The sequence below is a fragment of the Amborella trichopoda genome, chromosome 2, assembly GCF_054954075.1.
Source record: "Amborella trichopoda isolate Santa Cruz 75 chromosome 2, AtrichopodaSantaCruz75HAP2 v2.0, whole genome shotgun sequence".
NCBI lineage: Eukaryota > Viridiplantae > Streptophyta > Magnoliopsida > Amborellales > Amborellaceae > Amborella > Amborella trichopoda.
The window spans coordinates 49,058,210-49,130,298 of NC_142337.1; the positions used below are offsets into that span (position 1 = coordinate 49,058,210).

General features: G+C 34.2%; 1 protein-coding gene across 2 annotated transcripts; it reads left to right on the plus strand.

The window, feature by feature from the left end:
- Positions 1-38,981: 38,981 nt before the first annotated feature.
- Positions 38,982-49,818, plus strand: LOC18431659 (uncharacterized). Of its 2 annotated transcripts, XM_020665481.2 has the most exons (7): positions 38,982-39,179; positions 39,392-39,459; positions 42,750-44,637; positions 44,815-45,210; positions 45,305-45,401; positions 45,694-45,785; positions 47,032-49,818. In XM_020665481.2, the coding sequence occupies exons 3-4, from the start codon at positions 42,800-42,802 to the stop codon at positions 45,173-45,175; spliced, it is 2,199 nt and encodes a 732-aa protein (XP_020521140.2). In that variant the 5' UTR covers positions 38,982-39,179; positions 39,392-39,459; positions 42,750-42,799; the 3' UTR covers positions 45,176-45,210; positions 45,305-45,401; positions 45,694-45,785; positions 47,032-49,818. The 2 variants fall into 2 exon arrangements, with proteins under 2 accessions (XP_020521140.2, XP_020521141.2); XM_020665482.2 differs by lacking the exon at positions 47,032-49,818 and having other exon boundaries at positions 45,694-46,478.
- Positions 49,819-72,089: the final 22,271 nt, after the last annotated feature.

Consider the following 72,089-nt stretch of genomic DNA (forward strand, 5'->3'; position numbering starts at 1 on the left):
AATTTTTATTTAAGATCTTGAGCTTTACTACCAAACTCAGGATACTCGGGCTCACCAGGTGACAAGGCTAAGTTGCTCGGGTGAGTTTGAGTTTGAGTTGGCTCGCCCAAGTAGTCGAACACCGATTTTGAGTTCTTGAAGATTGGATCTAGCTGCTCAAGAAATAGACTTGCTACAATCATTGAGCTCAACAAGAACCACTTTACGGACCCTACCACGAAATTTCATCATGCTAATACCACGACAATTAATTAAAAAGGAAAAAGTTTATATAGAGCTCAGGCTCTAAACAATCAAATTAGAGCCCACCTCGAAATTTTCACTAGAAGAGGTTGTTTTGATGCTTAAATATCCTCAAATTGATCATCTCGAAATCATGGACATGATAAATAGATTTCAAGTTTTGAAAATAGTGCATCTTGTAACATATTTTTGGACAGTTAATTTTCAAGATTTTTGAAGTTTTCATAGATCTGCTCGATCTATACTATTTTTGAAGCTTTAAATTTTATAATTAAATATGAAGGTATATTTTAAGACTATCACAAAGATTTCCAATATTGAAACCACATTTCTCGACACTATTTGAAGGTGAGCTTTACTTTGATTGTTTTGTGCCTCGGCTCCATACAAACCCCACCCGATTTAAAACTTAGGGCCAAGTCCAAAACAAATGTATGTGAGTAATAATGACCGTTTTTAAAATCGATTCGTTAAAATCCATTTTTAAAATTAATTTTCAACTTCATTTGAATGTGTTTTATTTTAATCATTCTTTATATGCTTTTCATTCTTTAGTAGATTTTGTTTTTGTATCTTTTTTATGTTTTTCAACATTTTTTTAACCGCCCAAGACTTGCCCGGTTAGAGCGGTCTCCAATTCGATTTTGTGAATACTGGAATTACTAGATGATTATTATCATTAAAAAAAAAACAAGAAATTTGAGTTTTTTAAGACTTAGATCTCACCCTATAATAACAGGACATATTCTATTCAATCTTGAGACATTATTTTTTTCAAGTACTTAGAAGGTGTAGTTAAGAATTCTTTTTTATTTATTGAGGTTAATGTACGTGTTAAAGAGGTTATATACCAAAAATTTGGGATCCTTAAACTAATTCTAGGTGGGGTTTGAGGGATACAACACAACTTCCAGTTTGGCCTAATAACCAAGTACCAAATAGAATGTGGGCACCTGCTGTGATAATATTTCCCTTTTGGATGTTGATTCTCTTTCAAATTTGATGTTAATGATGAGGCCCTTTCACCTCAAGCACCTGGTCGTGAAGCTAAAAGATCTATTGTTTCTGAATTCTTTTTGTTTTTTATTAAAAAATTGCAGAATTATTTTAACGTTTATTATATGGAAAGGTGAAGACAAATCAAATCATGGGAACCTTATTTTAAAGATTATGCCCTTCATATCGCTCAGTTCACTGATCGATATATCCTCAAATAAAACGTGCTTCACACCATGGATTTCTTTCAGCCTCACTTGTCGTTTTTAAATTTAAGAAATATTGATCAGTATAAGATATCCGTGTCACTATAACAAAACAAATTTATTTCTAAAGGGTGTGTTTTGTATAAGGTGTCAACCATGAATATGGGTAATTCGAGAACTTATCAATAAATGTTTTGAAATACTATTTTGAAATAAAACTATAAAATGTAAATCTTGAAGTGATAAATGAGAATCCTTGATGATTTTGCAAAATTCCCCTGAGCTTGGGGGATGTTAATGCGTGGGGTTAGAAAAGCGGACTCATGGGAATAGTGGAATGGACCAAGATGTACCCTTTTTCTAGTCTAATCTGGAGTGGGTGAAAAACAATTAATTTTGTTTCACTATCATGTTAAAAATCTTAAACCACTATACTTCTACCCTTGCAAGTCTCTTTTACGCATTAAGTAAGTCAACTACGATGTGTTGGTCGTTAGAGAATTTTTCAATGTATACATTCATGTTTTTTGTCGATCAGCGATTAAGGGTTATGGTACCCATCATCCTGACTACCTACCTATGCTTTGAGTCTTTTACCACCTATGTCTGGATAATAAAGATTTATAGTAGTGAGAGGGACTTACAGTATTCTCACCTGCGCACGTGTGACAGATATGCGGTATTCCAAATGGTGTATGTATACAAAATAAAAAGATGAAAGTCTTGGCGCCCATGGTTCTGGTCTGAATTGGGTTAATTCTATCCCTAATTAGTAATCTTTTTTTTTTTTCAATGTTCTATTTTCATCAATGTACTTTGTTTCCTCCATTATCACTAAAAATTAAATATTATTGTAAAAAAAAATGTGATACTTTACTGTTCCATAACCTATGAAATTTATGATAGGAATGCAGCCAAAGTTTTATGTTGCCTTGACACGTCATATCCCATGACACCAAAAAATAAAATTCAAGTATTTCATAATGTTGTAGATCATCTACCGTACATTTGAAAGAAAGACTAATGTGATCTTGCCCGAGAATATATATTTTTATTTTCTTCTTTTCACCCTTTTTTTTTTTTTTTTTGGACAAAGATCACAACAAATAGTCTTACTACAATAACTCTTGCTTCACATAAAATAAAACTAACAAATCCATGATCTTAAAAACCTTGATGCCACTTCTTATGCTTGATAATATAAAGATTAAATTGTAACAAATACAATGGAGAGTGCCGGGGATTACCTCCACCAGGCTTATTATACCCCACAACGAATTACCACCATCCGATAGCGTGTGACCGACGATCTAGCTTCAATCTCAACCGGAGAAGTAATTTTAGGCCAAACTTTTCCATGGAACTATAAATTTCCCCTTTTGATCCAAAATATTTGAACCTAGGTCTAAACTCCTAAAGACCTAATTGAGCATATCCTCTACTACCCAACCCTTAGGTTTGATCAATATGAGAGAGAATGAGATATATCCTAGGGTTGGGGTGTACCCCCTCTTTGGGCTAGGAGAGAAAAGAGGCTAGATAGAGAAATCTAGAGAGAGAGGAGAGAGAATGGGGCATGCGCTTTAGAGGGAGAGAGAGTTTAGAGAGAGAGAGAGAAGAGAGATTGGTGCAGAGAATAGATGAGGGGATGTCATCTATTTATAGAAAAAATTAGGTCTAGGGTTTCTTAGGGCTTCCTATAGTTTGCCTCTTAAGTGAGATTGAACAAGGACCATCGATCAAGAGTGACTTGTGGGGTGAGAGATCTGAGACATTCATTCCATAGATGAGCCATCAATATTATGGAATGTGCATTAACCATTATCCCTTTTTCCTAAACTATTTTTTCATCAATAGAAATTAAATAAATTAAATCCAATCAAAATATTTTGCATATCATAAAATAACACAAGCCTTCTAATACTTTCTACAAAATCTTTCAAAATATATCAAGTCCATATCTAGTCAATATTTACTCAATATATTCGAAACCATATGATCACATATCATATCCCATAAAATTAGGAAAAAGAATAAAGGGGTGGGACGTGCCACCCTAGAGAGGCTTCATGGGCTCCACTTCCAACAACATGGGCCCCCATGTGCACAATAGACCCCTATGAAATTTTTATATATATATAAAAATAAAAATAATTTTAGAATATTATTTGAATATTTAAAACCATTTAAAATCAATATCTTTATTTTCATAAGCTTAAATTTTATAAATAAAATATCCAGAAATTTATAAAAATTCAAATAAAAATTTTAAACTAATATTTATCATAAAACAAACATAATTAAACTAATATGATGGAAAAATATCCATATGGCCTAAGAATCAACAATTATGGGGTACTTTACCTTCAACTGTAAACTAGAGAGCACACGTGCTTTATATAACCGACCTAGTGTTTCCCATGACCCACAATCCAAACAGAGGTTCATTAGTAGGTCACCAAAGTTCAGCAGATGAGTCTAAGAATTGTAATCCCAGTATGTGGATTTCAGGTCTTCCTCTAGAGACGGGCTAATGTCATCTAGACCTGATACGACCACTGCTTATAAGGGTATCTCTCGCACATGCATACGCTTCACCCTAAAAGGTGGATTGTTTTCCCGAAACGGTCTATCAATATGCATGTCATGTGATGGTACATGGATAAGGCTTTGATCCCCGTCTCTACGACCACCATCACACACAAGGGTCACAGCCCCTCTCTATACTCATCCAGGCATACTCCGACCTAATCAAGGGATGACCCATTACAACCCTCATCGGTTTGCATTCTATGCTCATGTAACTTGGGTTTTTCTCAACCGACTAACCTAGACCGTCATACACAGTTCGATATTAGCAAACATCGTTTGGTTAGTATGGTCTACGAGGGACCACACTCCCACTGAGTTCATGTTCTACTATATCATTTCATTTTATAAACACTCATAAAGACTTTAAAGGCCACATAAACCCAACATCTCCCACTTAGCCTTTGAAGGCCTTACATTTTCTCTTCCTCACTTTCTCTCATCCCCATCTCTCTCTTTCAATTACAATCTCTCTCTCAATTATTTTTCACTTATTATCTCTCAATATATTAATCATGGCTTTCATCATAAATATTGTCATAAAATGACTTATAGAGGCAACGCCTTCTTTTTTTTTTTTCTGTGCTGCTCAGATCTCTTCTCAAGAGTGGTCATAGCCCATCTTTCATATCGTGTCACGAATCTTGAATTTGTTGTCGCAGAAGACCATCACATACCCTCATCGTATGGGGTCGTATGTTCATTGGCTCGAAGGAGTTCTTCAAAAAAATTGCTCCCTTATGCAACCATACAACCAGCACCATACATCCCGATTCCATGGGTGAAGAACATTATAATCTGTTGTTTCATCTGACCTGTCAAATAATAGCAGGTGCTTCCACTGGAATATTTAGTTTCTATAGATCTCGATATTTCTCAATCTCACCTCATTCCTCAGATGATAAAAACAAGGTTTTATATGCTTGGAGTTCTTATATAATCTTGACTCATTTAACATGCATATCATCGCCGTGTTGTCATATAAAATCCTTACTACCTCACAACGTAGTCGATTAAGAAATTTCTTAATCCATACGGCTTTCTTGGCTCCCAAACAACATCCCACATACTTGCCTCCATAGTGGACAATTCCACAACATCCTGTTTCTTTGATTTTTAATAATTTGTGCCCCTTCTAAGCATGAACACATATCCAGATGTAGACTTTGTATTATCTGGATCCGTGAGATAGCTTGCATTTGTATATCTGAATATCTAAGCAACTAAAAAAAACATGGGACTGTAGCAGCTCCCACTCAATTGTTATACATGTAACATATACATTTTCAACATTCTTGTGCCTATATCATGAAGTAGCATATCAAGCCTCATACAATATGTAATTTAATGCCCATTGGTTTCACAATATGTAAAACCTTCATGAACCATAAAGGTTCAACCATACTAGTCATCTTGGTAGTAAATCCATACGAACCTTAATTAATACAACATGTGTCAAGGAAGCCTAGCAAGATGGCATTGCTACAATATTCCCTATAGTTCAAGGTTTTAGATAATCGATGATTCTAAATAACTAGAAACATGGGTCAAGGCACATGGGTATTTAAAAACCAATGCCTAACAATTTTTCTCTCATTTTTATAAATACTTTCAAAGCACAATGCTTTTCTCTTTATAAAGATTAACACATTCATAGACTTAGGTTTTCTCAAAAACATCCAATTTAATATTAAAATATTAGTTTTCAAAAGTCATTTTACCGTATTGACCTACCAAGTCATGTTTACAGCTACAAAAACAAGTCATAAAGTCCATATTACAATTTTATCTAAAAGAAAGCATGATTAAAGAATGGTTATCAAAATCTTGATAAAAATTTCGTTTTGGCAAATATGGATATGTTATGAATAGATCATCATCACATGCAACACATCATATTATTAGACATTTGTTGGGACGATGGTCACTAAGATTGAGTTCCATCAAAACACTCATTTCCTGCTTACATATTTGAATGAGCCGCACCCATCTCTCGTGTTTCATCCTTAGGACTCAAAGCCCTTGATCAAATTATATCTTCATATGTATCACTAACTTAAGTAGTTCATACTTTAGCACAAGGAGGCACTAAAATACAGGGTATTCATAAATATACTGTTTCAAATTTGTTAGCACTTATCACTTAATGTCCATACACTCCATACATATTCATAAAAAATTAGCCAAACTATAACCAAAGCATATTCAACATAATAAAAAAAGTTATTGAATCATATTTCTCTATATAACCTTATCATATAATGTGGGATAGATTTCATACCTCAAAAGCATGTAGTGTGGTACCTGGGCTTTCTTGATTTATTGTTTTTACTTGTTTGACAAGCTTTTGTGAACTTGGAAGAGCACGCAATTAGTTTCACATGTCACGAAATGTCAATCTCTTTGGCACTTGGATTCTCTCTATCTCACACTGTGAAAAATTTTTCTTCTTCATCCCATCATTTCAAATATCACAAACTTGATTCTTCCACTGATCTTTAGCATTTCTTTGCTACCACCAAGTCTATATATGTATTATTTCATCTTGAAGAAACCAAGATATTTTTGTAGATATTGTGTTTCTTCTTCTTTCTGTTATTCCCAGATCGAACATTCTTCAAATAGAGTGTCTTATCTCGCCAAATTTGTATTACCTCTTTGAAGTTTCATTATAATAAACCATATGCATGGCACACTATAAAACCCGTTTTAAATGAGCCCTAAAATGCTCTCCATTACTAGGATTCCAAAAATGTGCCTTAACATTGCCACATATTTGAATTTACTGCAGAATAAAACATGAGCATCTCATGATAAAAAATATGATTTCTCTCAACTCATTAAGAGTTTCTCTCCAAATATTTTTAAGTACTGAAATAGACTCAAAAATATAAAATAATGCTCACTTCCATCCGTAAATCACAGCATCTAGAGAGTCTACATTTTAGTGACTTTTACATTACAATGCAACTTTTTCAGCAGAAAATAAGGTTGTGCATCTCTCAATAAAAAAATTGTTTCTCTCAAACCTGAAAGAATTTATTCCTGAAATCACTTTATTGAAAACCTGACTCAAAACCAAATCATAACATTATGGTGTGAATCCCAAATAATACCTTTCTTTAGAGAAATAAATAAGGTGACATACACACTAGTAAAATTGTATTTTCTCTCTATCTTCATGGAGTTTCATTTGAAACAAATTTTGTTTAAAAGTAGACACATAATGATAGCACATATATTTCCACAAACCTCATATCACTCTGTTAAGTAGGCGTGATAAATATAGGTATTCATGTCTTAATGAAGAACATACCAAATTGTAGAAAATTTAGGATGACCTCTCTTCAGTCAAAAATTTTTATTCCTCTCTTCCCTCAAATATTTCTCTCTCAAATAAATTTTATTAGAAACTAGACTCATAATGAAAGTCTAAAAACTTAGTATGAGCCATAAAACATTCTGTTAAAAATAAAAATAAAATCTTGACTTCCAAGTCATAAAAATAATTTTTATTGCAGAAAACAACACTTTCACACCCTTCAATAAATCGATTATATCTTTCAAACCACAAGGAATTTCCCAATGAAATGTTTTTTGTTTGAAAGTAGACTCAATTTTATGAGTCATAGTAAAATTTCAGCAAGAAATAAAATCACATCATTGGTGGGAAAAAACACGGAACTCAATGGACAATTCTTGGATTTTGTAAGGTCAGAACTAACTCCTTCATTGATGAGTCCATAACTTTCAATTCCTTTAGGATCTCCCACTGAAATTTTGTAGGTAAATCGTACTCTCAAAGACACACAATATTATTGAAGTATGCAATAGAAAAATATATCATTATCTTATTCATATCACTACTTCAAAATAGCCCACAATACCCATTATGCAACGTACCTTTTCGGTATTGGAATATTCCAATAATTAACCGTTGGTGTATTATTTGACCACAAATGTCATTATCTTTCTTATATCGCATTTCCAAGCTTGATCTAGACTCAATAAAGATACAAGACAACTAATAGCATCAAGTATCAATAGCTCTGATACTAATAAAAGAAAGACTAATGTGATATTGCCAAGGAATATATATTTTTATTTTCTTCTTTTCACCAATTTTTTTTCCTTTTGACAAAGATCACAACAAATAGTCTTACTACAATAACTCTTACTTCACGTAAAATAAAACAAACAAATCAAATATCTTAAAAACATTAATGTCGCTTGTTATGCTTGATAATATAAAGATTAAATTGTAAGAAATAAAATGGAGAATGCTAGATATTACCTCAAACGGGCTTATTAAACCCCATATCGAGTCACCACCATCCGATAGCGCGAGATTGATGATCTAGCTTCAATCTCAACCGAAAAAGTAATTTTCGGCCAAATGTTTTCATGGAACTATAAATTTCTCCTTTTGATCACAAATCTTTGAATCTAAATCCAAACCCCCAAAGACCTAGTTGAGCATATCCTCTACTACCCAACCCTTAAGTTTAAACAAGATGAGAGATAATGGGAGATATCCTAGGGTTGGGACGTGCCTCCTCTATGGGCTAGGAGAGAGAAAAGGCTAGGGAGAGAAACCTAGAGAGAGAGGAGAGAGAGTGGGGCGTGCTCGTTAGAGGGAGAGGGAGTTTAGAGAGAGAGAGAGAGAGAAAAGAGAGATTGGTGCAAAGAATAGAGGAGGGGAGATCTTCTATTTAGGAAAAATAAGTCTAGGGTTTCTTAGGGTTTCCCATAGTTTGTCTCTTAAGTGATATTGAACATGGACTGTCGATCAAAGATGACTTGTGGGATGAGAGATCTGAGCCATCTATTCCATAGATGGGCCATCAACATTATGGAAGGTAAATGAATCATATCCCCCATTCCTAAACCATTTTCCCATCAATAGAAATTAAATAAATTAAATCCAATCAAAATATTGTACGTACCATAAAATAGTACAAGCCTTCTGATACTTTTCACAAAATCTTTCAAAATATATCAAGTCAATAGTTAATCAATATATTCGAACTATATGACCACATGTTATATCCCATAAAATTAGGAAAGGGAATAAAGGGGTGGGACGTGCCACCCTAGAGGAGGCTTCATAGGCACCACCTCCAACAACATGGTGGGCCCATGTGCACAATGGTCCCCCATGAAATTTTTATATATATAAAAAATAGAAATAATTTTATAATATTATTTGAATATTTAAAACAATTTAAAATCACTATCTTTATTTTCGTATGTTTAAATTTTATAAATAAAATATCCAAAAATTTATGAAAATTAAAATAATAATTCTAAAATAAATTTTATCATAAAACAAACATAATTAAACTATTATGATGGAAAATGATCCATTTGACTTAGGAATCAACAATCATGGAGCACTCCACCTTCAACTGTGAACTATACACGACACTTGCTTTATCACACTGACCTAGTGTTTCTCATGACCCACAGTCCAAGCAGGGGCTCATTAGTGGGACACCAAAGTCCAGTAGATGAGTCAAGGGGTCACAATCCCAGTATGTGGATTTCAGGTCCTCCCCTAGAGGCGGGCCAAGGTCACTTAGGCTTGATGCGACTACAACTCATGTGGCGCATAGGGGTATTTCTCGCACATACATACGCTTCGCCCTAAAAGGTTGATTGCTTTCCCAAAATAGTCTATCAATATGTATACTGTGTGATGGTACATGGATGTGCCTTTGGCTCCCGTCTCTGTAGGCCACCATCACACACAAGGGTCATACAGTCCTTCGGCTTACTCATCCGGACATACTACATCCTCATCACGGGATGACCTATTAGAACTCTCATCGATTTGCATTCTATACCCAGGTAACATGGGTTTTTTCCAACCGACTGACTTAAAACATCAAACACATTTCAGTATCAGCAAACATCGTTTGCTTAATATGGTCCACGAGGGACCACATTCCCACTGAGTTCATGTTCCACTAAGTCATTTTATTTTACAAACACTCATAAGGCAAACCCAAGAGCATTCAGGGAGCATATGCTCACCCCCACTTGTGGACTCTAAACTAGCACATATTAAGTGGCACATTTAGTCTTTCTCTTAATCTAAGGAGCAATTACATAATTCCAGGTCAAAAAGAGAAAAAAAAGAAAATAATAATAATAAAGCAATTCCAGCTTGGTTGGCTTGACTTGACCAATAATAGAGAAAGGGGCTTCCCCCTCTAAAAGTCACCGCCTCATTTTATTCTATTTTGTTTCTTTACTCTCTCATCTTTTCGGTTTGGAATTTGCACCCAAAACAAAGTTGGGCTTGGGCCATTCCAATTGCTCCTTTTTTTTCCTTTTTTCTTGCTAATTTTAGTTACCATATTTAAATATAATTGGTATTTTAAAAACTCTTTTCTTGAGGGTCATAGTCGAGAAGTCACAACTTGGTGTCTCCATTTTCGTCGATTTCCACTTGCAATCCTCCATCATTGACTCACGTCGTCTGGCCATATTTTTTTATATTGTAGAGGTAAGGTGCATCTAAAAAACGAAAAGATTATTTTGTCACTAAAACATTCTCCAATTGATAATCTTGACCTCGATATATATGAATAAGAAAAAATAAATAAATTTCACATTCTAAAAATAATGCATATTGTAACACATTATACAGACCATCCACTTTGATAATTTTTTAGTGCTAATGGATATGCTAGATTTGCATTATTTTCAGAGCTTTCTATTTCATTGTAGGGGTGAAAATTAGACTTTTAGGCCATAATAAGAATTTTGACACCAAAAAAACATCGTTTATTGAGATTTTGAGGTGCACCTTACCGTGATTGTTTAAGAGTGACACCTTATACAAACCTCACCCCTTTTTATATTTTGTTATGTGTAATATTCATCCTTATTAATTTATTTAGGAACATTATATACGTTGTACAACTATTAGCATGTTGTATTCAATTATATTTTGATGGGCAACCAGGTTGTTCCTTGATTCCTTGCTTAAACTTAATGCTGTTTTCACATGGTAATCACGTCTCTTTTGTTGTATTTCTGAGTGAGCTTCATCTCTAAACTTTAAAAGGGAAAACCATTAGTATCATATTTTACAATGTTATCATGCTTCAAAATTTGGCTAACTAAAGCTAGGATGATCCTAAATCTCTAAAAATTATTGGCTCTCTAATTAACCCAAATTCGTGGCTTGGATTATGTTATCTAAATTTCCAATATATACATATATGGGCACATATACTATGCTCCCTCAGGAGCATAGTTTACTTCTACTCCCTCAGTCAATGACCCACTTGGGAGGATTTTGTTTAATCTGAATTTTGGAAACCATCTAAGAATATAATTGTTCTGGAAAGGAAAAAATTTGAAATTTGAGTTTTCTAACACTTAAATCTTACCTTTTAAAAATTGGATAGTTTATGTTCAATCTTGAGACATTATTTTGTTCAAGTGCTTCGATGGTTCAATTAGGACATTTTTTTAATTGAGGTTAACTTGTTTATTAAAGAGATTATATCCCTAAAATTTAGGATCGTGATATTAAGGAAAAAGTTGATATAGACCCGAGGATCTAAACAATCAAATTAGAGCCCACCTCAAAAATTTCACTAAAAGAGGTTTGTTTTGATGCCCAAATATCCTTAAATTGATCATCTCGACATCAAGATGCATGAACAGGAGAAAAAAAATGGATTTCAAGTTTTAAATAGTGCTTCTTGTAACGCTTTTTTAGATCGTTAGTTTTCAAGATTTTCAAGTTTTCTTAGATTTGCTTAATCTACACTAGTTTTGAAGCTTTAAATTTTATAATAAAAGATTAAAATATAGTGAAACTACATTTATCGACACTCTTTGAAGGTACATTTTACTTTGATTGTTTAGAGCCTCGGCTCTATACAAACGACACTCTAAAATTAATCGTAGGTGGATTTTATCTAAGGGAGTAAATGGACAATGTACTATCGAGGGAGTAGAATAATTTTTGATATATATATATATATATATATATATATATATATATATGAAGATACTACAAAATGCTTATACGTGAAAATGAACAGTGATTTCGTCTACCCTCATCACCATCTAAACTTCATCGCATGGTCACAGTTGTCCAATAGTGTTTCAATTTTCGTTTTTTTTTTACTAATTGGAATGATCTGAAATTTGGAGCGTGTGTACATCTTAGTGAGACACACATAATAAAAATATGAAAAAAATAATTTGTAAAATGTAAATTGACCAAAATATCTTTGTAAAGTTTCGGGGGTTTCTGATCAATTTATATTTTGCGAATTATTTTTTTCATATTTTTATTAGGTACGTCTCACTAAGTTGTACACACACTCAAAATTTCAAGTAATTTGTATTTGTAGAAAAAAAATGAAAGTTAAAACACTACCACACAACTGTGACCGTGTGATGCAGTTTGGATAGTGATGAGGGTAGGCGAAATCACTGTTTATTGTCGCCTATAGGCGTTGAGAATATTCTCTCTCTCTCTCTCTCTTTATATATATATATATATATATATATATATATATATATATATATATATATATATATATATATATATATATATATATATATATATATATATATATATATATATATATATATATATATAGGAGTCACTATTGTACGCCCATACGCCCCTACGCGAATGACCCATATTGAATCTGGGTCATTTTGTGGCTGATCTGACGCTCACGGATGTCCTATATGTTTGAATTTTAATTTTTTTCTACAAATCCAAATCACTTGAAATTTTAGGTGTGTATTCTTCTCATCAAGGCGCACCTAATAAAAATATAAAAAAAATAATTCGTGGAAAATAAAATTGATCAAAATACCCCACGAAACTTTTCGGAGGGTATTTTGGTCAATTTATTTATGTAATTATTTTTGATATTTTTTTTAGATTCGCCTATTTTTGAATAACGCACACCTAAAATTTCAAGTGATTTGGATTTGTAGAAAAAAAAATTAAAATTTAAACATTACCAGATATCTGTAATAGTCAAATCGGCCCAGATTCAATCTGGGCCGTGAGCGTTTACTGTAGCAATACGCACCTGGACGTACAACATCTTTTCCCAATATATATAGGAAAAATTTTATATAGAGCTGATGCTCTAAACAATATCCCACCTCGAAACTTTCACTAGAAGAGGTTGTTTTGATTCCCAAATACCCTCAAATTGATCATCTCAACATCAAGATGCATGGACAAGAGAAAAAAATTGATTTCAAGTTTTGAAAATAGTGTATCTTGTAACACATTTTTGGATTGTTTTTTCAAGATTTTCAAGTTTTCATATATCTACTCGATCTACACTATTTTTGAAGCTTTAAATATTATAATTGAAGATGAAAAATATTTTAAGGCTATCACTATTGAAACCACATATCTCGACACTATTTGAAAATGTGCTTTATTTTGATTGTTTAGAACCTCGGCTCTATACAAACCGTTATCTATAGAGAGAGAGCACTTAAAAATACTCATAAGTGAAGTTCTCATAACACGTCACTTCTTTCACTTCTGGTTCATTACATCAAATAATCAAAATTGTTGATTGTGTTCAAAATTTAATAAATTTTTTGCAAACTTGGTTAACATGAAATTTTGTGTTTTACCTCCACGCGCATGGCTTTTGGATACCAGCACGCATGGGCCTTTGGATGCGGGACGTATGTGACCCCACTGGGCAAAGTTGTTATACGCTTACTGAAACCAAATGATTATGATCCTAACTCATACAGACATGGTCCTCAAAGAGAATCAGTAAGTTATCCTTTTATTTATGCATTTTCTATAAGAGTTATCAAGAAAATAATCTCATGAAGGACCACCGTCAATTGGTTTTCCATTAGAGGAAGCGATAAAAGCACCCATTGAGTACCGGAAAATTGTTATGTGGGGCGGGGGTTGCATTTTTACATTTGTGTTTCCGGAGGTATAAAATATCCATCTTGAATATGGATGCAAATAGGTCGTATTTAAAAACAGCTGAAATTAACTGTCCAAATATTTTCTTAAAAGCCTACTCATTTCTACATCGAGTCATAAAAACTTTATCCTTGAGTACCAAATTGGATATTTTATATTCCAAAGCAAACAAACGTCATTATAAACATCCAATCTTATGAGAGAGACTTGAGATCCCATTATGAAGCACACCGATTCCGTGTGTAAAAAGAGCTATCTTCGTGACATGCATCCAGAAAATTTGAAATTCACGTCATGCTATCAAAGCTTTCCTTATAAATGTGAACATTCCATGGACTACCTCAAAATGATTACCAATTACTGCACCATTGCAAGTTTAGTTTATTTACTTGTGTATGATTTGCTCATTGCCAGATCTGATTATTTTTTTTTGGGTAGTGAGATACAAGATGCACTATTTTCAAGATTTGAAAATCAAACTTTTTTTATGTTTATGTTTAACTTTTGTGGGGAAGAGATGTACCCACCAAACTCCCATCTATTGATAGCAGTGTCATTAGGCTGTAAATCTAGGCTATAAATCGCAGAGATTAGAGTTTCACCAGAGCTATTGAAAACTCTGTGTTTTTCTCTGTGTGCCTCTCCACCCTGAGATGGGAGGAGGTCATTCTCTAACGTTCCGCTTCCCTCATGAAATCTTTGAGAAGGTGGGCCTCTTTTCTTGAGAGATGGGTAGTTATCTTCTACCAGTTAGATAAACGCATCTTCTCTCTCTAAAAAGCATTTTAATGATTAAGCATTAAAAATACTTTAAATAAATATTAATTACATTTAAAGAGAAAAATATAGTACATGTGAGGCCCATCGCCCCCCACTCCTACAAACATTTTATACATATCAAGGTAAAAGATGATCAATTAGAGGGTTTTGTACTCCCCGAACAATATGTTTTGGTGGGTTTTTGAGGTGCGTCTTTACTTCTATACTATAAATTAGACATCTTATATAAATTTTTTTCTTTTTTCTTAATAACAAACATTTTTCTTGACACACTCAACTTCAATTTCTAGAAAATGTTAAGATCTGTAACGAGTTCTACGAGTTGACCTCTTATATAAACTTTTTTTTTTTCCCCTAATAACAAACATTTTTTCTTGAAACCCTCAACTAAAATTTCAAGAAAATGTTAAGATCTGTAACAAGTTCTGAAGCTATCGTCTGGTTAAAAATAAAATACTAAATTTTTGTGGGTGGTGGGGTAATTGTACCGTAGGATTCCAACTTAGAGATGTTGTGTTCCATAGTCAACAAGTTATCGAATCAAGCATAAGCCCAATCCCAATGTATAAATATCTGTGTTTTCGTCCACACGATCATCAAGGGAGCATAGTTTTTAGATCAATGTTCTGGATGATGGCTCAAAAGACTTCAAAATATTTATGTTAGGGTACGGTTTCTATAATGTTGCAACCATCAACAACCCAATTAAGGGGCACCTCCAAATTTTATCATAACATGTAATTTTGGTGTAAAAAATTTTCAAAATTATCTCAAAATCTATTTTCATATCTAATTGTAAAATTTTAAATTCCAAAAAAGGTCCAAATCAAGTAATCTATAAATATATGAAATTTTGAAAATTGACGTTGCAAGATACACTATTTCTGGGACTCAAAATCTTTTTTTTTTTTTTCATATTCATACATCTCGATGTCGAGACGATCAATTAAAAGGTTTTTCAACATTAAAACAACATTCTCAGATGGATTTTTGAGATGCACCTATAATTTTACATTTTAAAGTTACAACCTTATATTAACTTTTTCCTTTATGTTATGGTGCAACAACATGGAAAGGCATGTTGTCGGCCTCGTAGAATATCTTGACTTTAAAATGATTTAGATGGATCACAACCGATAACAAAAATAAAAATTGAATATACATTTGAATTTCTTGACTTTAGAATGATTTAGATGGATCACAAACGATAACAAAAATAAAAATTGAATACACATTTGAAAGAACATGAGAACGCTTGAAAATTAACTTAGCTCTTAGTCTACCGGGCATGACTCTTGAATAAGGAGTCGTTGTAGAGGCCACGGAACCAAGCATGATTCAAATGTTACAAGAATATCTTTAATTGATTATTCTTGGAATTTAAGTGTTGGCAAAACGGGATAACTTAAATCTATAGGTGAGAACCCCACAACAATAATTTCAACGCCCAAATGAAGAGAAATGATCCTATAGGACCCTCTTCTACCCATGTGTGTAGAACCCCAAAAGATCACCATTAAATATGACACGGATTTATAGAAAAGTCAAGTCCCACACCCATGTGATAACTTTTTTAGATATTTGTGCTAATTTTAATAGTGATCATTTAGGGTCCTACACACATGGGTGGGAGAGGGTCCTAAGATCATTACTCCCAAATAAAATACCTAAAAGCTGTATAATATATTTCAAAGAATTATACAAACAAGAAAAACAAGTAAAATGAGAAATAATCAAACCACAACACAAGTAAAAGTTACATGTTTACCCAAAATGGGCTATACACACAAGTAAAAGTTACATATTTACAAGTTTGGGGTTTTATAGTGACTATTGGATAGGCTCTCATGGGAATAATTGGGCCCGCTGTCTCATAGAAACACCTCCTTCCTAAAAAGGGTGACTTTGAAAAAAAATTATTAAAATAAAAATCAAATAATCAAACTAAACCATACAAAATGATAAAAAATATTGGGAAATTTACAAAATTCTCATGAGAGATAGAAGAATAAAAGTTTGCCCATATCTTATGATTTTATTTCAAAATTCCCATAAAAATGGATGGTATTGATTTCGAATAGTTGCAAATGGACAAAATGTTAAATACTTTATCTAGACATTTTGATAATTTTCTTGAAAATATGAGATGGAATATACAAAAAAAATTTTATAACTAGAAATAATACGGAAAATTCCAATAGGTGTGAAAAAACTTCCCCATCCCTCATGTCAAAATACTTTCACATGAGTATATTCGCGTGCACCAAATGTTTCCTAAATGTAATAAATAGAGGCGTCGACCAGCGTACGTTGGCACTCACAAGCACACACTTTTCATGTGCATTAAATAAGTTAAGCAAAAATAATAATATAAAACTAACTCAAATTAAAAATACAAAAATCAATAAATAAATACATCTATAGCACAATGATTAATGGAATTCTGAGACATAAAATTAATCATTTAGAAAAGTCAAGCTCAAAAATATAATTGCATTATTAAGAAAAAACAAAATAATGACAAATCAAACTATCATAAAATTAAAAAATGCAAGATTTAAAAAAAACAATATTGATTTCTCTTTAGCTAAATCTTAATTCACTTAAACAATTGGAAGAAAGAATTTAACTAAAACAATTACACCACATTATAACAATAAAAAAGAATTACACTAACATAATCATAATAATGTGTTAATAAAAAATTACTTAATTTAATATATCTCTTCAATCTACTCTAATGTCCCAACATATTTTTTTCTTTCAATGTATGAGAAGCATTATAGTTTACTAACCAAAGAGAGATGCCTAAAAGTCCTTTATAATAAAAAAAAAAAAAAATGAGACTTGACGCAATTGACGCATATTATTCTATACTATTGTTAGACTAAAAGCACATGATTGCACACGCGAAATGTATGGCTAGTTAGTCATGTGGATCACACTATTACTTTGTTTCATACCCCAAACTTAGAGACTTGTTCATTTTAAAATTTTTTGAATGGTCTGTGACTTACCTTGTTATAATTGTTATGTGGAGCACTTGGATCACCTTTGACCAAACAATTTGGTATGCTACAAAAAATCATAAAATTAAAAAAAATATGAAAACATATATGAGAGAAGATCTATTCAACATTTCACTCCTATCTTTTGATTTATTTTAAAAAATATCACCCAAGATCAAATCAACATTTCACTCCTATCTTTTGATTTATTTTAAAAAATATCATACAAGATCAAATAATCATGTCTTAAAATAGAAAAAATTACCTATGGACACACAACAAACCGGAAAATACAGAAAGATCTATATATCCCAAAAATTATGTGGAGGGTTAATCGTCCTGTGGTTTTTTTTATTTTCCCACTTTGTCCCTCGGTATGATGTTGCCATCTGACCAGTTTTATTTTTTTCTCGAACGTAGGGTTGTGTCCTGTGTTTTAGAGAATTTTGAGACTGGTCTGATGTCTTGATTATTGGACCGCTTGCAACTTAAGCCTTAGACTACAGAGAAATTGGCCAAAGATCCCAAACCTCGGACCGCTCTTAGGTTACAGTGACACCGGTCCGAGGTCCTAGACCTTAGACCACATACTAGACTAGGAATTTCTAGACCTGTATGATGTCTTCAACATCGGACTACCCATTGTAAGGCAATCTGATAATGCGGACCTCGAATGCATCTCGAAATGCCCTAATACACTAAACAAAATACTACCTTAAAAAAAACTAAAAATGAAAATAAAAACATGTATGTGGTTAACATTAGACTAAGGGGCAAATTGGAAAAAAACCCGGGAAAAACCGATCTTCCAAATAGTTTTTGGGAAAATAAGGATCTTTTTTATATTTTCCCTTTTGTTTTGCCGTTTGAATGTAATTTTTCCTTTAAAATATTTGATATTTAGGTGTAGTTTTAAATTTCCTTTTGAGATTACTATCGAAAAGAATAAGCACATTGTTTTGCAATAGTTGTTATTTTAGGTATAGTTTGATAAATTTCCTTATAAGTTTAATATTGAAAAATACATGTTTTAAAACAATGGAAATTAGGCGTAATCAGATAAATTTCATTCCGAGTTTAATATCTAGGGAGTACAACATGTGAACTCAAGGACATACTTTATATTTATCATTTTCTTTTATGGGATTGTATACAATGAGAACTTATCTTTGTTACAAGGAGATCACAATTACTTTTAGCCATTAGATGTCAAATTGGATGGCTTGGGCCTTCGGGTATGTCCTGAAGTTCAAGAAAAAGTTTTTGTACTTTGAGTCTAGTCAATGACACATTTACAATCGCTCTATTTAAATCTGACGGATCAGAGTGATTGTGACCTCCTTGTGCCAAATATAAAAGGAACTCTATATACTTGTTATTCTTTATTTAGTTTAGGTGTGGAATTCGAATTTAGGATGTTAAGTTATAGTATCACAGTAGGTACTAGGTTGTATGTAGCATAACGATTATAAACGATTACACATTTTCATATATATCGACAGGGAATTTTTTTATTGTTTGTACTTTACACCAACGATAGGATCATAAAGTCATTTCAACTTGTAAACTTACTCCGGGACATGAAATAGCTAATTAGAACCATTGTTTTTAGTATATAATTTTGAGATCCATCTGAGAAGTAATTTAGATATTGAGTTCTTATACAATTGAACACGACCATCCAAAAATTTCACCTATTTTCAAATGTAGGACGTTATTTTTCTAAGTATATATATACTGCATTGCACGATAGACGTCTAGATGTGCATGGGGCAGATCGACATTGATTGGTTGACCAAGTCATTCAACAAGGTATTGAGAACAAAGAAATGCTAGACGAATGGAGGAAAACTATTGTAGTAGTTATTTACGAGAACAAAAGAGACATACAGAATTATGTGCACTTTCGAGGGATCAAAATTTTGAGCTACACCAATTTTGTGCCAAGGAGGTCAACAATTAAGCTTATTTTCCTATTAAAGCAACTGATTGAGAAGTTTAGAAAATACTACCACCTGGTCCTTATTGATATAGATAAAGCTTATGATAAAGTACCTCGAGATTTAATTTAGTGGATATTGAAAAGGAAATGAGTCCCTAGATACTATATTTATTTAAGGAGAGATATATATGAGGGAACACTAATTGGTTAATGAACAACTACTAGAAAGACAAGTGAGTTTTTAGTGACAATAGGGATTAGCGTTGAGTCTATACCTCTTTAACTTAGTCATGAATGACTTAACTGTGCACCTATAAGGTGAGGTATTATGGTGTATGTTGTTCACAAATGGTATAGTTTTGATCGATGAGACCCAAAGCAGTATCAACGTAAAGTTAGAACTTTAGAGAGATGTTCAAGAATCTATAGGTTTTAAAATTAGCCAGACTAAGACAAAGTCTATCGAATGCAAGCTTGATAACAATAGGAGTAAAAATGATAAAGTAGTTAAGATTGACGGTCAATTCAAAAAAGAGTGCACTTTGATCTCTGTAGTCGATAATTCAGAAGAATGGAGAAATTGAGAAAGATATCACACATAAAATTAGAGCTAGATAGTTGAAGTGGAGATGTACAACCAGAGTTTTAGGTGATCGCCGCACACCAATAAATCTGAAGGCTGAAGGAAAAGTTCAATATGACAACTTTGAAATTAGCTTTGCTTTGTGGGATAGATTGTTGGGTGGTCAAGAAATAACATACCTACAAGATGAGTGTAACTGAGATGAGGATCTTGATATGGATGAGTAGCAAGACAGTATGGGATGAAATTCAAAATGAATACATTCAAGAGAATTTAGTTGTGGCTCCTATAGGCGATAAGATAAGAGAATGTAGACTTAGGTGGGCTGGACATGTGCAACGTAGATGGAGGTGTGAGTTGGTTCTAGTAGAAGTTTGAAAAAGGGCAAGGGGTAGGTCCATAGGAATAATTGGAAATAGTAAGAAAATATATGTGGACATATGACCTCTCTGAGAAATGACCCTTAATACAATAGAATAATGGACTACAATTCAAATAGTCGACCCTAAATAGTTGGACAAAAGTTATGATGATGATGATGATATAGACTGTGTTAGAGTTTTTTTTTTTTTCTATTTTTTTGGGAGGATGATCGCAATGGTTAAGAGATTAGATCCCCAAACTTTGGGAAGCTGTAGATGGTATTGGATTGGGTTTTACCCAAATGAGTGAAAAGCATATTACTAAAACAAGATAAAACTAGTTAGAGTCATAAAAAATAAGGCTAAGGCTTCAAGAGATTTCCTGGTCATGCTGAGTCTCAAGTCAATATAAATAGCTTGATTGGTTAAAGTATTACATCACGATAACTTTCACTACGGTATTTTACTGAAATGGTTTTCTATGTCTTCTACCTAGATCAACTCTTTTATTTCACTCGATACATCACATTGCAAAATGTTATAAACATTATATACTCTCTTCATTGGCAAGTATGACCATATACATGTATTTAGGCTTTGTGGCATAATACTAAATATACAAATGTGCTATATCACATGATCCTTAAGGGTTATATCTTTTACCTTGTCCAACTGTTTTTATTTCTAGTATATCACATTGTAAAAGGGTATTCTAGAGATACACATTCCATTCATAGACAAATATAACTACTTTTACTTTTTAATTCACTTAGTACATCACATTGCAAAATGGTAGTCTCGACATATACATTCCATTCATAGATAAATATAAGAGTTTTCAACTAGGTTATGTGACATATTGTAAATGTTCATTGCAAATGTGTTTTCTCACATAATCCTCACAGAAGCAAAAGCCCCATTCTTTCATACTTAATAAATAATATGAATAAGATAGTACAGTGAGGAGTCAAATGCATGGGAAACCAATACCCCATGTGATAAGGAAGCGAGAAAGAGGGAGATGAAAATGGTCATATGGAAGAGAAAGAGAACGGGAGAGAGTAGAGACTAATTTATCCAAATGTTGCTCTAGCAATTCCAGATTGTATAACATGCACTTGCACTCCCCTTATATGCTATGCTTTTTCAACTCGACAAACATCTTTAGTTTAACCACAGAGCATGCTTGGTGTGCGATACTAACATTTTTTACCCCCATGGCCCTAACAAGTTTGGCAAGACTCATGTTACTTCCTCTATCAAATGGTCGTAACTCATGTGTTTGGCGTCGTAAAACGCATGAAATATCTCATTAATCACATTGAGAAATTTAGGCAATGTATCATTTATGACACTTCTATAACTCAATAACAAGTTTGGCAAAACTCATGTTACTTCCTCCATCAAATGGCCATAACTCATGTGCTTGGCGTCGTAAAACACAAGAAATATCTCATGGCCTTAAGTTATGCGCTTGGCGTCATCAAGCACATGAAATATCTCATTAACCACATTGAGAAATTTCAAAAATATAGCATTTAGGGGACTCCTATATCTCAAAAGCCTAATGGTGTAGGATATCAAAATTTGCCAAGCAGTTTGTTGGCCATCTTCATTTGTTGGTAGGCGCACCATCGAATCATAAAATAAAATAATACCATACTTGTTTGTTGGTAGGCGCTACGAATCATCAAAAAGAGTAAGACCCACTTGAATGAGCTTCAGTCGATCTGCATTGACTTTAATGGTGTTGTAGTACATCCTTGATGGGGCTGAATACTTGTAATTGTGTAAGAAACCAAGGAATTATGTATAGAGTGCAATACAATGGAACTTGCGTCCTATAGCAATGGCCATGGAAAACTCTGCTCTCCCATACATTTCTAATATCTATATTAGCCATGTCTTGTAAAAAAACAGAGAACATCGTAAATAAATATAGCCACTCTCCCTTGCATTTGGAATAAGGATAAGTAAAAAGATGGATGCCAAATTATGAAGAAGAATACATAAAACATAGATAGTTATTTATCCACTCTTCCTTGCATTTGGAGCAAGAATAAGTAAAAAGATGGATGCCAAATTATGAAAAAAAATACATAGCACATAGACATGGTATCAAGGTGAACGTATAAAGAAAGAGAGATAAATGCGCCAAAAAACTGCCCATAAGAAAATTAAATAAACATTGTATCAAGGTGAATGTATAAAGAAAGAGAGAAATGCGCAAAAAACCTGTGTATAAGAAAATTAAGGGAAAAAATACTTTGAGAAGAGGAGATATACTGATAATTTAAATGTGGTTTATAATTCTAATCGTATTTCCCTCGAGCTTATCTCTAATAATTTACACCATCAAGCAAGATAGAATTTCTTATTATGAATATTTTCATCAAAATAGTAAATTCTAAGTAGCATAAGGCTTTAAACGCATTGGTAACTTAGGTAAGTAATAGGGAAACACATATAAATATACCCCCTTGAAAGAAACCACGAGATATCATTTTACTCTTCACTAGCTCATTGTTCTTCTAAAGCCATAGCTTGAGCATTACTCATAAAAAGAAAAAGGTTAAAGAAAACCTTTTCCATCTTATGAAAGATTGATGGACTAATCCCATGGCTAATGAGAGAATGAAAATGAAGATGACCGCTCCATCCATTCCATAGTATAATAACCTTTTCCTTTATTATTTGAATAAATATAAGAGGTTAAAATGCATTTTCATTTTTGTTTCAAAGATTTTGGGAATGTCTAGTTATGCATTTTTTGGTTAGTCATTTAGAAGATGAGGGAGAGCATCCATTCCATAGTATAATGACATTTTCCTTAGTTATTTGAATAAATCTAAGAGGTTAAAATGCATTTTCAATTTTGTTTGAATGATTTTGGGAATGTCTAGTTATGCATTTTCTGGTTAGTCATTTAGAATATGAGAGAGAAAGAGATTCACTAAATGGATCGTCTAGATCTATTGTATGAGGTGACTCATTTTGACAATATCTAGGCACAAATATAATTTTATTTATTTTTAAATTGATTATTGAGATGAAGAGAATGTGCATGAAAAAATGAGGTCGTACAAATGCCACAAACATATTTTTCTAGAAATATGGTTTCATTATATTGCAATGACATACACACATACACACACACACATATAGAAAAGATATTGTTAGCCCACTAGTTGATGCAATACTATAAGTCCAATGGTCCTTATTGCATCGGGGCCAATATAATGGTCACGAACGTATTTTGCATTTAAATTTTTATTTTTATTTTTTTTCAATTCTTCATCACTTGAAATTTTTAGCATCCACTCTTTTCATCAAGGTACACCTAATAAATATTTGAAATTTTTTCCTAAAAAACTAGATTAACCAAAATACTTCTATAAGTTTTAGAGGTATTAGTTTACTTTTTACAAATTATTTTTTAATATTGTTATTAGATTCGTCTATTTTTCAAGAGTAGATGCTCAAATTTTCATATAAAATGGATTTGTAAAAAACATAAAATAAAATAAAATGAAAATTCAAAATGGTATCATGACCATTGGATCGACCCGCATGGGAATAGTTATGTCCACCGTCTCATAAAAATATTGCCCTTTCCTTAAAAGGCTATGACTTTGAAAATAAAAAATAAAAATAAAAATCAATTAAAAAGAAACTAAACCATAAAGACTACTAAAGTCTAAAAATGATAAAAAGAAATATTGAGAAATTTACAAATTTCTCATGAGAGATGGAGAATAAAATTTTATATATATCTTATGATTTTATTTCAAAAATTCCCATAAAAAATAGATGGTCTTGATTTGTAATAGTTGCAAATGGACAAATTGTTAAATACTTTATCTCTAACAGACATTTTGATAATTATCTTGAAAATATGATATGGAATTTACAAAATATTATTTATAACTGAAAATAATACAGAAAATTCAATTGGTGTGAAAAAAACTCCCCATCTCACCCATGAGTATTTTCCCATGTATCAAATGTGATCTAAATATAATAAAGAGAAGTGTTGACAAGCGTATATTGTCACTCACAAGCACACACTTTGCATGTGCATTAAATACATTAAGCATTGAAAAAACCTCCTCATCTAATCACATGAGGGAGTTTTTCATGTGAAAATAGTTTCACATGAGTATTTTCACATGTACCAAACATGTCCTAGACATAATAAAAGAGGTGTCAACAAGCGTATGTTGGCACTCACAAGCACAAATTTTTGCATGTGCATTAAATACTTTAAGCATAAAAAATATATATATAAAACCAATCCAAATTAGAATTACAAACATCAATAAATAAATATATTTGGAGCATAATGATTAATGGAATTCATGAGACATAAAATTAATCCTTTAGAACAGTCGAGCACCAAAATATAATTGCATTATTAAAAAAAGGAAAATAATGATAAATCAAACCATCATAAAATTATGTAATGCAAGATTTAAAAAAAAAACAACATTGTTGATTTCTCTATAGTTAATTCTAAATTCACTTAGACAATTGGAAAAAAGAATTTAAATGAAACAATTACACCATAATATGAGAATAAAAAAGAATTACACTAACATAATCATCAGAATAGGTTAATAAAAAAATTACCTAATTTAATGTATCTCTTCAGTCTACTCCAATGCCCCAACATTTATCTTCCAAGGTACGAAAATCATTCTAGTTTACTAACCAAAATTTGTATAGAGAGATGCCTAAAAATCCTTTATAATAAAAAAATAATAAAAACGAGACTTATCACAACAGATGCATATTATTCTATACTCTTATCATGGCTAGTTAGTCATGTGGTTCACAATAATACTTTGTTTCATACCTCAAACTTAGAGACCTGTTAATTTTTAAACTTTTTGAATGGTCTTTGACTGACCTTTTTACAAGTGTTATGGGGAGCACTTGTATCAAGTTTGACTAAATACTTAAGTATGATACACAAACTCATAAAAATAAGAAAAACTAATGAAAATATACATGCAGGAAGATCTATTCAATATCTCACTCATATCTTTTGATTTAATTTAAAAAATCTCATCCAAGATCAAATAAACATGTTTTAAAATTGGAAAAATTACACATGGACACACAATAAACTCGAAAATATAGAATCTAAAATTTGAAATGACCAAAATACCACTAAAAAAGGTAGGGGTAATTTGGTCATTTCAAACTGTTGAAAATATTATTGTTATATGTTGTACGATTGTATTACGTATAATTTCATGCTGATCTTCTTTATTGAAAAAACATTGAAATTTAAATGGGCTACTTTTTCGTAGCTTTTTCAATGCTACATTATTAACCTATAGTTGAAGGATGGATAGGTTAGAGAGGTAAGAGAATTTTTTTAAAAACAATTATAGAAAGAGATATGTACAGATTAAGAGATCTATTAAGCCACGGTTATGGGTTGGAAATATGTTGCAAGAATAAAATGGGACCCCATTAATAGATAAAATGTAGGGTAACTCACCTTTAAAAAGATGTAGTTTAGGGTAATCTGTTGATAATAGGATTATCATCTTTCTTACGATTCTTAGGCCAGGGATTTTAACAGAAAAATATAGCACATTTTGAGGTTTGAAAAATTATGGAAAGAGATATAGAGATTGAGAGGGAATTGGATTCTCTTCTTAGATTTCTTAGGTTAGAGAGAAGTGAAAAAGTTGGCATGTCTTAGTTTTTTGAAAACTAGGGGAAGAGATATGTAAATATTGAGATATTTGGTGAGAGAGAAAAAAAAGTAGTTTAAGGCAATATGTAAGGCACAAGTATGATAATCTTCCGTAGGATTTCTTAGGCTAGTGAGATTAACGAAAGATATAGCACGTTTTATGTTGATGAGAAATTATAGAAATAGATATGTAGATTTTTTATAGAAATAGATAGGATAATTATCGCAAATATACTTTAATTTAGCTTAATTGGAAAAAAAAAAAAACCCAAAACTTTTGTAAATCTCGTCTACACATTTTTTTCCTCATTTTTCGGTTTTTTGAACCAAAATGATCTTCACGTAGTTGTACTACTGTAGTACATATCGCATTTCATGCGGTATTTAAAATACTGTAATAGCTTGAAGTAATATTATGGCACTTTAAGTATCGTAAAACTTTGGTCCTGTTATACAGTATTTTTGTTACTGTAAAAAGTGGACTTTTTATTACGGCACTCGAAATGCCGTAATACTATCGACTGTTATTAACCCTAACCAGAGACCAGTTCCACATTTACGGTTCTGTTTCTAGGCTTTTTATTACCATAAAAATTAGCCTTTTTGTTTCTACGCTTGTCAAAAATAATTCGTCCTGGTCATCAACACTTAAGTGGATCAACCACTCACTTAAGTGGATCAACCACTATTTTGCTGGTAATACTAGTATATTAATGTTTTGATAGTTTTTTTAAAAGTGGAAATGGTCTAAAATGGTAGAAACAGAACAGTAAAGGTGGAAATGGTCACCGGTTAGGGTTAATAAGAGTCGATAGTATTACGGCATTTCGAGTGTTGTAATAAAAAGTCTATTTTTTACGGTAATAAAAATATCGTATAACATGACCAGAGTTTTACGGTACTTAAAGTACCGTAATATTACTTCAAGTTACAATAGTATTTTAAATATCGCATTTCATGCGGTATTTAAAATACTGTAATAGCTTGAAGTAATATTATGGCACTTTAAGTATCGTAAAACTTTGGTCCTGTTATACAGTATTTTTGTTACTGTAAAAAGTAGACTTTTTATTACGGCACTCGAAATGCCGTAATACTATCGACTGTTATTAACCCTAACCAGAGACCAGTTCCACATTTACGGTTCTGTTTCTAGGCTTTTTATTACCATAAAAATTAGCCTTTTTGTTTCTACGCTTGTCAAAAATAATTCGTCCTGGTCATCAACACTTAAGTGGATCAACCACTCACTTAAGTGGATCAACCACTATTTTGCTGGTAATACTAGTATATTAATGTTTTGATAGTTTTTTTAAAAGTGGAAATGGTCTAAAATGGTAGAAACAGAACAGTAAAGGTGGAAATGGTCACCGGTTAGGGTTAATAAGAGTCGATAGTATTACGGCATTTCGAGTGTTGTAATAGAAAGTCTATTTTTTACGGTAATAAAAATATCGTATAACATGACCAGAGTTTTACGGTACTTAAAGTACCGTAATAATACTTCAAGTTACAATAGTATTTTAAATATCGCATTTCATGCGGTATTTAAAATACTGTAATAGATTGAAGTAATATTATGGCACTTTAAGTATCGTAAAACTTTGGTCCTGTTATACAGTATTTTTGTTACTGTAAAAAGTAGACTTTTTATTACGGCACTCGAAATGCCGTAATACTATCGACTGTTATTAACCCTAACCAGAGACCAGTTCCACATTTACGGTTCTGTTTCTAGGCTTTTTATTACCATAAAAATTAGCCTTTTTGTTTCTACGCTTGTCAAAAATAATTCGTCCTGGTCATCAACACTTAAGTGGATCAACCACTCACTTAAGTGGATCAACCACTATTTTGCTGGTAATACTAGTATATTAATGTTTTGATAGTTTTTTTAAAAGTGGAAATGGTCTAAAATGGTAGAAACAGAACAGTAAAGGTGGAAATGGTCACTGGTTAGGGTTAATAAGAGTCGATAGTATTACGGCATTTCGAGTGTTGTAATAGAAAGTCTATTTTTTACGGTAATAAAAATATCGTATAACATGACCAGAGTTTTACGGTACTTAAAGTACCGTAATATTACTTCAAGTTACAATAGTATTTTAAATACCGTATAAAATGTGATATGTACTACGGTAGTATGACTATCGTGAAGGTTATTTTGGTTTAAAAAAAACCGAAGAAAATGGTGTAGACGAGGTTTACGAAAGTTTAAGGTTTCTTCCAATTAAGCTAAAAATAAGGTGTACTTGAGATAATTACCCAAATAGATATGTAGCGATTGAGAAATTTTATAAGAGATATATAGAAAAAAATTAAGGTTTATAGAAGATTGAACTTTGAAAATGTCCAATAGTCTTCTAAAGAAGAACAAAACCTCCATACCTACATGGGGACAAAACAATAGAAAGTAAAATACATCTAAATCTTCCAAGGGAAATAATACATTGAATGCTTCGTGTAGTTAATGCCACACCCCAAATGTTGATAATGTTATATTTCTTCTAATAACAAAAATACCCCTATTAAAAAGATGCAAATGTAGAAAACAAGATATATACTATTTTTTAATTAAGGTATTTTTTATCATTATGAGAAGTGTGACATCATCCACCTACCAACTATGCCATGTTGGAAAGAGGCTATAGATACAAAAATAAGTGCCTGTTGAAAAATGACAATTTGGATCTTGTACTAAGCCTTCATCACACATCTATTATTAGAAATAAATCGATTTTTTCTATGAAGCCCAAATCTAATGAAGGAATTGAGTGAGATATAAAACACGACTAGTTGCTCAAGGTTACAAACATGAATATGACATAAACTACGATAAAACATGTGCTCCTGTTGCTAAAAAGACCACTGTACATTATAGTAATTGCCCTCTCAGCTATTCGTTAGTGGACTATCGCTCGGATGTGAAGAAAGAATTTCTTCTTGGACATTCGAAAGAGACACTATATATGAGACCTTCTCTTAGGTTTTGCCATGACAAGTCTATGGTATGTCATTTGAAAAAATCCTCGTATGGTTTAGAACAAGCTCCAAGAGCTTGGTTTGAATGATTTCGACAGGTCATTCTGAATGCTGAATTGAAATAAAATACTCATGGCTATTCACTATTTTACCCACTATTGTTCTTCAAGGATAACAATTATTCTCCTATATGTTGTGATTTCTCATCATAGGAGACAACCTTGACAATATATAACACTTGAAAGAGCTTCTTAGTCACTCATTTAAAATGAAAGATTTTGATTCGTTGACTTACTTTCTTGGCCTAGAAATTCATTATTCCCCCAATGGATATATAATTAACCAAAAAAAGTACACCAATGATTTGATCAAACTGGCCAATCTATCTGATGATAAATAGGTGGATACACTAATGGAAGTGAATGTAAAATATATGAAATATGATGGGGATACATTTCCATATCCCACTCTTTATAGACAACTGGTTGACAGTTTACTTTATCTCACCATGACATGTCTTGATATATCTCATGCAATAGAGATCGTCAACCAATTTGTTGCAGAACCCCATCGCATCCACCTCTCAGTTGTCCATCATATCGTTCGTTATCTACGTGTTACATGCTATAGATGCCTATTCTTCTCTTATGCCTCTCCTATCCAGTTATGAGCCTATGTCGCTGCGAATTGGGCAGGTTGCCCAGATACACGATGCTCAGCTATTGGATGGTGTATATTTATTGGAGACCCTCTCATATCCTGAAAATGTAAGAAAAAATAAACTGTGTCAAAATCTTCTGCAGAAGCAGAAACCGAGCAATGCCTTCAGCTAGTAGTGAAATTACTTGGTTGAAAGGTCTTTTACATGATCTCAATATTCTTCATTGATGGTGTACGCCATTGTATGCTAATAATATGAGTGTCATAAGCATTACTTTCAATCCAGTGTTTCATGACCGCACAAAGTATATAGAAGTTGATTGTCATTTTATTCGTGAAAAATTCCTTGCAAAAAAAGTTACACTCCCACATATTGCCTCACAATAACAACTTGCAGGTATTTTTACCAAGGCAATGACTCGTGCTTGTCAGGACTATCTTATTGATAAACTGATGTTGTTCAATCAACCTCAGTCTGAGGGGGAGTGTAGAGATTGAAAATGTTGTATTTTATTTGTTATATCTAAAAAGTGTATATTTTATAGGAAGTTACTCGTTATAGTTTTTTTGTTTGACAAATAGGAAGTTACTCATTATAGTTTATCTTGTTGTGCAAGTTATCTCCGGTTGTATTATAATATACATGCTGATAATAGCCAATACACAAGTTTTTCCTCTGTTTCTTTGTGTGTTTGACAGCATCAACAAAAAAATTTATCATAAACACATGGATAATGGACCAAAATTTATTATATATGGATAATTCAACACAAAATATACCATGCACATGGATAATCCATAGGGGCTACAATGCCCACGCCATATTAGGATCGGATCAAGACAGAGAAAAAATTGGTGTTTTACCCTCTACAATGTTAGCAAGAGCCCTTTGCCTACGGGAATACTTAAGAAAATCTAGAAAATGAACAGAACACCCAAAACCCAGTTTTTACAACTCACTTGTATCACAGTTTAGTATTTTATAACTCTCAAACAAAAGATAGATATATTTTTTCATTTTCTTTGAAAATAAACAACCACATTTAAACCACTATTTCTAAAGAAAAAACCAACGCATTATTTCACATACCTGATTTTGAGTTTGTTCTTTTATTGACTTATTTACTTTTAATTTGTTTATCAGTACATAAAAACCAGAAATTGTGGACTCCAAAAACTATATTTTGAAAATAGATTTAATATAAGAAAGAAACCTAATAGGGCATAACTGCATACGAAGAATATTTTGTAAATTTATGACAAGTAAAAAAGCACTTACAAAAGCTCAAAGCCATTAGATGCCCTGCATTTTGCAATGGGTTATAAACCCAAACGAAGAGAAATGTTCAATTGCCAAAAAAAAATAAATCCAAATATTCATACTCAAAGATAATAAACACAATATAGAGTGAACGAAAATCTAAATTCATACAAAAATTCTTTTGGTCGTTGGAGTCATAAACCCAAAAGAAGAGATTGCTCAAGACAAAAAAAAACCCAAATATTAATATTAAAAAAAAATAGACACAATCTAGAGAAAATGAAAATCCAAGTTCATACGCAAATTCCTTTGGTGGTTGGAGTTAGTTTTCCATGAGAGAGATAGAGAGTAAAGCAAATCTAGTGGGAGAACTTGGAGAGGGTGAATGGTGATGGCAAAACAAAGCAAATTTTGAGGGAGAGTTTATAGAAAGGGAGAGGCGATAGAAATATGGAGAGAGAGAGGAAGATAGAAAATAGAGAGATGAGAGAGAGAGGAGTACCTTGTGGGTTGAGCTTGGGTTTTAAAGGTACAAAGGCAAGGTTGGGTACAGGTATCAATAATCCTATTCCCGTGCCAAAAAATAGCATGATTTTTTTGTGTTTTTTGGCATCCAAATTTTTATTTTTTATTTTTGGCTCCAAAAAATGAAATTTTTGAAAAAAACTATTTTGCCTTTTAGTGTTAATAGATACAAATTCTTGATGAGGATATTTTAAGTCATTTTGATTTCACACCCCATTCTAAATGTCACCAATGGATTTATAAGGGTGTTAACCATAGAATAACTATACATATATATATATATATATATATATATATATATATATATATAAAGAAAGAGAGAGAGAGAGAGAGAGAAAATGGGATTAGCCCACTAATTTATATGAACATATGAACCCAACGGTCCAAATTGAATCTAGGCCGATCTGACAATCACGGATGTTTGGTAGCGCTTGAATTTTATTTTTTTAATATACAGATCCTAATCACTTTAGGTGTGTTTTCTTCTCATCAAGGTGCACCTAATAAAAATATATAAAAAAAATTATTCGTGAAAAATAAAATGATCAAAATACACCTTAAAACGTTTTAGGGGTATTTTGGTCAATTTATTTCATGTAAAATAATTTTTTGATATTTTTTGAAGATTCACCTATTTTTATAAACACATGCCTAAAATTTCAAGTGATTTAGATTTGTATAAAAAAAACTAAAATTCAAACACTACTGGACATCGTGATCGTCAGATCGGCTCATAATCAATTTGGGACGTTGGGCTCATATGAGCTAGTGGGCTAATATCAACATATATATATATATATATATATATATATATATATAGTAATGATCCTATGATACCCTCTCACACCCATGTGTGTAGGACCCCAAAGGATCACCATTAAATTTGGCATAGATCTCTAAAAAAGTTATCACATGGATGTGGGATTTGACTTTTCTAGAGATCTGTTCTAAATTTAATGATGTTCCTTTAAGGTCCTATACACATGGGTGTGAGAGGGTCTCATAGGATCATTACTCATATATATATATAAAAGATCAAATCCTAAAAACAAGGTTTTTTAGATCCAAAATCTTAGAGTCATGCTTCAAGAAGGCAAGATAAGGCATCAAAAGGTATAAATCATACTGTGGTATTAATACGGGCCCAACTCCGGGTTTCTCTGATATACAATCTCTTTCCCTATGTATTATTTTTTCATTTATTTTTCTATTTTATTTTATTTTTTAGATTTTTTTATTATTCATTTTAGTCAAATCCTAGGAAGCTTTTAAGGTCTAATATACGAATTTGGAGCTGGTGCTGTTGGTGGATTCAGAAAAGGACCGAATCTGTATAAATTTGCAATGTTTTTGAGCCTATGATTTGAACGACCCCACTCTCTCTATTAATCTCTAAAATTAATCTGTTCGGCATGAGATTTGAGTTGATCTCGTTATGAGAACGGCACAAATCTGAGTATAAACAAGAGAGAAAAAGAATAATGAGAGTGCAAAAAGAAGTTCATCATGCTTGAGTCTATGTAGAAGTTCATGTTTGTGCCTCAAATTTACACTGTTTTTCTCTACACTTTTCGACACCAATATAATCCATCACTCTGTGGATGATAATTTCAGATTTCATCGGACTCACAAAATTGTGTGATTTTGCATGCAGTTGTACGCCTACTTGAATTATTAAAGGGATTGTATACTAACTATTTACCATTAGTGTTCATAATCATCATTGGCAATCATTTGTGATTTGCTTGCCCCTACCTCGTTTAAACTTAGTTTAGAGCATAAATTAAAAAGAAGTTCGACAAATTACAACTATGAAAAATTGGCTTGCAAGGCCTTTTACAATGGATCTCTTATTGCTCCACTAGAATTGGTCAACAGCATTTAGAGTTCAAAAAAACGAAAAGAAAAAGAATTGGTCAAAAGACTTTAGTACTTTTAAAAATATTTTCAAAACATTGGCTTGAATACTGAAACATGTAATACTATGCAAGATGAATGTGATTAGCAAAATGGAATGAAGATGTAGCTGACTTACTCGAGTTTGACCCATAGGCTAAGTATTTGGAGCTTGGCCTAGATTAGATTGGTGAATTGCAAATCAGCCTCACTTTAATATTAAGACTGCTTGTATGAAGTTGATTCTAACCAGAGTTTGAAATCTTGAATAAAACCAATGAAAGATTGTAGGTATTGGAGGATTTAGAACCTAAAGTAATCTAAGGTTGCTCTAGAATTTACTAGGTCAGTATTAAATGTGGTTTAGCTTGCTCAAAGTTTTGGAACGAATTATATTAGGGTTCTTGAATAATTGGGGCATTCTAGGGTTCTTAATTTCAGAATTGAGATTATGGTTTCTGGGGTTCAATAGCATGAGGTGGGATTGAGGAGATTCTACGGTCTTGAAGCCTAAAAATGTCCAAAAGTCAACCCAAAATCAAACTAAATAGGGGTATTTATAGTTAAAGGGCTTCTAACTTCCCACTCTTTAAGTGATAGATTCAATCTGAGCCCTCGATCTTATTAAGTCAAGCACAATTCGAAATGTATCATGAGGGAAGGGCAAGCCGAACAGGTCACATGTTTCTTTGTTGAGGCCTTTTTGACCTCTTTGAGCTGTTTGGTTGGAGGGTTCTGTTATACCAGTCCACTGCCTAAATAAGGAAGGCTTTTAAGGTGGGGTTAGGCATATACAACAAGTTCGAATTGAGCATATTCGGTTTCTAAGGTGGGTTTTTTCCTTTTTTTCAATTATTTTTTTATTTTTTAATTTATTTTGGTGACAAATTTCCCGTCTTTTACCAAAGTTAAAAAGTCTAATCAAAGACTTATTGTATACTTTGTCATTATAAATGGTGTTAAGAAAATGTTACTCCAATTATCAAACGGTACCACCCAAAATGTGCCCTAAAAATACGTTGTTTCTATTCAACTCTCTATTTCATTTCTTTTGAGGGTTCATACACTATGTTAGTATGAATTTCATGTAAATTGTTTGGAACTTCCATCCGCACCTTGTTAGGACCTCCCAATTGACCCTTTTTGAATTCGAGAAAAATATATAATAAGATCGTTTATTATTGATACAACAAGGTTGCAATAGTCCTTATTAAATCAAGCAGATAAGGATGTGTTAGTTTGTGTGTGAGGTTCAGAACATATTTTTTCGAACTTTGTGATACAACCCTACCCAATTGATAAATTAGTCCTCAATTATTAAATTAAGCAGTGAAGGATGTGCCATTTTGTGCTCAAATTTGTTTAAACAAAAATTCTCAAACTTTCTAATACAAACCTAGCTGTTTGATTTTACATATGACGCTTCGGAGTGATTGTAACCCTCCATACCAATAGTAAGTAGTCTACAATGGCAAGCTTAATTGAATGCGTTTATGTACTATCCAATAGTATTGGCCAACATAGCAGATAATAATAGGATTTAGACTTGCCAATTATTGTTTGTTCTTAAATGATGGATTTATAATGAATATTTTGAGTGATACTAAACGGATTTTAACATAATTATAACTACTATAGAATCATTTAAAATTGTGTAACATGATATACCAACCAATGTAGAGACCGATATCTTTTAAACTACATCGATATCTGACATATCATGCACCATTGACCAGTACCCATGTTAGTCGCCATCTTTTTCTACAGGGAAAAAGTTTTTATAAGGTCTCAGAGAAGTAAGGTGCATCTCAAAATCTAGTGTTTTGAAGTAGAAAAACTCTCCAATTAATCATCTTGTCTTTGGATTATATGAATATAAAAAACCAAAAAGAATTTTTAGTCCTAAAAATTAATAGATCTTGTAACAAGTTATCTGGACCGTCTATTTTTAAGATCTTTATGTGTTTCTAGACTAACTCGTTCTTTGCTATTTATAAAAAATTAAATATCATTATTAATAAGGTTTATAATACCATAACTACATTTTCCGGCAAAATTTAGTAGTACGCTTTGCTTGTATAGAGCTGAGACCTTATGCAAACCTCACCCTTTCTTTAGTTTTAACATATTTATTGAACATAACCTTTTGTTCATACCAAAAAATTATTTACATGGTATATTATATTTGTGAAGAAAACGAAAATTTTATCAAGTAACCCATAAGAGATCAACTATTTAACATTACCCAATTACAACTATTCCAACTCATGATAATGTTTATTTTGATGGATAGTTTGAAATTATATCAAAAGATGGGTGATTTGGTTCAAGTGGAAAGTCCAAAAAACGCATGAGAAAGACATAAAAAAAGCATGGATAAAGGTAGTGAAAAGAGATATGTGACTTATGTCTAACTAAGAGTATGATATTTGATAGAGCAAAATGATAGAATAGGATTTGTGTAGCCGACGACATATAGTTGGAATAAAACTATACGATCATGATGAAATAAAAAAACATAAGTAGAATGTTAAGTAGTTGATCTGTCGTGGGCATATGAATGAACTTTCAAAAGCATATGATATTATGGAACCCATTTTTCAATGGGTACCTAGAAATCAAAACGGCTAACCATCAAAACATTGTTACTAACAACCTACGTTTGGGATTCGAATTAAAAATGTCTATATTGACCAGTCATACTGGCAAACCATAACAAATCCAGTGTACTTCACATAAAATTCTAATACTAGCAAACCTCTACATTGGCCGCCCTATACCATCAAATATCTAGATTGGCCTGTCTATATTAAAGTTACCAAGTACGAATTTATCAAAAATTCTCTGATTTTCTCGAAAGATAGTAAAATGATTGCTTTTTTTTTTTAATGAAACTGATATAAATTCCTTCTTTATCTTTTTTTCAAAAAAAGCATTTTCCCCTGTAAATTTTCTCTTTATTAATTTAATATCCTTCAATTTTGGTTTAGAGATGCACACAATTAAAGTGAAAGTAAAATTAAGAATCCAGATTTAGCAAAAATTTTCATAAAAAATTTTCACGCAATGTATTATCAAAAAAATAATTTGTTAAAACTACCATATACCTCAAAATAATAGTTGGCATTAGAGGAAAAGTAACCCAATGAAAAAAAAAATTTCCTCTAAACACATAGTGTCATTATAAAGCCCAAGAGAGAGAGATTAAGTGACAACTAAAGATTTAGGCAGCTAGAAATTCAAGTGAGCTTCAAATATTTGGATTTGTTTAACCATTTTGTTACTTTTTTTTTGTATATAGAAATTTGATTTATTTCACCCATTATTTTTGTTTTAATTTCATCAGTGTATATAATATAACAATTTGAAAATACTACTATTTTATACTTTTGGATTTTTTTGTTTTAGTTAACTTCAATCCTATTATGAAAGTATTTTTTGGTTTTTTCTCATCCAATAATTGTCCTTGGATCCCTTTCTTGTCATTTTTCTAATATAGTTATTATGTTTATTATTTTTGTTGTTGTTGTTGTTATTGTATTATATGCTTCCAATATATCTATCATGTGTTTTATGCTGTGACTACATAATAAGCATTGTTGTTCTATTTATTGGAAGTTTAGATAAAAATTTGTCTAGTGTGACTCTAATAGTATTAGGTAAGACATAAAAATTAGACTTCAATGGTTTTAATGCATCCTATAATAACTGCAACTCATAATCTTATATTGTGTTATTTTTATATATTTGATTTTTTCACTCTTGTTATTTTGAGTTAATCCAAAATATTAACGATTATCTAACTTAACTAGGCGATCCATATTTTTGACACGATTGTTTACCAGACTTTTTGGAGCAAATTTATTACTAATCTTTTGGTTTGCTAATATATTATTATTACCGGACTTGTTAATTATGGTCCATACTAGGAAAGCACCTAGCAAGAATCTAAGCAAGTAATATTATATAGAACAAAGTTTTATCCAAATACCTACGAGAACTTAACTATTTAACAACTCTACTAATTTTTTTTGATTTATTTTCAAAATACCCCCCAAAAAAACATTATTATGACTTAGAATAGTTACAAATAAGTAAGGACCTGGTATTCAATGCGGCCAAGCCCCCATATGTAAAAATGTGGGCCTATTAATAAATATATTTTTGAGATGGACTTTTAGACTTAATTTTTAGGACATGTAATCTTTACCATGGAGATCATGAATATGAAAAAATAAGTAAATGTTAAATAACTAGAAATAATAATTCTAGTAAGAAAACATTTGGACTGTTAGATTCCATTGTTTTTAGATGGAACAATTACTTGTATCAATCTTTAAGATGAAATCTTTACACTTCTTGCATAGCATATGTAGTCATGCGGTCCAATTCGCATGAATAAATTTTCCAATAAGTAAAGTGTTAAATGGTTGAAGCCATTTTGAGAAGTTTATCTATACTAGCTGCCATCTAATGATCCAATAGGAGTGGCAATCAAGTCAGTCTGGCAGGTCAACATGATCGGGTCCAAATTTAAGACACGGTGGACCGGGTTTGAGTCCAAAAACTTGGACTGAAGTCTAATTTGGGTTGGGTCTAGGTCTAGGTCAACCCAATCCGAACATATGCACACACACACACACATACACACACACGCACATACACACACACACACACACACACATATATATATATATATATATATATATATGATGTAATTTTTTTTTTTTTTGAAATAATACAATATTGTGATAAGTTTTTCATTTATGATATGTGTGTGTATATATTGTTGAAGGGAAAGTATAGAATGACATGTTTTATCTTTCGATACAAGGTGGATTACAATAATCATGGCTATTGGATGTGAAACTAAGTGGCTGCAATTACTCTATTGACCAAGCTCAAACTTAAATTTTTTCGAACTTTGTAACACATCTAAGCTATCAAAATTCACATCAAATGGTTGTAAAGGATTGTGCCCACCAAAATAAATAGTCTCATTATACACAATCCCATAGCTGAAATACATGATTTTGATTGGCTTTCCAAAATATTTTTTTTAAATTCTAAACGTGGACCTGATCAAACCCGGTCCAGGTTTAAGTCCAAGTTTTGGACTCAATAGGTTGGGTTCACGCCCAAAACCTTGAACCCAGGGTTCGGATCAGGCCGACGTGTGCCCGACCGGACCAACCCTAGGATCCAAAGGAACCCCAAAACCTATGTCATGTAACGAGGACACCTGCACATAAAATGATGCATGTGCTGACAATGCGTCGTATCATCTCTGCCGTGCGTCACTAGATCGTAGGTTGCATATCTTGAAACCCTACACAATATGTGCATGGTGTGCTTTCCCATTCAGAAAATTAGGCCCAAAAATATGACTCTCAGGCAGAGGTTCCCCTTGGCAAACGGTCTTATTTTCCCCTCTCTAAAACCTGGGTACAGTCCAGTGACTTTTGAGATGCATACGAGGTTCGCATACTTAATTTCTCTTGTTTTTCCTTTTTCATTAACTTTTTTGTTGTTTTGTTTCATGGTTTCAGAATTCTATCACCCAAATCTCTGCTTGCCTTTTGCCATTTTAACTTGTTTGATATTTATATATGTTTTTACTAGGTTTTTCATGCCCTTAATTCAACTGAATTAGATTGACGTTTTAACTTGTTCGATGTGATTTTTGCTAGGGTTTGACGGGGATCAAATAAACCAATGTCAGTCAAATATCAATCTTTACATGAACTTCTGGTTCCAGGTACTGAGATTGACTCTAGAAAGTTGGGGTTGTGATTGTACCATTCCCTAATCTAGAAATCATAAATCAACTGTTTTGAAAACTGAGTTGCCCTCAAACTTCCTGGCCAATTATCTTCAACTACAATTTGTTGAAATGTGATTCAATTGAATAAAGATAAACATGGTAAATCTGAAGTCTTAGCTGCCTTTTTCTGTTTTTTGCCTTTTGTTTTAAGATTATCTTTCGCTTCCTTTTAGGTAGAGTAGGGTTTGAAGTCTGCATTTTTTGTTTCTATCTCCTTTCTTTTCTTCGCATTTCCTTGTCTGCTCAAATTTATTGTTGCCTTGAAATTGTTGCTTTTCTTTCTTTTGGCTTTCCAATTCTTATTTAGTGTCTTCCTTAGGTTTTTTTTCCTCTTTTATTGCGATCTTATTACCATGATTTTACTTGATCTGACCTGCAATGATACAAGTCCCAATTTCAGTGACAACTTTGTGTTCAGTAAATACACAACATTCCCACTAATCGTTATTGGGCCAGCCATCATTTGTATTTTCATAGATACTTAGTGGTTATAATTAGGTCCTTTAGTGAAAAACTTAAGACCAACTTTGGGCAACCCATTGTTATATACAAATGATGGCGTGTACAAAAGTTGATTAGGTGCTTTTATAACACAAGATCGGTATTCCTAAACCTATGTCCATGAACCAAATTTTCATGGCTAATGTGCTTCAAGTTTTCTACTATTTGGCTGTACTAGATGTGGACATACTATTTCTTTTTTTATTTTGATGGTTGGATCTGAGCAAACCTTTTCTTTTAGTTTTTCATCTCATCGCCATTTTATTCATTTTCTACTTTTGCATGTCTGTGGAATACTACCAAAGCAGAACTTCATGGTTCTATGCATGTTTCTTGAACTTTGGTATCAAATAGGGCAAGTGATAAGTCTGGTTCAAATTTGTTTGGTTGCTGGTTCAACTGGTCAGATTGATTTGCAGAATAATTTGTAAAGGAGATGCCAATCTTATCGCTAGATAGGATTTTACCTACTGTTTTGATGAGGTTGAACTAGGTTGATCCTTCTAGTTGTTACGGTTGACCAAACCTCATGATATGCCAGTTTATATTAAAACTAGCAAAAAAAGCCTTTATTGTCCAGTCTTTATAAAATTTCTGCTGCTTGGCATTTCTCTCTATCCGAATGGAGTATACTCTTGGGGGTGTAACTGCTTGATATTTCTCTCTACCCAAATTGAGTATGCTTTCAAGACTGTGATTGGGGCTGAACTTCAACTCCATGGGGTGCTCCCTTATTTCTTACTAGCTTTTTTTTTTGTTTTTGTTTTTTCAAGGTAAAGCTTTCCTCTGAACTGAAATCTTTGATCGCCAAGATGTACTTAAAGTGTCATTCTTTACTGACTTTTCCGCTATGGGGTTCTCTCCCATTCTGGTTTTTAGGCGCTGCAGCATGACTTGGTGGATTTTCTGGTCTACAACCTTCTCTCCTTTTGTATTAATACAAAAGAGCCATCAAACTACCCTAATAATCATTAGTGCATCAAAACAAAGGCTTTTCTTTACCTTCATTCAGTTTTCTAGAGAAATGAGTTATTGACTTCATAAGGGCCCGTCTTTCTATGTTAATGAGTCCATTTCTACATTAAATCAGTATCCATTTGTTTTACACAGTCTATGTTCCTAGATTTTTATTTTCACTTGCCTAGATGTGGCTTACAATGCATTTATGTCAAACATGTATAACCTAAAATGCTGGATCTGGAGTGTATTGCAAAGTTGAAAGGTATTATACTTGGATCTGCTAGTGATGGTATACATTGTCCTTAAAGGAGCTCACTTGATATTAGGGTTTATTTGTCTTCGTAATTGTCTTGTATCTTTGGGTGGAAGGTAGCTGGAGCATTATGGATTAGATTCTGTTTAAATGAATATGAGATGGCCACTTTCTAGGTATCTGTAGCATGTGTATGCTGATAATTAGAGCAATATTGGCCTATCATCTTACCTAATTTTGACTAAAGTTCTATTTGCAAGTGAGTGGTACCAGGCAAGATCTAAGCTTCCTGTTTACCTTCTTTGATCAGCCAACTATTTCCATTCCTTTTACCTAAATTGTTAGCTATTTTTCTATAGTCTACAATTAGAGGTCAACGTTTACACTTCGTAAGAGATCTGACATGAACTGCTATATTTGTTTTATGTGAGTATCCGGAGCACGGTACTTATGTTCCATATGTAACGGTAATTTCGATAATTTGGGATGTAGTTTTGACAATACTTGGAACTGTGTATGTCTTGTGTATCCTTGATTTTGCTTTGTTGATTTGTTACATAATGTATAATTTTTTTTCATATCTATATAGCAAAATTTGCATATGCAATAGTCGTTTGTGCATGTGTGTGTGTTTGAGTGTTGTGTGCATGTGTGTTGTTGCTAGTATCCATGTATGCTATATTATAACATAGCATACTCTGTGTAAGAAACAATTATAAATGTTTATATATTCATTATACATAGTTACATACATATTTACATCCATATTATAGTATATATATAGTAAATTCTTTATTTTGGGGTTAGTATGTATACTTAGAAATACCTACACGCATATAGTAGGTCGATTTTATCTCATTCCTATCATTCGTTTACTCTTGGTTCTATAGTCTATGCATATACTATATGTGGTATATACATTACATTTACATGACATACTGTGTAGTAAATATGTTAGAACTTTGTAAATATAGTATATTCATTACTTCAAATTTATTGTTCATAGATGCATTCTGCATATTATTTTTAAAGGGTGTGGTTTTCATAAGGCTGAGGGCCCAAACAATCAAAGTGAGGCACACCTTCAAATAGTGCCGAAATATGTCGTTTCAGTATCATAATTTTTTGTGATGGCTTGAAAGTTTATTTTCAAATCTACTTATAAAATTTAAAGATTAAAAAATACTGGAAATCGAGTAGATCCATGAACACTTGAAAATCTTGAAAATTGATAGTCTAGATAATATCATTACAAGATACACTATTTCCAAGACTTGAAATCTATTTTTTCTCATGTCCATACATCTTAAGTTCTAGATGATCAAATTGAGGGTTTTTCAGCATCAAAACAATATTTTCTAGTGAAGTTTTGAGGCGCGCCTTAGTTTGATGGTTTAGGGCCTCACCCTTATATAGTTTTTTTTTGATTTTTGAATCCTAATTCCTTGTAGATTATGCTCTAGTTTGATTGAGGCTGCATGCATAATATGTGAGTAGTTTTGCATCTCAGGTTGCCAGTGGTCTGAGCTTTCAAACAACTAGGCATCACTTACCGATATCATGTCTTCTAGCGATTCACCTAAGGGTAAACTAGAACTGGGCTCCTGCTCTTCTTCTCTTCCCCAATCAAGTCCCAAGGAAGCAAACCCCAATTACCCACTATGGGCCTATATGGAGAAGATAGGAAGATGCCATACTGGAGGGGGTAATTGGATGCTACGATGCGTGCTTTGCAAGGCAGAGTTCAAAGGTTCGTACACAAGGGTTAAGTCACACCTTCTTGGGAAAGTGGGGACTGGGGTGAAACGATGCCTAGGCATAGATAATGAGACTTTGGCCACCTTGCTTAAGTTGAACGATGAAGGTAGCACACGAAAAATCAGATCATCCAGTAGATCTTCAGTTCCCCTTCTGAAGGTTAACAGTGGCTCAATTGGACTGAAAAAAAGGAGGGGTGCTAATGACTTGGTTAAATTGCTTGATCTTGCACCGAAAGATGTCCTCGATCGCATGATTGCCCGTTGTTTCTATGCTAGTGGAATCTCACTTAATTTGATAAGATCCCCCTATTTTCGAGACATGATCAGATATGCATGTGAGAACTCATTAGAAGGATATGTCCTCCCAACTTTTGATAATCTTCGCACAAGTCTTTTGGATGCCGAGAAAGCAAACATAGAGCAAAGTGTGAAGCCATTTAGATCCTCTTGGGGTTCCCGAGGTGTTTCATTATTGACTGATGGATGGACTGATACTACCGCAAAAAGGCCTCTTATAAATTTTATGGCTGCATCTGATATAGGTTCGATATTTTTAAAAGCTATAGACTCTTCAGTGGAGATGATGAATACTGACTATATGAAAAATCTTTTTTTGGAAATGGTTGCAGAGGTTGGACCAACAAGTGTGGTCCAAATAATTACAGACAATTCACCAATTTGTCGTGTGGCTGGCCAAAGGGTGGAGGGTATGCATCCTTATATCTTTTGGACTCCATGTGTCATTCACACTTTAAACTTGGCCTTAAAAAATATATGTTCACCTGATGACGAGAGAAAAGCTGAAAAATATTTACACTGTCAGTGGATTAGAGATTTAGATAGAGATGTAAAGATGATAAGAAGTTTTGTTGTCGATCACAATGCTGTCCTTACAATTTACAGCCAGTATCCAACGCTTCGTCTTCTTAGTGTTACAGAGTCACGCTTTGCATCCACCGTCATTATTGTAAAGAGAATTAAAGAAGTAAAGCCTGCACTTTGCAGAATGGTGGTCGATAGCTATTGGAAGGTTTTGGTAGAGGAGGATGCAGAAAAGGCACGAAGAGTAAAGAGCTGCCTAGTTGATGATTTATGGTGGGAGAAAATTGAATTTTTGATCGCTTTTACTGAACCAATCCTGGCAATGTTGAGGGCAATAGATACTGATGAACCTACACTTCATGAAGTGTATGATATGTGGGCTACAATGATTGAAGAGGTTCGGGGTATTATTTTTCGGAATGAGGGAAAGAACATTTTCTTGAATGAGAGTTCTTTCTATGAAGATATTCATAGAATTTTAGTAGGTTCTTGGAATAAGAGCAAGACTCCACTTCAATGCTTGGCTCACTCTTTGAATCCTAAATATTATAGTGATGAGTGGTTAGGAGAAGTTCCTAGTCGTCTCCCCCCTCACAAAGACAGAGAGGTTTCTGATGGCCGAAATGTTTGTTTTGCACGCCTATTTCCAGCGCCCTCTGAGTTGCAAAAGGTTCATGAAGAGTTCGAGATGTTCTCTATGTGTAAGGGGCATTTTGGCCACTGGGATGTCATGAGTAGCAGATTTTCTATGAGCCCTATATCATGGTGGGAAAATTTTGGGGCCCATGTTCCAAGATTGGCAAAGTTGGCAGATAGGTAACTCAACTACTTAATTTTTATGTCTATGCATATTTGAATTTGTTGTTATTTTTCTAAAACGGATTATTTCCTCATGTGCATTGCTTAACTCATCTAAGTTCATCCTTGCATTGTATAACTCTTTTAGTAATCAATTTATATTTGAATTTTAAAGCAAATTACTTCTTTTTGTAGGTTGCTTAGTCAACCAAGTTCATCCTCATGCTGTGAGAGGAATTGGGGCACTTTTTCACTCATAAAAAAAATCAAACAAAATAGATTGGCATCACAACGTGCTGAGGATTTAGTCTATGTACATAGTAATTTGAGGTTGCTTTCTCGAAGGCGTGAGGGTTTCTATATTGGACCATGTAGGCTTTGGGATGCAGTTGGAGATTCATTTAGTTTGGACAGGCCAATAGAGCTTGAGATGTGTAATCTTTCATTGGATGATCCTGTGACTAATCCAAAGCCTTTTGATGAGGAGGAATTCATTGCACGAGAGGATAGTGACATCGCCACACTTAGGCTTCCTATGGAGGGCAATGAAGAGTGACTAGCACCGATCATTTGATTTTTTTGCTGTTTTTGGTTTGTCCTTCATTCATTTGACTTTGGCAAGCTTATTTACATTTGTGTGGGAAAAATGTGTTATATGTTTTCTAAATGAGGTTTTGCTTTGCAGAGAGAAAGGCATGTAGCCCCATCCTTGTCCCCAACTGGGATAGTCCTTCGAGAATTCGAACTCTCTCCAATGGAACTTCTTGTCACTTTTCCAATAGGTTACATCTAATTTAAATGTTCTTATTTTACTTGGAAATGAATTTTTGTTTCAGATGTTGTGACTTCTAAATATCTCAATATTAAAGATGTATGGTTACATGGGATAAAATTTTTCTTTGTAGATGATCGGCTAACCCTTTTGCCGAGTGCAAAATATGCATTCTATAGTTTTGTGATATTTGACACATATGTGTGGTTCATTTATTTTCAAATTTAATTAGAAAGTTTATGTAATGTTTCTAATTTCTTGTGTGCATGCATTTGGATTTATGGGTATTTTTGGCTTTGTAGGTTCTATGGGTATTTTGGCTTTGACTCCTATGATTTGAGAGCATGGAGCTACTTGCTTCTGCTCAACTGGAGAACATGCTGACTTTGCAAAGGTGCATTCTCTGGACTCTAGCCATTTGACAAACTCGGTAACTAAGAAGTTAACTTATGATATAACAACTTATCCACTTTAGGCAGATTCTCTCTCTCTCTCTCTCTCTCTCTCTCACACACACACACACACACACACACACACACACACAATTTTTGACATATCGACTTGGTACCGAATTCCAATGTCACTCATCACAAGAATCTTATGAATGATGTCTACAACAAGGGATCAGTAGTCCCAATGAGAGTTTCATTCAGCCAAATCTTAAATTGTATGTATATACAATATCCCAAATTTGAAAGGTTGAAAATCTGGGATTTGTGAGGTAGATGGTGTTGGAGTTTGAAATGGGACAGGGACTGGGAGCAATTCCAGAGTTCATTGAAGACTATAGAGGAAGGCTCGGTTTTTAGATTGATTTATATGATTTGTTGGTGTATTATTTTTGGAATCCACTGCCCATGTCATTGAAAAGTTGAAATGAGCACTGTGTAGAGGATAGGTCTATACAGAATGAGCAATCCTTCAATGGTACTCGTAAGAAAGAGGGTCTTGACCAAGTTGAGCTGCCAAATTTCTTGAATGCAATCTATTGCTGCACAAATGTGGAACAATAAATATTCATTTTCTATATCCGTGGCAAAGACAACATTGTTAGATTGAATGAGAATGAGTTTTTCATGGGCTAAAATTGAGGTCTTCAACTCTTCTTTTATTTCTTTTTGAAAATGTGGTCTTCAACTCTTTTATACAAATGAGTATAAAACGACTGAATGAGTTCACTCCTCTGGGCAAAATATGACAACAATACACAGATATGGATTCAGACAGTTACATCTATGTTCCTTAAGACATATTAAAGCCTGCCGAACTAGAGTAATTGCGAAAATTAGTCAAGTTTGGCCTGGCGAAGTTGTCATGTCTATGAAGTGTGTCTCTCAGGCTTAAATTTTTGAAGTAAGTGCCAATATGTTGAACTTGTGTGTTTTTCTTGTAGCCTGATGGTTGATTTTTTATGCTTCAAATGCTAAGAACTCTGTATGTAAAGATGATAAGTAAAAGGTTCATCTGATAAAACTAATAATCTATCAAATATAGAAACAAAAGAAGTCTGTGCTCTTGATATGTTGCCTTATTAATGACATGCAAAAGATTCAGAGGACATTTTATTTTGGTCTTTCTTTAACTGTTGTATGAGGAAAAGTATATTTTGCTCCTCTAATTTTTGATGGCCTATTCATTAGATCATTGCTGAATCATCCGGAAGAAATAGTTCATGTAATGCTCTCACAAGTTGCAAGGTAGAGTTTCTAGGAATTTAACTTCTGGTGAGCTGGTTAATAGAGTACAAAATAAATGAAAAAGGAGGTCATTCTTTCCAACCTATAACCTGGCATCCTGGTTGAGCTGTTGGTGAATGGTCTTCCCAAACGATGATGAAACCATCTCAAAGGAGTGGTTTGATTGAGTTGAACAAAGAAATGGTTGAGCTGTTGGTGAATGCCCAAAAGATGATGAAACCATCTCAAAGGAGTGGTTTGATTTGAGTTGAGCAAAGAAAATGAATGCGCACTTCAGAGAACCAAAGAAGGATAAATGGTACAAAGAATTTGATATGTTGTAGTTACTTGGAGAGACTAGAGAGTTTTAAACAAACTTGAGGTCTATCAGAGAAGTCACAGCTGCTGTTGATGAATGCTTGGATGCTTTAGGAGGGGTGTCTCTGGAAAAGCTTTCTGTTATCCTTGTCTTTGACTGGAGAGGCTCAGGAAAAATTGCTCTACTCATTTAGATATCTCCATCTGACATTACTGGAGGGGGGGAGTTATAGCATTCATCACTGGTGTATGTTATCTGGTACACCACAATGACATCAGCCAGCTATGGTCAATGCTGCATTTTTAAGGTTTATTGCATGTTCATGATGAATGGTCATTGAGGAGGGGAGGGAGGGCGGACTACGTTCAATCGCGATCGTTAGTTGTTGGCAACATGCTGGATGCTAGCATGGAATACCATATGCCATTGTAGGGTATACATAATCGCCCATTATGGATACTTTTACATATGCTGAGGGGGAAACTCAAGGCTCTGACCTCTCATTAATTGAATGTCTCACATCTGTGAACAATGTCCACAAGAACTTAGTTTGTTTTATAGGGAGTATACTTGAATTTCTGCTCCATATTTGATTCACAATTTTGAGCTTTTTCACTCTCTAAAGTGGGAGAGTGTGTGTGTTCGTTCCATGTTCTATATGTTTGAAAGCAATCTTGGGCTTTTGAGGCAGACTTGTATCTTCGCAAGGTCCACAAATTGAAGGTGTTTGATCCATGAAAACTGAAGCCTCACTATGTTCCAAGAAAAGAAAAAAAAGCATGAATCAGAAATACTTAAAAACAACATGAGCCATGGGTCCACCAAAACATATCTCCTTTTATATTGTTGTCCCTAAGTCCTAGTTGTCTAGGGCAGTTTGCTGGTCGAACGATTACATAGAATGGCCTTGATAATTTTGTGAACATTAGAAAAAAAGGAGGATAATTCATGAGCCCAAGGGCCTAATGGAATGGTATGGGTCCCGTGGCCCAGGTTGAAGCTGAAAGAAAAGAACAGAACAAGGTTGTATTGCATGGAAACAATTTTTTTCTTGAAAAAGAATGTGATGGACCTCAAACATTGAATGTATGTTGACCTCATTGAGATGCTCCCAAAAAAAAAAATAAAAAAAAAAAAAGGCTGGGAAGAGATGCGGATAAAAAAATGACTCTTCAGACATGCAGTGAGCTATAAGATTTTCAAATCATTCTCATGGCTCCTCAAAAATACATTCCTCCAAAAAAGAAGTGGAGCTCAACAACTGCCTCGAATCAACTTCGTCTCCCATATCAAACCCTTAAGCGTCCAGCCATATGACCAATATTTCGAGCAGCTCCGAAAAAATAAACCTGAAGAAGATTATTTCTTTTGCTCGTCTCCCTCACCCCGGCATTGTAGGTAAGGGAAGCACGAAATTTGGGTTTCCATGTGGAGCCCGCTGTCGTTTCCCAACAAAAAATTTGCTTGGTATATGGAAATGAGCACATTTTAGTAGTCATTCTTGTAAAGTTCAACGGGGGATTACATGGGCAATGCATGAGGGGTGGACATGAACTCATGTTTGTTGGGGAATAACAATATATCGCCAAATCAAAATTTTGGTAATAAACTGTTGGCGGATTGCCATTGCTGCCAATAGTGACCGGACCGGAGCTTCCTTTGGTGGAAGGCGAGAAAGTGGGCTCTAATGAGATATGGGGGTTTCCTGTAGAGTCTCTAAAGAGGTGGTTGCTATTGTTCCAAATGAGAAACTTAATGGCTCAGGCAATGCCGAAGAAGGGAAGGCTGAAGGAAAGGACGGTGGAGTGGCGGATAAGATTGACAAAGGAAAAGGCATGGCTAAGGCCAGATCTATTGTGCAACCTACGCGCTCTTCCTCCAGAATTGCGGCTGGACAGCTAGGGGCCAGGATTGACAATGGTAGTGTTGTGATTCTTAGCGATTTTAGTGATGCCGGTTCAAAATATAGCTGTTCCTCTTCCTCTTTCTCTTTCTCCATGTCTGTCAGGGATGCACCACCTGTTGGACCTGGTTCTACCTCTTATTACATTCCATGAAGATCCTAAGTTGGAATAGGCAGGGATTGGGTGGTATCCACCTCAAGAAGGAGGTGCTTGTGCTTATTAAAAAGTATAGATCTGAAGTTTTTTTTTTGTAGGAAACTAAATTATCTAGTTCTTATACGTCTGATGTTAGGGAAGTCTGAGGTCTTGGTTTAGTTAGTTTTTGTGGTATTGATGTCGATGGTGCATCGGGGGGCTATGGTGTCTCTAGGATCCTTCTGTTTTGCAGTGTGTGGATGTTATTTTTCAGAGACCCTTCTGTTAGTTTGATTCTTGAGGGACCATTTTCTAATCTCAGATGGTTATTATGTAATGTGTATGGACCAATGCTCCCAGTCTTAAAGAACAATTTTTGAATGATTTGGGCTCTATTATTAATGATTTAAGGTTACCTTGTTGCTTTGGTGCAGCTTTTAATCTCAATAGATGGCCTAAGGAAATCTCTATACATCATTCTATTAATTCCAATATACGATCATTTAACAATTTCATTATGCATCATGGCTTCTTGGATGTCCCCATATCTGGAATTCAATTCATTTGGTGTAACATTTCAACATCAAATTTGATTACGAGTAAACTTGACAGATTTCTTATATATAGGGATTTGGGAGAGTTCGTTCCCTTTGACAAGTGTTTCTTGCTTATCATAGCTCTCATCTGATCACAACCCTATAAACAGTGGCAACTTTGTTTTGGGCTCTAGACCTTTTAGAATGGAACTCATATGGCTTGAAAACAATGAGGCGGTTGATATTATTGAATGGACCCTAGAGAGTACTGTTGTGAATCGGTCGATTGGATATAGAAGGCATAAAATGTTGTTAAATGTGAAGCATATGTTGCTTGAATGGAAGAAAACAATAGATTCTATATCAGAGAGGGGCTAATCTACATGAGAGAGGGGCTTGATAATATTTTGAGACGCATTCAACTTTTTGACCAAGAGGTGCAGCAGACGTGGACCCTAACTATGCAACAGTTGGAGGATCGGAGAGAACTAGAGCATTATTTGCATGACCTCTTGAAAATAGAGGAGATATATTTGAAATAGAGGTCGAGAATAAAGTGGCCTAAAGAGGGTGACCAAAACACAAGATTCTTTTATGCGATTGCAAATGCTAGGGGACAACAGTATTGTTTTTCAGAATGCAAATGCTAGGGGACAACAGTATTGTTTTTCAGAATGCAAATGCTAGGGGACAACAGTATTGTTTTTCAGAATGTAGTGGAGGGTGACATTGCAAGTTGAGAGGATGGTTTTGTGTAGCATTTCCAAAAAAGTGTTCACCTTTGAAGAAAGTTTCAAAGTTTATTTGGAAGGGGTACCTTTTAGTTCGCTTCTTGAACATTATGCTGCTTAGTTGGAGGCCCCAGATACAATGGAGGAGTTAAAGACGTGCCATTTTTTAGCTACATGGAGTTAAATCATTTGGACCCGATGGTTTTCCCTTGGTTTTCTTTCGCAAGTTTTGGGATTTGCTTAAATATGATTTGCTGGATATGGTGGAGTAATTCATGGTGAGAGGTATTATGGATAGGGGCATTAACTCCACCCATATCGTGTCGATTCCTAAGATAGATGTTATTTTTGTGACTGTATAGAAACCAATTCACTTGACTTGGACTACAATGTAGACAAAAACAAGCCAATACACCTTGTAATTTTTCAATACATTTTGAAATTACAACTTGTAAAAACAATTCACAACAAGAGTCACTGTAACTACACTGATCTATTGACTTTCAAATACACTCAATTGAGAGCATATAACTCAATTAGGGTCTCTTGCACATGAACAAAATAAGTTACAAAAAGAGATCAACAAACTACAATATGCATTTAAAAATGGGTACGGTTTGTATAGAGCCTAGGCTCTAAACAATCAAATTAGAGCCTACCTTCAAATAGTGTCAAGAATTATAGTTTCAATATTGGAAATCTTTGTGATAGGCTTAAAATATATTTTCATATTTATTTATAAAGTCTAAGGCTTCAAAAATAGTGTATATCGACATATTTATGAAAACTTGAAAAGCTTGAAAATTGATGGTTAAAATTTTTTTTATAAAATATATTATTTCTAAAACTTGAAATCCATTTTTTTTCACATATCCATGCATCTTGATGTCAAGACGATCAATTTGAAGATATTTGAGCATCAAAACAACCTCTTCTAGTGAAATTTTTGAGGTAGGCTCAAATTTAATTGTTTAGAGCCTCGGCTCTATATAAACTTTTCCCTTTAAAAATTTAGAACCGCTCAAACTTACAAAAAAAAATTATATATCAATGAATTCATAAAACTCATCACCACATGATCTCCATTATATCAACATACATATGCTCAAGTATGCAATGCAACATGACCATGAAAACCAATCATAGCTCTCAGGTGCCAAGTTTATGGCTTTGGGTCTTAGCTATGTACTATTGAGTGTCATACGATGACATACCTAAAAAATGGGCCAATTTCATCATCTAACAAGGGGGAAGCCAAACATTTACTGCTATACACTTGAAACATAGAAGGATTTGCATAGAGGAGAAAAACAAGCTCATAAAACACAAAGCCGGTTCAATTAAGTTCACAATTCGGTTCACAAAATTTCGGCGTAGTCTTTTCTTATAAAACCAACAATTCAAGGGATAAAAAAGAACTAAGTGACTCTTATTATCATGAAAAAACTCAGAAAAATATAAATCAAAATTACTCTAAAATTCAAGGAAGAAAGCTCATGCAAACTGTCAAAATGTACATGGATAAAGCCTTTAATTAAATGGATCAAGTGAGATGAATGATGATTGAAAAGATCAAAGATTTAATCATCGAAGGATGAAGAAATGTTGTTATAATTTAGTATTTACAACAAAGAGAAACTAAAGGAATCAATGAAAACATAAAGATCTTACTCAATTGTGGAAGGCTTGAAGACTACATCATCCAGGACTTGAATTTTGAGCTTTGGATCACCATCGATAGGGAAGTATAAAACTTTCAATGGAGTTCATCTGTCATCGTAACTTGAAGATCTTAGAGCGATTGGGGTGTGCCACTCAAATGGGAGAGACAAATTCGTGCCACTTTTGGAGAGAGGAAGGTCAAGCAAACTCATGTAAGGTAAATGAAGGGTCAAGGGGGTATTTATAAGCTTCTAACCATCTACTAATAGTTACAAAGATAGACATGATCCTAAAATACTATTAAGATGTGTTGTATAGATTTAAATACATTTATCATTTTTTAATTTATTTTAATTTCCCTTGTTATTAAAATACCTATGCTCATTACATTTAATGAAGCTAAAACCAAGATGCAGGGATACCTTTATAGTAATTTGTCAAAATTCCGGCAAAAATAAAGCTCAAAGTTCCCTCTAATTTATAAGAGGATGTGAGGCCAATGAAATCATGATACATAAGCTAGGCAATTAATTGTACATTTATTATATGCCGTTAAGGTTAGGTTTGTAATTATAAATCCTATACCTCTTCTAGAATACTCCATACATGTGCATAAAGCCCCTGCTTTAAGCATTAAACATGTGCCGAACTAATTTTTTCAAGAACTCAATATTGCATAAAATACATAATTCAATGCCCTTGAGTTAAAACAACAAATTATGAAAAAAATGTGGTTGACGTCATGCCCACATCATCTCCACATGGGGATGTGGAATCCCCAAGCCATTTGGTTGTCCTGTGTAGGTTTCGGAAGACTGTACTTGATTGTCATTTCTTTAAGACAATTATGCAAAATAGAATTTTTTGCTCAGAAAAATCCAAAAAAATTGTCATAAAATTATAAAAATCATTTTAATTATTTTAAATAAAAATAAATTATTTTGGCATTGATTGAAAATATTTCTAAGGGAAATTAGGATCCTTGGTGTTGAATTATAAAACAGAGCACTCAAATTGGCTAGACCTTGAATCCAAAGCCACCTTCTCAATATGACCTAACAGACTCATGACCCACAATGTATAATCAAGAGCTCATGATCTCAACTTATCAAAGTCAAACCGATATGCGACTCTGAATCCCCAAGTATATGTGGATTTCAAGTACACCCCGTAGAGGACATGCACATACACATGGTGCATGGGTTTCGGCACATGTGCACGTCTCTAACTAGTAGGTCCCTAGAAGAGTGGCTTCCTATGCATTGTGTCTGTATATGCACATGCTACGAGAATGTTCTAGAACTTGTGGATTTAGGCCAATATCCTCTATTGGCCATAACCTTCATGTACAAGGCCTTTTGTAACTAAACCTAACTAAAAGGTAACCCTCAACCTTCTTGGTATCCCCCATGCATATAAATTCTCTTGATCCCAGTGTGCCAAGATCTAAGAGTCGTGTTGCTTTTTTACTCCCACTAAAGTGAAAAGTCATAGAAAATGTTGAAATTTTGATATTGACTCTAGAATCTTGGTGCACTGGGACCAAGAGTTGTGGAACCCCGATTAAGTCATGAGAAGGATTTGAAAGGACATAATTTTAACATTCTCCCACTTGGCTTTTTGAGGTCTTAAATCTCATAATCACATCACATCATATCACATGATCCGTGAACATGATCCATAAGCATGATCCATAGAGATCCAAATGTAAACAAACAGCACCCCCCAAGAGCTGATTATCATTTAATCTTTCTAAGTCCCATATCATGTACATATCTCATAAATGCATTATGTACTAAGCCTTTGGTCATGGGGTCGGCTAATATGGCCTCATTGGATATATATGCCACTTCAATTTCACCATTTTCTATCTCATCTCTTATGTAATAAAACACGGCATTTATATGCTTGGATTTACTATGAACCTTGGCTCTTTAGCATATATTTGGCCGCTTGGTTGTCACACATTATTGTCATATCTCAAAGGCAGGTGTCTTTGATTGTTTAAGGAACTTCTTAATTCATGAAGCTTCCTTAGCCGCCATGCAACATGCAATGAATACGGATTATATAGTTGATAATGAAACTAAATTTTGTTTCTTAGTCAACCATGAGATGACACAACACCATACATTAAGTTCTCCTAAAGTGGATTTAAGCTCTCATACCTCTATCTTTTCTTATGCAAACTTTCATATGCATGCACATGTCTATATGAACAATCATTCTTATGTCCACAAACCCACTAATTCTCATGTAAGCATACCAAGTGTCCAAGCATCACATGCTTGTACTCTTATAAATGTTCATACAAATACTTATACAAATGCCCATTCTCATAATTATATTCTCTTACTCATTCATTGTTCTCAAACTTTCCGTAGTCATGAACCGGTACTAAAACAAGACCTTGTTCATTCAAGACTTAAGGTGTGGGATTTATGCTTGGATTTTCTCCTATGGGACATGAGTTCTTAGAACTATGCATCTTATTTATAAATTCGATTATTTTAACTTCTCATGAATAACATACTCGATTTCAATGGGAAGTAGATATCCGCATAAATTGATTATATCAGTCGTACCGCATAATAAAAAAGATTCATCCAATACAAACCTATGGAAAATCAAGCAACCATGCATATTTAAAGTTTGGAACATCTAGGACAAAACCTCATAAAATGTGGGATTTAGTAATATTCAATCGGGTTATCTTATATGTCATAATTGGCAATTCAATTAAAGTAACCAATTATATCATTTGCTTTAGTTATATCACATAGGTTGTCACTTACCATCGTGACTTGCCCACGATATGACGTTTTATATCACATAATTATATCATGATCCACACATAAATATGCAACCTTATATGAGGTCTCGCAAGCCAATTTCAACATTCTCAAAGAGTTCATGAATGCCCCCATCGAGGGGCCTACTAGCTCCCTTTCAAGAGATTAGTAGAGGCTCCCCAGTGGATCACGCACGTTGAAGCAAATAACAAGAAGTTCGTAACGGCATGAGAAACATATATGTCCGAGGATTCTATGCCTTGGTCCCATATAATCAATCATTGAACATCAAGAGTCTAACATAGGAGTGCCCAACAACTTTCATAGGCGGAACTGCTTCAAGTGGTTCATATTTTTCAATGAGGCGTAATATCAAAAGCACAAATGCTTATGGTGCAGCAGAAGAAAAACGACTGGAGAGTTTCATGAAAAGATCAATTTCAAACAAGAGGCCAAAACCTCCCCTTGATTCTAGCACAAATCATTCTTACACAATGCCTCTTCTATAAAACTCTTATGAGAAATTGATTGAGATAAATGCTTTTAAATTTGAGACCAAGTTTTCCCTCTTCAAAATAGTTTATCATTTTACTCATCATGAATACTCCCACTCAAGGTTTATCCCAAAGGCTTTTTGAAAATGATTTTGGAAATGCGATCTCCTCACTTCGAATAACTTCTAGAATACTATTTTAGTTTTCCCTCAATAGTTGGTTGACTCACATGGCATAATGCCAAAGAAACCTCTTCGAGTGTACATCCATAATAGCAATGATGTGGAGTGCATCTTAGTCCTTGGTCTTGTTGAAAAACAACATAATGAGAGAAATATACTTGTGAAGGAAAAATGTTTTTCCTTTGATTTATCATATTCACTTGTGCTTATACATTTGAGATTAAGAGGACTTTGTTTGAAAAACAAAATTTTCAAAATACCGATCTTTCCTCTGTCAATTATCGTAAATCCATTTGGTATAAATGTTGCCTATTTTTCAAATAGAAAAACCATACAACTTTAATGGAAAAATTCTATTTCATGCATAAAACCCTTTTTATAACCAATGAGCCTTATGTGCCATACATCACCACAATCCTTAAATAAATCTCATATATATATATATATATATATATATATATATATATATATATATATACATTGTGTCGGGACCTAAGCATCACAAATCATCCCCTACATGAGAACATAATCCTTGACTTCGTTATGTTGGCGTCTTGGAATGCATCAAAGGATATGATATGAGGCATGAATTGTCATAAGGACTAGTCAATCACATGGTGCAAACAACACATTCGGAATCCACCTCATAAGCTCTCATGTCACAAATAGCTCAAAAAGGATAACCATTCCACATTCCACATAATATTCACATAATTCACATTTTTCATACATAGGCTATTTACTTGAATTGGCCATATCAATGTACTTGAACTAAAGATCAAAGATCTAGAATCAAGTCACCCATCCCTTGTGTCATCATCTCATACAAAGAATATACGCAAGTTACTTAAATATCACATTATAGGTGTATTGGTGTTTTAAAGTTTATAGCTTATATGACTAGTCATTGCTTTCTAAGTAATAATCATCATATAACATGCCGAGATAATTTACCAAGCGTTCACTGTAAGAAATCATAGAGTCAAGTTTGTTTATCTTAAAACAATAAATCCTAAAAATAGTAGAATCATACATAGTTAGATAAGAAATTATACCTTGCAGTCCTTTAGCGACTGTCTTGTGGAGTGCCAAGTCTTTTCTCTCGATTCATGATTTACTTTCATTTTTTCTTTCCTTGTTCATAACTGTGCTCATGATCCAATCCATACTTGTGCCTTTGCCCTGTTTTTTGTTTTTTTGGTGAGTCAATGGGGAGAGGACCCCTACCCTTGATAGGAATTGAGCCTAGAATGTAGTGTTACGAATAGCATTGAGCACTTTTCGGATGTAACCCTGATTTTGACCAAGACTCTGATCTCAGATATCAAACCTTGTACTCATGACTCAATGGGATTTATTCAACCCTCCCATTGATCTAATATGCCCTGTGAATTCTTAAAATATCTAACAACTGTTGTTCCACAGTTGGATTACACTAGAGTATGTGATACCCCTATCTTATAAACACTTAAGATGTTGCTTACGCAATTTTCTGGTTTTCTAGGTTGAGCACCATCTAATCCTAAGACCATAACTTTAAACCTATTCAATATTTGCTCATGGGACTTCTTCTTACTTAAAGTAGACTCAAAATGAGACAAAACAAATTATGGGTGCAATACAAAATTCCCGATCAAAAGGACACAAACAACTTCTATCTCAAAGGGTTGATTTCTTTACTGTGTAGCAGAAAATACAGGTTGACATACATCTCTGACAAAATGACCATATCTTTCAAAATATGAGCAATTTTCTAATGAGCCTTTTTTTATATGAAACTAAACACAATTCCACAAAATGAAAACTCAACCCTAACCCAAGATCAGATGTTTTAATAGCTGAAAACCTCCATGCAAAGTGTAATGTTCATAAACAATTTATACACAAACCTGACACTCTCTAATAAATTGTCAATAACTTTCAAATTACGTATGATTTGACCATGAGACATTTTCTTCATGAAACTATATTAAAAAACACAAAATATGTGAAAAACAGTGATCGAATTTGGCAATTTCTAGTCATGATTCTTATGCCATTAGAACTATCATCCTTAAAACCTTGGCAAATTAACTATGCTTCCATGATCAAGCACTGATGGACTTCCAAAATCACAGTTTTAGAAATTTTGAAGGACTAAGGGACCCTCTTAGAGCTTGACTCTGATACCACTTGTGAGTATATAAAAACCTATTCTCTTGACTTAGATTATAATGTAGAAAAACACAAACCAGTACACCTTAAAAATTCTCAATACACTTTGAAATTACAACTTCTAAAAAAGAATTATAGTAAGGTTACTGTAACTACAATGAGTTATTGACTTTCAAATACCCTCAATTGATAGGATATAACTCAATTAGGGTCTCTTGCACGCGGACAAAATAAATTACAAAAAAGAGATAATCAAATTACACATGTATAATATGCATTTGAAAATTCAGCACCACTCAAACTTACAACGCAAAATCATATAATATCCATTCTATCAAAATTTGTGTGCTCAAGTGTGCAATGCAACATGATAATGGGAAGCCAATCGGAGCTCTCGGGTGCCCGGTTTACAGCCTTAGATCTTAGTTATGTGTCACGGGTGACATGTAATGACATACCTCAAAATGAGGCCAATTTCATCATCTAACAAGTTGGAAGCTAAGTATCTACTGATGCACAATCAAAACATAGAATGATTTGCAGAGATCTAATGATCAAATCAAGTAATAAAATTGTGGGAGAAAAATGGGCTCCTAAAATACAAAATTGGTTTAATCGAGTTCACAATTATGCTCACAAAATTTCGAGATAGTCTCTTCTTATAAAAGTAACAATTCAAGGGATAAAAAAAAAGATCTAAGTGACTGATATGATCATGAAAAAACTCAGTGAAATATCAGTCAAAACTATTCCAAAATTCAAAGAAGAACGCTCTAGAAACTATGTCAAAATATGTATGGATGAAGCCTTTAACTATATGGATTAAGTGAGATCAATGATGATTCAAAAGATCAAAGATCTAATCTCAAAGGATGAAGGAATGTTGTTGTAATTGAGAATTTACAACCAGGAGAAACTAAAGAGATGAATAAAAATAGAAAGATCGTACTCAATTGTTGAAGGCTTGAAGACTAACTCATCTATGGCTTAAATTTGAGCTTTGGATCACCATTAATGGAGTAGTATAAGACCTTTAATGGAGTTTATCTCCCATCTTAACTTGAAGGAAGATCTTGGAGAGAGAGAGAAAGGAAAAAGAAGGTTTGGCTTTGAGCGTGCCACTCAAATGAGAGAGAGAGAGAGAGAGAGAGAGAGAGAGAGAGAGAGAGAGAGATTTTTGCCACTTTGGTAGAGAGAAAGGTGAAGCAAACTCATATAAAGGAAATGAAGGCTCAATGGGGTATTTTTAAGCTTCTAACCCTTAAGTGTAGAGATGCTTCTAGATGGATGAATTTTGGTCCTTCATGCCTTCCACCAATAGCTATAAATAGAGGAATGATCCTAGCTCATCATCCACTATCATACCATCAAGATGTAATATGGATTTGAACACCATAATCCTCCTTTAATTCACTCTAATTTGTCTTTTTATTAGAAATACTCATGTTCTTTAGATTTAATAAAGCTAAAACCAACATGGAGACCCTTCTAATAATTTGTACAAATTCCAGCAAAAATCAAATATCAAAAGTTCCATTCATTTTATAAGAGCATGTGAGGCTAATGAAATCATGCAACATAAGCAAGGTTTTTAATTGCGCATTTACTATATACCATTAGGTTTACACTTGTAATTGCAAACGCTGTTGTTTGATGGTATTTTTGACACACTTGTACCCTGGATGCAAATAAAAGAGATGCCAGTGGCAACTTAAGCCCGCAGGTACCGAAATACTTGTGTACCGCAGAAGCCTTAACCAAATAAGCCTAATTTTGAAAAGCCTTAGCGATGACACCAGATTGGCCCCAAATTAATCACACGAGTTCCCCACGACAATACAAGGGTGCCCTTCAGGTTTCGTTCAATTCTGATGCAAATTGGAGAAAGCAGGTAGAAATCAATTTTCAACGCACGCTCCTAACATGCCTACGATGCACCATACTTGGGACTCTACTCCAAAGGCATCCAACGACTATAGGACCACCGCCAACATACTTGGGAGGTTAAGAACAATCACTATGCCAAATTTCAGCACAATCCGACCCTCTTGGGTCTTGTTGCCCAAAAATATCAGGTTTCTAGTGACTAAAGGTAAACCACGTTTGGGTAAATTTACTCTAGGGACCTCCAATAACCGTGAGACCACTGCTAATGGACTGGGGAGGTTAAAAACAGTCACCATGCCAAATTTTGGCACAATCTACATGGGTCTTGCTACCAAAAAATGGCAGGTTTCTAGCGACTTACGATACCACATTTGAGGTAACCTACCCTAGAGACCTCCAATGACTATGGGACCACCACCATTGGATCCGAAAGGGAAAACATAGTTGCCATGCTAAATTTTAGCGCGATCTGACCTTTCTAGGTCGCACTTTCCATAAAAGGCAGCATTTTGCTATTCACATGAGCTTTTTAAACCAGTTACTAGTTTTAGTAATTGTGCTTCTCCAAAAGCGTAGCAAACTTACGAGTGATGGTTCTCTCTCGTCTTGAAGCCAATGAACCCCAAATTCAGACGTGTTGTTCCTCTCACTGAGATCTATGTTTTGGTGGGTGGCATGCACGAGATGGCTCGAGCACAAAGAAATCAAACAAAGAAAATCACAAGAAAATGGTAAAAAGGCAGCAATTTCCAGCGACAAGTGTGCTCACTCAAGGGACCATAACTCGCGATTTTGGTCACCAATGACTTTAAGAATAGATACATTGTGACCATGGCTCAAAGGGCTTCATTTTGAGTACTCATAGACTCGAAATGGAGGCCGAGAAGGCATCATATGAAGGCTAGAAAGAAAGCACATTTTTCAACGTCGGAATCCCATTTTTCGGCGACCTTTAAGTGATCAAATGACCACCAATTCATGGGGTTTTCATTACAAAATGATCACAATGATTCTCCCAACAATTTGTGACAAGAAGAATGACAAAAAATAAGGCAAACTGAGCTTGGTTGAAGCATGAAAAAAATCAAGTTTATGAATTTTGGCAGGAATTTCAAACTATGGTCAAACATCCGATTCAAGCTTATTAATGGATAACAAAACAATCATATTTCGACGAGCTCGACGCTTTTATGGTGTTTATTCACTCGGAAAGTTTCTGGATGGTGCTAAAAAAAGGCCCGAAGCATGGCTATGGCAAAAGGCGTTTTGCCCTTTTTGGAGTGATGGTTATGTCATTTCCAAGTTTATTGTTAAGGGTAAAACGTAGATTTTTCTCAAAAACGGGATTAATATATTAAATCACTTTATTTGTATTTTTCAGCAATTTTGACTTCTTTTGAGCCTCCACCCATATTTGAGGGGGCTCATATATAAGCACGTTATGTTAACCCTAGGCTCACTAAGTTAGAAATATTATTAGAAAAGAGTGGTTTTGAGCTTGTTTCCTTGTGTGTGCCTTTATTTTTTTCACTTGAGAGAGAGGAGAGAGAATATTTGTGCCCCCTTGAGAATTTGCCCCTAGACCACCAAACCTAAGCCCTTGACCATAGTTCATACCAACTCCCATAGTCTTTAGACTACCAACCTTATACCCTATCCTACTCTATAGTCCATAAACCCCACTTAATTCCATACTCCCCAAACCACAAAAATCACAAACCTTAGACTATAGTCTCCACTTAACCTCTATATCCCTTGACCCATTTAAACTCTACACCCCGTCTTCAACCCAAACTCCCTTACTTCCTAGCTAACCTAGGTCCACACCTACTTAGCCCTAACCCTTGACCCCAAGGTCCAAGCCTCTCAAGGAGAACCCAAGGCAACCTGGACCTAGTACCCGAGTCTGAGCAGTCGGTCCATTGCAAGATACCCGGTCTATCTCTTCTCTTTTCTCTCTCAATCTCTCGCTTTCTTTTCATTTTCTCTTTATCTAAATCTCTCCCTCTTTTAATCTCTCTCTAAATCTTTCTCTTTTTCTCTCCTTTAATCTTTCATCCTCTCTTAATCCCTGTTTTTTATCTTTGCCTTTCAATCTCTCTACCTCCCTTTTTAACTCCTCTCTCTCTCTATCTCTCTCTCTATCCCTTTCTCTTTCTCTCTCCTCCCACTTTCTCTTTCTCTCTCCTCCCACTCGTCCTCTCTCCTTTCCCCCCCCTTTCTCCCCCTTCTCTCTTATCTCTTTGCCCACTCTCTTTTTCTCTCTTTCTCCCCCTCTTTTTTTCTCTCTTTATCTCCTTTTATTTCTTCTTTCTCCCCCTCTCTTCTTTCTTTTTCTCCCTCCCTCTCTTTCCCCCTCTTCTCTCTCGTCTCTCCTCCCTTTCTTGAGCCGCCGGCCTCTTCTCTTATCCCTTCTCCCTCTCCCTCTCTCTCTACCCTCTTTCACCTTTGGGCCATCAACCCGTCTGTCTATCTCCCTCCATTTTCCCACCCTATCTCCCTCTCTCTCGGCTCGGACCGCTGGCCCAGGTCCTACTCTCTCTCTCCTCTTTGCCTCCCTCTCCCCCTAGTGTCTCTTTATCTCGTTCTCCCTTCCTCTCTCTCTTGTCTCTTTGCTCTCTCTCTCTCTCTCCCTCTCTTTCTCTCTCAACATCACTCTTTATCTCCCTTAATTTATCTTAAATTCTCTAACCTCTCTAATATCTCCCTTAAACCCTCTATCTCACCCTCAAAATCCTCTCGAACTCTCTCTCTTAAATCCTCTTTATTCTTTCAAGGCCTCTCTAATCTCCATACTCTCAATTTCTTTAAATTCTCTCAACCTCTTTCTTTCCCCCAAATTCCAAGTTCTCTCAAATTCTCTCTTTCTCTTAATCTTGCAAATCCCTCTTCCTTCTTAAACTCCTAAACTCTTTTTTAAACTCTCAACAATCTTCAATTCTTTCTAAAAATCTCCAATTCCTTTCGAACTCTCTCCATCTCTAAATCTCTCTAAAATTTTTTCAAGTTCTCTAAATCTTTCTCTCTCAAATATCTCTTAAATTCTCTCTTCCTCTCTATCAAACTAACTCTCCCTTCTTCTTTTTTGACTCTCGAAACTCTTTCAACCCTCTCATTCTCTCAAATTCTCTTTAAACTTCTATACTCCAACTCTCTCACTCTCAGAAGCTCACTCTTCTACTCTCTCTCAAACTCTTCAATTTCTAAATCTCTCAATCTCTGTCTCTCTCTTAACTTCTCAATCTCTTTCAACTTCTTACATCTGTGAATCTATCTTTCCACTCTCTCTAAATTCTTAAACTCTAAATCTCTCAATCTCAAATCTTCTCTCAAATTCTCTTCTCCTCTCAAATCTCTCCCTTTCTTGCTCTCTCTCTAACCCTTTCCGCAACTCCTCTCTCTCTCAACCCCTTATTATCTGTCTTTTTGACTTCTACTTTCATGGTCCCTTTCTCCTTTCTCTCTGCTCACCTCTTACCCTTCACTTCTTAGCTAAGCCGCTTCGGGAAAGCTCCGCTGAGGTTCGTCCTGCCTGGCCTCGTCCCACAGTATCAGATCCTTAAGGCATCCCTCGGGGTACTACCCTTCCTCTCTCTCTTACCCTTTTTTTTTTTCTTTTACCTAAGCCACTTTAGGAAGGCTCTGCTGAGGTTCATTTCGTTTGGGCTTATCCCACAGTACTAGATCCTAGAGGTATCCTCCTGAGTACTACCCTCACCCTCTCTTCTTTATGTTCTATTTTTTTCTTCTCACTCTACTCCCTTTCCCCTCTATATTCTTTCTTACTTCTCTCTACCTATACCCCTCTTTTTCTCTTTTCTTCTTCTGCATGCATTTAGTCATTAGGAGGCTCTGTTAAGGTTCATGCTGCTTGGGTTTGATCCACAGTATTCGACTTTAAAAGCATCTTCCGAAGCATTCAAACTCCGGTTCGATGCCTTCCTGTACCACTATAGATGCCTCTTAGGGGAGGTGGCATCGGAGGCTATCAAATTACTCGATGACTTTGATCTCTTCTTCTCTCTCTCTCTCTCTTATTATTCTCTCTTCTTCTTATCTGACTACTGACCCCTACCATTTTTCCCCATAAATGTCGACACCAAGGACAAGTTAGGGTTGTCTACCCACAGTTTAGCCATCTCATGTGCATGTTTATCAATGCGCACTGCAAAGCAATGGAGCTAGAGCCAGACCTAGCCAAGAGGCAGAAGGTTTAATTGTCTGATTTAAGAAGGCTCTCAAGAGCCCAGGTGTGTCCATGAATCCAAACCGCGACAAGGTAGGCGCTTGAACCCCTCACTGCACAAAATCTTTCTCACTGTTGGTCACCTATCCGCATGCACCCTCCACACAGCTTTCCGAGGGAGTGACCCGGGTTTGAGTTTGACCCCGGGTCGTTGAGATCTAGGCACAACCACTTATACCCCTTCGAAAAATCCTCCACACATGTGCACAAACCCCTTGCTTTAAGCATAAACATGTGCCAAAATAATTTTTCCAAAAACTCAATATTTTGCAAAGTAGCATAATTCGATGCCCTTGAGCTAAAACAACAAATTATAAAAAGACATGGGGGGTCCCTTGTGGGGTTAATGTCACCCCGCATCATTTCCACATGGGGGGACATGGGACCCCCCCCCCCCCCCCCCCCCCCCCCCCCCCCCCCCCCCCCCCAAGCAAACACGTGGACACCCATTGGTCATTTGGGTGTCCCGTGTGGGTCTCGATGGATTGTCCTCGATTGTCATTTCTCTTAAACAATTCTGAAAAACGGATTTTCTTACTCAAAAAATTCAAAAAAATTCCCATAAAATCATAAAGGTAATTTTAATAATTTTCTATTAAAATAACTTATTTTTCCATTTACTAGAAACATTTACTAGGAAAATTAGGATCATTGGAGTTGAATAACAAAACGAAGAAGTCCACTTGGCTAGACTTGGAATCCATAGCCACCTTCTCGATATGACCTAAGAGACTCATGACACACAATGTATAATCGATGACTCATGATATCAGCCTATCAAAGTCAAACCGATGTGTAACTCTGAATCCCTAAAGGACATGCACTCACACATTATTGGAAGAGCGACTTCCCATGCATTGCAATTGTATATGAAAAAACTGCGAGAAGTTATAGGAATAAGGGATTTAGGCCAACGTCCTCTATTGACTTGAAACTTCTCGTACAAGGCTTTTTGTCATCAAGCTCATACATATATTGCCTTGGCATATCACTCGGTCGTGAGGTACAAATATAACAACCGACCTTAACTAAGGGGTAACTCATAACTCTCTTGGTATCTCCCATGCATATAAATCATCCTCATGACTTAATCATGGTTCATGATTCTTGATCTTAGTGCGCTATGATTATAGAGTCATATCACTCTTTTACTCCCGCTGAAATTAAAATCCATAGAAAATGTCGGAATTTAAGGCCTTGAAAGGATATAATTCTAAGAATTTCATCTAATTCTGATGTGCGCCCATGTGTTTGCTTGAGAGTTTATATAAAATTATTGCTAAAATCCTTGCTAAGAGGTTAAAATGGGTGCTTCCTTTCACCATTAAGGGTCCACAATCTGCGTTGTTAACTATAGAATTATTACAAATAGCATTCTTGTTGCCTAAGAATGCATCCACTTGAGGTCTTTGCAAAGAGAGTCGGGTATTCTATTGAAACTTGACATGGAAAAGCTTATGAAAGAGTGAACTGACAAGTTTTAATGGAAGTTACGAAGCGGATGGCTTTCGGGGCTAAATAGAGAAGGTGGATCTGGGGTTGCCTTGTTAGTGCCTATTTCTCAATTATTGTTAATGGTTCCCCGGAAGTTTTCTTTGGGGTGACTAGAGGATTGAGACAAGGTGGCCCAGTATTGCTTTTCCTTTTACTTTGATTGCGAAGGCTATTAGCCGGTTGGTTTCCAAAGTTGAGTGCTTGGGCAAAATTTCAGGGTTTTGAGTGGTTAGTGGTGGGCCTTCTGTTTCGCATTTGCAATATGCATATGACACGCTCATCTTTTGTGGAGTCGATGATTATCAGGTTCAATATCTCACTAAATTTTTAATCTCTTGCGAGGTTGTTTTGGGCTTAAACATAAGTTTAGAAAGACCTCTGTAGTTGGGGTTAATTGTTAAGGTGGTTTATCAATTGTTTTGGGCTTAAACATAAATTTAGAAAGACCTCTCTAGTTGGGGTTAATTGTTAGGGTGGTTTATCATATTATATTGCTTCTATTATTGGTTGTAAAGTGGATTGTTTTCCTATCACTAATCTTGGTTTACCTTTATCTGATTCTAGATTATCTAGATCAATTTGTGATCTAGTAGTTAAGACAGTACATGGAAAGCTTGACCTTTGGAAGACTAGATTTCCGTCCTTGGGAGGGCGTATAACCTTGGTGAGGTCTTGATTAGCAAACCTTCCTATCTAACAGATGTCGCTACTTTCTATTCCTTCCTCGGTTTGCAAGGAGCTTGAAAAGTTGATGAGGAACTTCTTGTGGGGAAATGTTGATCAGAACGGCAAATATCTTTCAACATGGAGCAAGGTTTGTACCCCCAAGATAGAAGGTGGTTTGGGGATTCGAAAGTTAAAACTTGTCAACATGTCTTTGTTGGCCAAGTGGTAGTGGAAAGCTTTACTTTGTGATGACCGGTTATGGAAACAAGTTTTTGAGGCCAAATATGGTGTCAGCTATAACTCTTTCATGGGTGGTAGGCTCTTTAGGAGAGCTCAGACGTCAGATTTTTGGAAAAGAATTTGGGATGTTAAAGAAGTGGTTAATAGGTATATAAGATGGGTTGTTGATAGAGGTGATAAGATTAACTTTTGGCATGTAAAATTATCCTACCCACAACTGTTTTGAGAGAGCTTCAAATCAAACTACTAGGGTAAAAGATTCGTGGGTATCATAGGTATATAATTGTTACTGGAATTTGGAATTTTGCTCAATGTGGTATGGAAGCTGCCCATTTTGTATAAAATTCAGGCTTTCTTATGGATTTTTTTTCAAAATAAGACCCTTACCATAGATAGATTGAGGAAATGAGGAAAAATAGTAGTAATTGTTTGTTTATTTTGTAAGAGGGATGATGAAAGTGGTAATCTTTTTCTACATTGTGCTCTCTCTAGTGCTACTTGGAGTTGCGCTTTTGGTCTAATGAGAATTCATCTAATGTTGCCTTTGAACGATCCCATATTTTCTTGCATTTGGAACTCACTGGTTTACCAAAATGTGGACAAATTGTGTGGAAGATCTTAAGGGAAGCTATATTATGGGAGATCTAGAAGGAGAGGAATAGGACTTTTGAGGGTGTTGTTCTTATGTTGGAAGATATTAAATGAAGAATTTTGGATGATTTATGGAATTGGTTCTTTGTTGCCAAGGAAGGCTTTGGAGTTTCGAAAGAGGATGTATGGGTGAATCTAAAGTACATTGCAACTAATGCTTTTTAGCACATCAGTTCAAGAGGTAGATGGCATCCACCTTTAGAAGGCTACATTAAGCTGAATTTTGATAGGAGCTCTTTAGGAATCCAGGTCGGGAGAAGGGGTAAGGGGGGGGGGGGGGGGGGGGGGGGGGGGGGGGGGTGTTTGGGGTTGTTTAGGGTTGTTTAGGGCTTCTTGGGGTTGTTTAGGGCTTCTAATGGTGATTCCTTAAATGTGGAAGGTGATTCCTTAAATGTGGTTAATTGGTGCACCAAACGAAGTAGACCACCTTGGAGAGTGTTGTCGATGTCGCTAGAGAACTTCAGGGTCTCGTTTCAACATGTTTACCGTGATGCCAACTTTGATGTCGATGTCCTTGCTAAGTTTGGTGTGAGCTTAAAGATGCTACTGGTTTCTGATGATTTGATTAATGTATAATTCGGTGTTACTCTTCATTTGATTAATGTAATAAGGTAATAGTATAAAAAAAGAAAATAAAATCGATTGCCAAAATTATAAAGTTACAGAATTGTGATTATTTTGGATTTGACTAAAACAAAATGAAGTAAAAAAAAATCAGATATGTAAAGATAACACAATACATGGTTATGAGTTGCGATAATTATGGATACATCAAAACTGTGGAGCTATAATAAATTATGCCATTACCTAGAATAATTAGAGTCGTACTTGCCAAAATTTTGCCTAAACTTTCAATAAATACATGAAGAATGCTTGCCCTATTGGAGCAATACAAAATATATGATATATTTATTGGGAATATAAAATAAAAGAACAATAATAATACGAGACACTACATTAACAAATAAGTATGGTAGCATAAGCTGGGGGGATTACCGTTAAAAAAAAAAGACAAAAATAACCCCGAGTATATGATTGTAGATAACTGAAACACACAAATGCAAAAATATAAAATACTAGTCCATCACAATTGTTACGTTGAATACACTGAAATAAAAATAGAATTTAAAAGGGTGAAACTCATTAAACTTTTGTATCCTGAAAGGACAACAAAATGCTTACGCGAATCCAGATAGCTAAAGCTCAACTTGAATTCTCAGCTACCTAAATCATTAGTTGTCACCGAATCGCTTTTTATAACAACGCATTGTCTCTAGAAGAGAAAAAATATTTTTCATTAGGTTACTCTTCTTCTAACTTATGCTATTATTTTTTAAGATATATAATTCTTTTGATGGATTCTTCTTCTAACTCATGCTATTATTTTTTAAGATATATGATTCTTTTGATGGATTCTTTTTGGAGAATATAGTGCACTTTTCATAAGGGAATATATTGGTAAAAACATTTTAAGGAAATTTAACCAATATCTTGAATTTACTCCCACTTTACTTTTAATGTGCTTAAACCAAAATTCAAAGATATTAAATTAAGGAAAAATTTTATATAAGGGTGAGGCCCTAAACAATCAAATTAAGGTGCACCCCAAAAATTTACTAGAAGATGTTGTTTTGATGTCCAAATATCTTTTAATTGACCATCTTAACCTCAAGATGTATGGATATGAGAAAAAATGGATTTCAAGTCTCGGAAATAATGCGTCTTGTAATTTATTTTTTGGACCGTCAATTTTCAAGATTTTGAAGTGTTCATCGATCTGCTTGATCTACACAAATTTTGAAGCTTTAAATTTATAATTATAGGTGAAAACAAATTTTTAGTCCACCTTAATGATTGCTAGCACTAAAACAACATCTTTTGAGATTATTTGAAGGTGGATCTTACTTTGATTGTTTAGGGCCTAAGCGTTATATAAAACCACACCCTTAAATTAATGAAGAGAAAGTTACATGGAAGGAGTTTTCTTAAAAAAAATAAAATACATATTTATTCATATTTATTTCGGTTTTATTAAAAAAGTGTTTTTTTAAAATCTTTTTAAAAACTGGGAGATCTTAAAGGATTCAAGACATTGAATATTTTTTTTGGAAAAATAGTCTCTAATGGGAGGCTTGCTTTGGGTCTACCCAAATTATATCGTGTTTGTACAACATGTCTACCGTCGACTAACTTAAAACATGGTGGATATACTGTTTGTGTACGAATGTAGCGTACCCATCCTTCGTTAGGAAGAAATATGCTCCTTTGTCATATCGTAGGCCCTAACATTTTCTTTTCTTTTTTTAAACTATTATTTAGGTCTTTAGATCTCTTGTAAAACCATTAAAGAGGTAAAACATTCAAATTAGGGTGTGGTTTGTCTAGGGCCTAGGCTCTAAACAATCAAATTAGAGCCTACCTTTAGATAGTGTCAAGAAGTCTTTGCGATAGCTTTAAAATATTTTTTCATTTTTATTTATAAAGTTAAAAGCTTGAACAATGGTGTAGATCAACAGATCTATGTAAACTTGAAAATCTTGAAAATTGATGGTCAAAAAATGTATTATAAAATATATTATTCCAAAAATTGAAATCATTTTTTTTTCATGTCCATGCATCTTAATGTCGAGATGATCAATTTGAGAATTTTTGAGCATCAAAACAATCTCATCTGGTGAAATTTTCGAGGTAGGCTCGAATGGGATTGTTTAGAGCTTCGGCTCTATATAAACTTTTCCCTTCAAATTAGAACCTTATCAAAGGAGCTATTTTCACCGATCGTTACAATAAGGTCGTGTTCCCCAGGACTTGATTTTGGTAGTAGTTATGAAAGAGAATCACGAGCCAATCAAGCAAATTCAATGAAGCAGCAACTACAATACTGTAAACTGGAGTTTTAAGTCTCTTGACCAAATTGTGATCAATTTGAAAGGCTTTTTTTACGTCCATTCTTCTATTAATCTCAGACGAGCAAAAAATATATATATAAAAATATTTTCAATAAATAAATTGACCAAAATACTCTTGAAAGTTTCAAGGGTATTTTGGTTATTATATTTTATCGAAAAATTATTTTTAATATTTTTTATAGGTGCGTCTCAATGAGAAGATGGAATGTACCAAATTTCATATTCATAAAATTTGAATAAAAAAATAAAAAATAAAATACTTTGAGACGTCGGATCTAAGATCAAACGGTGAATGGCTCTCTTGATCAAAATTGGATGGCTGGATGGTAGGGGAAGCATATAACTTCTATGCTGTCGGAGAAGTATAAAAACCTTTCCCCTTAATTTGATCCATTTAAGAGGTCCCAATCAAATGATGGGTCAAAATATTGATGTTGAAATGTTCTTGTTTCTTCAAGCTTCTAATATACTTTTTGAGGAGGTGCCTAGGTCGAATGAAAAATCAAAAGTAAAACTTCTAATGCTAATTGGGATCTTTTCATCATATGGTGATTTTCTAATAAGTTTTGGCCCTTTACATGATATTTTCCTTTTCTCTTTTAATAGTTCGTAGCCTGATATGAAATATTTTTTTAAAATATTAGTAATAAATGGAACGAGAAGTAGATACAACACCGTTTTCTATGCATGGGGCAAAGGATTAAAACATCCGGACAATTGTCACCCATTAGTCCCAAGTCAAATTAATTGTGGAGTCGACTTTGCCAAACATTTAAAACAAAAAAGAAAACAAAGAAAAAGGGAAGAAGATAAATAAAAATACATAAAATAAAATATTTTGGAAATCAAATAATTGAGTTCATAAACAAAATAAATTCAACTAATGAAATTTAAGTAAAAATACTTTTATGAAAAAAAATAATAGAAAAATTGATTAAAAAAATCAATAATCAATCTTAAGGATTGGTGATTAAAAAATTTGTTGGTGCTTTTGTAGATCAATGTGAAAGAAACATTTGGGATAAATTTCAATGATTTTGGTAAAAAACAATGAGGGAGAATTGGAAGATTTTTATTTCCAGAAAAAATGCTTCAAAAATTTTGAACTTTGGTTTCTTCTATGTTGCTTTTGATCCAACAAATTGTTGTAGGGTTTATTAGTGGGCCTTCTTACGAACCATTTGAAATAGATTCCAAATCATTTCATTGAAATCAAGAGAGAAAATACAAGAATCACAAATTAGAGTTGTAAAATGAAGATATTTTGTTGATTAACCATGCCCAAAGAAAAAATCAATAGTGCTAAAGGTAATCAATTATCATCGAAATCGATCCAGATCAAACAGTGCAGGATTCTTTTAATTAAAATAATACAGAGGAGGGATTTACAAACCTTTTTCTGATTTTTCAATTAGAAAACATAGGTGAGGGCCTTGCCGGGCTCCAGTCAACCCTATGGAAACTGGGGCGAAGGGGGTGCATGCCCAAGTTCAGCCCATATAAGTTGAGCAAACTAAATTTATTAAAACCAGACTGGGGCAGTTCAACGGGTAGAACTGGTGATCGGAATCTTGTCCAGCCCGAAGGAGGCACTATATTGGGATTTACATGACAGATCAAAACTCACTTTTGACTATTGAATCAGTTTGATTGTCGGCTTTGCCGGTTCTATGGAACTATCCCATTCGGAATAACTTAAAGTTCAGGCATTTCTTTGAATAGCTATGCAAAAGAAAAACTTGACAATTGATAACCAGAGAAAAAGGGGCTGAATATTGGTGAATGTATGCTTATTGTGCAAAGAGAATGAGGAGAGCGGAGATGACCTTTTTCTGCATCGAAGGTTTACATCATCTATGTGGTATTGGGCTTTTAATCGTGGGCATTCAATCGATGCGAAGGTTTACATCATCTATATGGTATTGGGCTTTTAATCGTGGGCATTCAATCGATGCTCCTGGAGACACATGGCAAGATCTTCTTAGAATTGAATTTACAAGGAGTGCCTTGGATTGGACAA

Coding starts and splice junctions, on each gene's coding strand:
- LOC18431659 (XM_020665481.2), top strand. CDS start 42,800: ATGTCTTCTAGCGATTCACCTAAGGGTAAACTAGAACTGGGCTCCTGC. Junction 44,638..44,814: donor TTGGCAAAGTTGGCAGATAG/GTAACTCAACTA, acceptor TTCTTTTTGTAG/GTTGCTTAGTCAACCAAGTT.